Here is a 57,894-nt window from a genome sequence, read left to right as displayed (position 1 = left end):
CAGTCCTGAATGCCACATTTAAAAGTCTGAATATCATCTAGAATGACCTTGTTCCTACATGAAAAATGTGTTTTTATGGCTGGAAATATGTTGGAAAGCCTGAATTCAGACTTAAGTCTGAAAAGTAGCATCCCTGTTTTGATAAAATCCAGCCCCCTCCCATCAAAAATCTCATAAATAGTTTAAAACTTAGTCCTTACAATTTGAAATATACAAATTTTGTGTTACATTTCAGACATATGGCAATCATTTCATACTCTACTTATTCCTAATATAAAAAGACCCTCTGGTGAGACTCCAGGCTCTCAAAATACTTGTACACCAAAAAGGAGAGACAAATTAATATTCCACAAGTTGAACTGAACTTTTGACAACTCGTAAAAGTATCCAGAAGTTGTTGACATAATATTATATGGATAATTTGTGGGTCGTCTCACAGCATCTTCACTGTCCTGCAATAAGGACATCGGAGATGATCGGTTGTAAATCTGTCCATGGCTTATTAATTGGGATTATTTACTCTGGAAACCATTATTGCCCCCAAGGGGCCTTTCCCTCCCAAGTTCAAGACTTCTATGACAAGTTTTGATGGTTTCTTTTGAATTCTGACCAGGCTCCAGCTCTAACTACAACACGTCTGGAGTATGCCAAGTATGGTGTAAAATACACTTTATAACACAATACTGTTTACATTTGCCAAATTAAAAAGTTTTATCGAAATTGCAACAACAACAAATTGAGATGGTGTATTTAATAATGAGGGCATAAACTCTGTTCGAATTTTTAAACACTCAGTTCATCAAATTGGGGCATTAAAGTGATTGGTTAACATTGGTTTGACTTTTTTTTAATCTGAGCTAGAAGGTCACACTTGTCACCTGTGTCTGTGATATGTTACAAAAATGAAGCCCAGAAAAAATTGCGTTCGAAAATAATTATTTAGTGCTTCAAAAATTGAAATATAAAGTAACCGAAAACACCATCTTAATTTCATCCCATACACTTATGTGTAATATTTAGGCGTCTATAAGATGCCTATTTACAAAATCGGGGTTTGCCTTGTAGTTTTAGCTTTTCATTCTCAATAATGGTTGTTTTCAGGGTTTATTAGTTCTAATACATGCACTTGTACACATGTTTCATCTTGGTTTGAGAATTTTTTAAATCGGCTGCTCACAAAGTTAAACAATACCTTTAACCATTTACCAAACTAAAGATACTGTAGGCTTAATACATCCTTGCAAAGGTTTTGAGTTTACAGGAGCAACTTCATTCAAGAAAATACATGCATGCCTGTCCCATCTAGTCAATTATATCAACAGTCGTTTGAATGTCAATACAGAACATTCACTTTTGCATTATCACCCGCTACATCAATACTTCAAGTTATTTTTAAAACAAATGTGCCGAACTGGTAAAAACAGTTTTCCTTTGGATTTTCACTTCGCTTGTTTTATCAGCGTAAAACTGGCACATACCCACAATCCAAACACTTCCGTCGTAACCACTGGAGATTTATTACCCAACATGCACCAAAGGCCTCTGGAAGAGCACCAAATTTGTTTGGATGTTTCTGGGATGAAACTTAACCGGGATTCTATTTTGAAACCTACATAGACGAGGCCAATTGCCTGGCTAAATTCACTATCATATACAAAATGGAAGAAGCATTTTTTTTTTCAAAATGGGAAAAGTGAAAGTATTTAAAGTTGCCATGATGTACGTGTGCAAGGCATTGCAGCAATTGTTATACGTAAAAGCTGCTCTCGCCACAACACAAACAAGCATGTTTTAATGTGATTCAAATAGTTGCTCAGTAACCTTCAAGGACATCTGGCGGGCACTTTCCACCACTTAAATCATCAATATTGTCTATAGATTCATGTATCTTCTCTGAAAGTCATAGGCCTGTAGGTTTCATATTTCATTCGGTTTTTTTTCTCCAACTAATCCTGTGGCTAAACCTGCAAATTGAATTTGAATCATGGCAGCTCCAGACAGCCCAATCGATATACAATGTTTGCATCTATGAATATGAAAATTGGATTCCTTTTTTTCTTCCAGCACGGTTGACTGGTGAGCCATGTTGTAGATTGTAGCTTTGAGGAAATAGCTTGAACTCATCCCAGGGACTAGGCGACTTGAATGGAAGACTAGTAGAGCCGCTAATCACATACCTCAGCCTTCCTTCTGATGGAGTGTTTCTATAAATACTATAAATTCAGATTAATGGATATTAGTATCATATCAGACGCCACTGACTTATTGATGGCGTCTGTTTCAACACTGCCCAGTACCACCCCCCCCCCCCCTAGTCTGTTGTGCAAACCCTTCACTCGAGTAAAGGGTCTAAACTGCAGCCTACTCATGCCTTGTGTACTGAAGGCCCTCTAGCTCAGCAAGTTGTGTATGTTCTAGTCTTTGCATGGAGACACACTTGTTGATCAAAGTTTCAATCAGGGTCTGTGCCCGCAGACTACCCCCCCCCCCTCTTGAATTTTTAAGAGGACGAAGGTTATCAAAGTACGAAGCCCCAAACCGGACATTTTTGACATCCAAAAAAAAAAATAATTATCACGTACGTACGCAGTATTATTACGTACGTACGTAATATTATTACGTACGTACGCAGTATTATTACGTACGTACGTGATAATTATTACGTACGTACGCAGTATTATTACGTACGTACGCAGTATTATTACGTACGTACGCAGTATTATTACGTACGTACGTGATAATTATTACGTACGTACGCAGTATTATCACGTACGTACGCAGTATTACTACGTACGTACGTGATAATTATTACGTACGTACGCAGTATTATTACGTACGTACGCAGTATTATTACGTACGTACGTGATAATTATTACGTACGTACGCAGTATTATCACGTACGTACGCAGTATTATTACGTACGTACGTGATAATTATTACGTACGTACGCAGTATTATCACGTATGTACGCAGTATTTATTACGTACGTACGTAATGTTATCTCCCAAAAGGTCATACATGAATTCAAATACCGGTAGTTACTGAAATCTGATCACGCTAGCGCGAAGCCCGCAGGCTTTAAATTTTTATGTGGGCCTACAATAGGCCTTCTGCTTTGATTGTTCCCGCATAGAATTTCCCTTTAAATACCAGCCTCTTCAAATAGTTTTTCTTTTTTTAAACACCTATACATCTTCACTTAATTTACATCAATTAATACCATATCATATTCAAATTTAAGCAGAGAACGAAGCAATTTCAAAAGGGTGGTAAAATAATAGGGGCTCATCCCAGTGTCGCGTGTGGGTACATTTTTGAAAAAAAAACTGTCTCGCCAAAACACTAACATAATAGGCCTTTAATTGTCCTTTCCCCAATGTGTTTCTAGCAGTTTCTAGCTGAAAGGAATGGTTTAATTGAAAACACAGCCTGATGACGAGAACAAATGAAATGGTTATCATATGAATATTGTGGGTTATATAGCAGGGACCTGGGAACTCGCGGGGGTGCTGGGGGTGCTGCGTGTATTATTTTCCATAGGCAGCACCCCCACGAAATCAGGTTCCCTTTGTATTTTTTATATATGTTATAATGTACATAATTATCACATCCGACAATCGCAAATCATACAACGTCTTTCACATATTCCAATAACATCCCTCCTATAACATGTAACGCGACTCAATCAAGCTCCGGCACGCCGATACAGACGCGCGCGATACGTGATAACCATTATAGTTTACACACTACCATGACTACTCGATAGCAGGGAGGGACAAGGCCGGGTGTGGTTGGACTTGAAACTTAGAGGGTTTTATGTCGAATCAAGTGTGGGCGAGCCCGACCGCCCGTGTTTTGTATAAAGAATTACAATTCAGACAATAAAAATCAAATTTCAGTCTTTTTCGCCCTGCCCCATGGCCCTGGGAAGCGGGGGTGCTGGGGGTGAAGCACCCCAAAATGTGGGGGTGCTGCATGTGTTATTTTCCATAGGCAACACCTCCTGGAAATCTTGTGGTAAGTTGATGAATGACAGAAATGTAACGTTTTGTAGACCCCCACCCCCTTAAGAATTTTCCGACACAGTACTTAAAATAGTGTTTAAATTCACCCTTTTTCAAATCGGAATATCAAATATTTTCTGCTCGTGCTTCGCGCTCGCATTATTGATTTTTATAATAAAAACAAAGTATTTACAACGCCCAGATACTAAAGGGCTAACTCTAAACACGCGCACGCATGTTTATTCAGATACGCAGCTTGTTTTGGGGCTACTCCGGGCTGAAAATATTTATATCAAATACAATTTTATGAAAATCTGATAACAAATAGTTAAGTTATTTAATTCTAAAGTTTAATAGCAATAGTTTATGAAAATGGTGATATGCATGTCGTCATGAATATTAAATAGGTGGGTTGACATGTGCGGAAATCTCTTCCCAAAGGTAGACAGGTAGAGGGACCAGGGCCTGCATGGAAAATTTGACAAGCATAAAAAAAAGAAAAAAAAGGTTTTCACCCAAAATGTAAGGTCATTTAGTCCAAAAGCTATTATTTCGATTGTGAAGTGATGTATTTTTCTCCATGAAAGACCAAAAATAGTAGGGGGGCATTTGATATTGTGTCCCCCTACTATTTTTGGTAGGGGGGACACGTCCCCCTGTCCCCTCTGGGATTTCCGCCCTTGCGGGTTGAAGATATCACATCCCCACTATCCTGTTTCTTGTGTTATTACATGGAATCAAAATTGTTTAATTTTTTCATACCAGTGTGAATGATATGTCTCCCTTATAATGAAATAAGTTGCAGCAAAGAATATCTAATAGACTAAATCAGTTGTCAATTCAACTGTTTTTTGGTTCTTGAAGGGAAAATATCAAATAAACCTAATTTTATATAATAAAATACAAAAGAACAATTGGGGATATGACATCATCAGTTTGCTCACTGAATATTAATGAAGACATGCTTAAAACTGTTTCACCGGAATAATGCTAATCTTTAAAATGCAATAACTTTGATATTCCTTGTCGGATTTTGATCAAATCTTTATTCTTATGTTCGCCTGATTTCTCTTTATCTGTTCAAACCATATTGCATTCAGTGTGGAGTTTCAGATCAGAATATCAAAAATTTTCTGCTCGCGCTTTGCGCTCACATTATTAATGTAAGAATATATCCAATTACCCATCATTTTCTTGATTTTCAAAACATGAATAGAATGTCCCAATTATAGGTCTGAAATCTCAATTTTGTTTCCGCTCGCTCTTTGCGCTCGCATCAATTGTATAGTTATATACCTATCCTGTTCATGATTAGAAAAGTGCTTAAGATGTCCTGTTTTTAGGTCTGAAATCTCATTTTTAATTCCGCTCGCGCTTCGCGCTCGCATCAATTGTATATTTATATACCTATCCTGTTCTTGATTAGAAAAGTGCTTAGAATGTCTCGTTTTTTGGTCTGAAATCTCAATTTTGTTTCCGCTCGCGCTTCGCGCTCGCATCTTATCCTGTTCATGATTGCAAAAAGTGCTTAGAATGTCCAGTATTTAGGTCGGAATGTCAATTTTTTCAGCTCGCGCTTCGCGCTCGCATTATTTGATTGGTGATATATGAATCGTCTTAATGAGTAACTGCAAACATTCCTTATAACACTTCCCTTTCGATCAGACCAGAGCGTATATAAAAAATATCTGCTCGCACTGATCACGTTCGCAGTTATTATTTGTTACATACGCATCTTGTTCAGGACCACAAACATTGCTCAAAATATTCAATTTTTCAGGACAAAATACATGAATTTCCCCCCCAAAAAATAGCTCGCGTTTCGATCGCGCTCGACTTATCTCATTATATATCTATGTTCTTTTATAAGAAGAAAGCTAAGAAGTGACTGTCATATATACATGTATGTATATATATATATATATATATATGTGTGTGGGGGGAGGATTGGTTGGTGTGTGTGTGCATGGTGCCCTTAGAGGTGTGTGTGTGTGTGTAATTATGGAAAATTCAATTATTGTGTCCCCCCCACCTTTGAGGAGAGATTTCAGCACCCCCACTGAAAAAATCGTTCCCAGGTCCCTGTTATATAGGCCCTATAATCGATGAAAAGTAATGATCATCACCAGCATGACTATGGTCCAACCATGGTCCCAGCTAGCAAGCTGACGTTGGTTGGGCCAATGCGGGGTGCCGATGTCGGCCACATTCGGCGAATATCGGATTCCATAGACCAATGAAAATTAGAATACTACGTACGTACGTAATAATACTGCGTACGTACGTAATAATTATCACGTACGTACGTAATAATACTGCGTACGTACGTGATAATACTGCGTACGTACGTAATAATTATCACGTACGTACGTAATAATACTGCGTACGTACGTAATAATACTGCGTACGTACGTAATAATTATCACGTACGTACGTAATAATTATCACGTACGTACGTAATAATTATCACGTACGTACGCAATAATACTGCGTACGTACGTAATAATTATCACGTACGTACGTAATAATACTACGTACGTACGTGATAATTTTTTTTTTTTGGTTGTCAAAAATGTCCGGTTTGGGGCTTCGTATCAAAGAGTAATAAAGCAGAGATCAAGATTTTGTCTCTTTCCTTTTGTGTTCATAACCATAGAGCTATGACATGTTCATAACCGTGGAGTTTGGAATAAAAATGCACCCATACAGATCAATTGGGGTACTTTCTCTTTTTCTTATGGAGAGGGGGGAGGGGGTGGATGGATTGATTAATAATTTCACCAAACAAAGGACACTTAAAATTCTTTATAAAATGCAGCAACATATACTTCTGGATATAAAGTTTTCTATAGTCAAAATTTCAAAACTGCCTATAAAATACAGAAAGAAATAGGCCTATATATATATTTTTTAAATACAGATCAGAAAACGACTGAATTTCAAATTTGATAACTCTTCAATAATGAGTGGGATTACTCCAAGTATAACTTAACTTTCTTTCCTTTCACTATCAGACTTGAACTTGTTCAAGTTTGAGCATTTGCAAACTTGGAAACATAAAATATGGAAACATAAATTATGGATCCTGCAAGATAAGATTAAAGGGTCATTACTTCCAATTTATCTCAAATAATATCTTGGGTAATTAATGTCTTTTCTTATCAACACCTCAATTTAACAACACCTTGTACATCCTGCCCGAAGCGGAAACTAATCATCTTCTCATTCTTCTGTCTCTATGTCCTACCAGCAGCGGCGGCGAACTACTTAGGCCGGCCTTTTGAAATTAGAAACCGATCCTAATTTAATCCTTAATGTATTGCAGGAAGTTGGTTCCAAACCTCTGGAACTTATACATTTGGGACAAAAAGTTTCTTTGACTTTTGGGGAAAAGTTTTTGGAGATTTAGGAGGGTTGAACAAAGATATGTTATTCACCTCTATAGTGAGTGATGAGACAGGTTAGACTACATGTATACAGAGGAAGAGATAAACAAAAAGTACAGATGAAAGCGATGAAAGCTGTAGTGTAGCTGCAGTGCTGTACAACTCCTTTTTTTTTTCTCTCTCTCTCTCTTTCTAATATGACCTGCAAAGCTACTTCGAGAGGTGGTTTCAATCTGCCTCAATCACGAGAATCAAAGTTAAATTTGGAGAAATTTTTCAGGTAATGAAATACCTGTTAATTATTCCCACATTCACACCGCACCGAAACATACCCTCCAGGATAAGTTCTGAGTATGCGCAGTACGGTCTGATAAGCAAGCAAGGAGCGAGATTCAAAATTGCTAGCTCAGCAGCCACTCATCATGGCGCCCGTGCCCAGCTACACGCTGGGCTAAAAGTTCCCATAATCTGCTTTCACACTGCCAAAATCATACCTGCGACGTTGGAAAAATCCCCGCGAAAGTTCTCGTAATTTTGACCTACTATTTAGCGGGTATTTTCTTTTGGAGAGATTACGCGTAATTTGCTTTCACACTGCCAAAATTACCTGGTATTTTCTGATCGGGGTAAATTTCCCGATCAGAAAATACTTTGAACTGACAAATTTCAAGGCGGTCTGAAACCACCAATAAAAGGAGGTGATTACATGTATGGGGACTTGGACCCAACTGGGACCCTTTTTAGGGGTGTTTACGTTGCTTAGTTGAGGAAATCCTTGAGTGTTGAGTATTGATAAATACATTGAAGATAAAAACATGAAACATGTCAATTAAACAATTCAAATCATACATAAAAACAAATTCTGATATCCCTATTTGTGGATGTTATTACTGACACCAATAGGACAGAGAAGGAAACATGATGAGACAATGAAATTAAGAAGAATACCACATTTACGCATACATGAAAATAAGATTATTACTTTGAATTGAGGAAGTAAAACAGACAGTGATTCGAGAGAAATGTGTATGTACTATGTAGGTCTAAAATTAGCTTCATGTGTCTCCTGGTCGAACTTCAGCACATTTGCAGTATTTGTGCACAAGATAAATCAATTCTGAGGGCTTCAAATAAAAATTTGAAATCAGGGAGGCACAAAAATGTATATCATGTACAACTATATTTATTTACATTTTTTAAAACGGACAAAAAAATAATTATGCATTTACCAAACATGCAGTATCCTGGTACCTACCGAAAATGCTCTCGATGAAATGCTCACAATGTTAATGAACTTTGCAAATCTTTATTCTGTCTTGGTGACTGTATCTGACGTCATCAATACAGAGAGCCATTTCATGAAGCATCTTGCCAGTGATTTTCATTGGCAAATATGCTCTCAGCCAATCAGATGCAAGGATTTCAGTAGCTTATAACATTTGTCTGAACATCACTGACTACTTTGTTTCATGAAATAATCCCCAGACATAAAACTACTACCATATCCCAGCGGTTCAGATGTCCCAAATTAGTCACTTCAAAGCCACTATGGCCAAACTCCATATCCCTCCAAAGCCACAACTCCCATATGTATTGGGCCCTTTGATATTCTCACATACTCTCTGTCAAGAACATTCAAATACCAAAACATATCTCAGGAGTATATCGGGTTGTATGTGCCATCTGTTCATGAATTTTGAGACCGAAGAGAACAGTTGAACTTGAAAATCGGAAGGTACATTTCCACAAGCCAAACGTTTCCAAAAATGACCTGTCAAAGTGATTAAGGGAGGAATGATGAAAACTTGAACTTGAGATTTTTGAAGGTCTCTCCTCATTATCCGCTCATTAGCCAAATTTGTTGAATTTCAACTTTGTAATATATGGTGTTAAATTGTGGCTGTACATCTTAACTAGTTTAACTCAATATTCTGATGGCAGGGCTTCATTAGACCATCCTTTTGTGGTGTCAAGGTTATAATCCCCGAGTAATTTTTTTGGACACTTATATTTTATTATTTCCTCCTGTAAGGTAAAAAGTGTTTTTTGTGAAACACCATTTTGGAAGTTTGTCATGAAAACTATGGAAATTGAAATATTTTGTATTTCATATATTTTTATTATCAAACACACACAAATAAGTGTGATGTCATCGACTCTACAAATTGTATAGGCCTATGGGCTGTCAAGCCTAGCTGTCTGTGACATTTCAAGAAAAAAAATGAAAGGTAATCTGATTTCAACAAAATGTTCATAGTTGTGTTTATTCAATTTTTTTTCTTAATTAGAAAAGTTAAATTTGACCTTCGAAAGGATACCGAAATTGCACGTATGCTCCTTAATCCAAGGTCACATTCCATGCTTGCTGATTCACAGAAAACTCCACTACTTTGGGTCTTTGGCTATATCATGGTGATGGAAATTCTTGAATATTATTTAAATCTTGAAAATTAATTAATCCCAAATAGTGCTTATTAGACTAGATATAGAAATATCTCAATCTCAGTCAGACTGATGAAGAATGATCACCCTGTAGTTTTGGTAGACAGGATACTGTCTGGCTGGGTGAGTCTGGATGGTGGTGTAAGACGAGACCTGTCCATACAGATTCTCACGACCTTGGTCATGTTCAACAAAGATACCTGATCTTGATCATTATAGATATATGCCTCCTGGTAAGGAACCAAACAAATTGTTTCCTTTTGATAGGTCAGCCTATACGCCTAGTGTATTTTGTAGAATCTGTCTTGTCGAAGGATAGGGGTGGTGGTTATAGACAAGGGTCTCACAAAATGGTGTGACTCAATTAAAAGTAGAGTAGTGTTTCTACTATTTCTATGCTTTACCTGTGAGACAGACTGATTGGGCGTGGCTGGTAATCTATTCTGTCCATCATTATCTGCAAAGATCCCTCCACAACATAATATATGCCTACTATCTTGCCCGGGGGGGCCACTTACATTGACGAGTGGATACCATGCGCGACCAAAAAAACACGTAAAAAGGATGTCTTTTTCAAGATAGGGCACGTTACGTACGTAACGTGATAAGGGTGTCAAAAACACAAAAATAATGAAAAAAGGGTATCTATTTCGCTAGGAAAGCTAGTACGCGTTTAGGGTCAAATTTGCGGGGATGATAAACAAAATTAAAATGTTTTATAAAGGATGTCCTTTTTGCCCCAACACTGCGTGTTTAGAGTCCGATTTGCGCGAGGTGTGGAAGCTGGGGCCATACTAAACCAAATGGTGTGTAAACTGTAAAGGTAAAACCGACGACCGATGGACTCGTGACATATAACAATCAAATATCGCTGTACTTGTTTAGGGGTTCATTTCAGGGAATACTTGCCAAGAGTATCGTTTTGTTTCCAATACTTGTTTAAGGGTAGGGTTTCAGACGCCAATACTTGTTAAGGGGTGCATTTTCAGAATTTGGAAAATACGTGTTTAGGGTGCTTTTCGAGACCCCTTGGTCGCGCATGGTATCCACTCGTCAATGGAAGTGGCCCCCCCGGGCTATCTTGGCAGATCGAACATAAGAGGTCTTACTGGTCTGTAGACTAGAGAACAACTTTCAAGAAACCAAATTTTAGTATTTTTTTAACTACTATCTGGAACATGTAAAGCACTTTACCAAGAAGGCCTTGGATAAAGATACTTCAATGCAGAATATATAGGATTAGAAAGGATTGTCCCTTGGCAGAGTGGTTGGAGTAAAACACCCCCCCCCCCATTTGTTTCTAAATGTCGCAAAATGCATCTAAAATTTGATTTAAAAAAATTCAGGAGCTTCAGTTCCAACAAACTCCTTGGAGTATAAATTCAGGAGTTTTAGAATTGATTAGGGGCCTATGCAAAAAAATGAAGATATTAAAAGTTGAAAGAAATCCTGTTGAAACAGAGAATAAACGGAATCTACGAAAGATCATGTAGGCTTCATTTGCAGAGAACATTGTCACACATTAGTTTTATCAATTGGGCCTAATATAGGCCTTTCCTTGGGCAAGACAAAATCAAATAATGCAATTTTCACAAAATAATATAGATGATTATTTAAAAGGGTTGTTAATGTTGCAACCATTTGTAGAGGTCCATGCAAGGATTCCCTTTCAAAGCAAACACTCCATCCCAAAATAGCTTTAGGAGTGGGAGGGTAGGATGTCTAAATATTGATAAAGATTAAAGGGATAGTAAGAAAATAAGGGAGGTTAAAAGGAAATATCAATGCATGTCCCAAAACATTGTTGGAAAGTTAGCAATAATTTCCTAAACATGCCCAGATTGCAGACACTCTGGTATGGCCATACTTCGTCAAATGTTTATTAACTAGTGAGGGAGCAAAGCAAAAAAGTGCAGTTCAAATTTACTGTTATTATCTTTTCGCCCTGATTTGATTTTCAAAGAATTTTTTTCTACAATTCGATGTTGCCAATGACCAAACCCCCCCAAAAAGTTACATTTTCCCATAAAAAAGGGATTTTCTTTTGAATTGGAGATCAACGATGCTATATATCACCGAGAAAACCCCTATGGTGTATGGTCAAGTGTTAATTCAGGGTCTGATTGTCCAGACTAGGGAGGGAGGGGTGGATATAATGGGAAGAGTAACAACCCTTGAGTGTTATTACAACTGTCATATGAGATGAAGGCATGAAGCCAAGTGTTACGTGAGGGTACATTCATGTTGCACCATCTTATGTGGTCTATCTTTCATTTACAGAGGGGAGAATGACCAGAAATGAGGTCAAAGGTCAAATGGATGAAGCCCTGCTTCTGAGATTGCTTGGATCAATATTTTGCTACTAAACTGGACATTCAACTCCAGCATAGCAACTCGTCCAAATCAAGGTCAGACAAATCACAATAATTCAAAGGGGAAAATGGAGATAAATTTAATATAGGCCTCTGTACAATATGAAGCCCTACATACAAAATAATATTGGATATAGAATATATAAAACATTTAAAAATCAAGCCATTTCTGCCACATCAAAGCTCAAGTTTTTGCAAGCTAAATAGAAAATTGACTGAAACAACCATATTTTCCAACATAGACAAGATATCTATCTTGCCTGAAGTTGATTGCCAAATTTTTGGATTTGTGTACCTGCAAGTAGCCATGGAAGTATCCCAATGGTTAAAAAAAATCATTCTTTTGGGAAAAAATTCAGAAGCTTGATTTATAATATCACTCCAGCTAACTTGCAAAATGTCAAGGTTTTATGACCTACTTCTGCTTTACCTCAAAATGTTAATTTCATAATTACTACTGCACCCAAATTCATTGGATTATGATTGTATACACTTAATGTTGATTTCACATGCAGGGATATTGCTTCCTTCCTTATTTCAAATACGGCTACCGACGTACTTCCTCATTAATTCTGCACAGATAAATGCCAGATTAGAGCTGAATAGTGAATACTGCCAGAATAAAGAGCACATTACAGACGAGTTTCTGTTAGTCCTGCAGTCCTGTGAAACAAGCAACAAATTATTTTTAATACTGGGGATATTTTTCACAACCTAAGGGGAAGTTCACCCTGAAGAAAAGTTTGTTGTAAAAATAGCAGAAAAAAAATATATATATGTGTGAATGTTTGAGGAAATTCCATTAAAGATTAAGGATGCTATTACATCATAAACGAGCAGCTGTCCCATATGTTAATACGTAACATAAAATGTATAAATTTCAAATGTTTAATGGTTTGTGATGAGCTATTTTTGTTTTCTTTTTAGGAATGGGTGTAAAATGATTTGTCTATTGATAATACTGAACGTACAGTAAAAACCACTTTCAATTTTCTGAGAAAATGGCATTTCATCAATTTTTTTTACCATTTGATATATGTAGGAAAGCTGCTCGCATATGACATCACAAGTCAAATAATTGAAATTCTAGTAAATTTTTTATTCTTTGATGGATTTTTCTCAAACCTTCGGCAATATTAAAACAAAAATCTACTATTTTTATAATACCTTAAACTTTTTGTCAGGGTGAACTTTCTCTTAAAATCAGTCAACAATGTAGTGAATGGGGACTTTCCTGGGCTCTTTTTTTTTATTTCCAGGGGGCTTTTTTTATAAAGTTGTTTGTAAGTTAAGAGCGACCGGTGACTATATCGTGTGGTAAATGATATTTACCATTAAATGTTCATTGGTGATTATTTGGCATGTAAGAAAGGATCATCAGTTCTTTAAGTCGCTCTTAAAGGGATGGTCCGGGCTGAAAATATTTATATCTTAATACATAGAGTAGAATTCACTGAGCAAAATGCCTAAAATTTCATCAAAATCGTATAACAAATTATTATAACAAGTTATTGAAGTTTAAAGTTAAGCAATATTTTGTGAAAACAATCGTCATGAATATTTATTAGGTGGTGGGCTGATGATGTCACATCTCCCCTTTCCGTTTTCTTATGTTATGACATAAAATCATCATTATTTCATACTTGTGTGAATAATATGTCTCCCTTATAATGAAATAAGTTGCAGCAATAAATATCTAATGCATTAAATCAGTTGTCAATCCAATTTTTCTTGTTCTTGAAGGTAAAAATTTGAATAAACCTAATTTCATATAATAAAATACAAAAGAACAAGTGGGGATGTGACATCATCAGCCCACCTAATGAATATTCATGACAACTGTTTTCACAAAATATTGCTAAACTTCAAAATTCAATAACTTTGTTATTTGTTATCCGATTTTCATGAAATTTTCGGCATTTTGCTCAGTGAAATCTACTCTATTTATTAAGCTATAAATACTTTCAGCCCGGACCATCCCTTTAACTTACGAACAGCTTTATGAAACTCCCACCTGAGCTCTTTTGAGCATTTCGAGGGCGAAACATAAACTAGGAGTACCACTTGAAATCTAATTCCTGGCCAATATTAATAATCATATTAAGTAGGCCCCAATGTACATGTGTCTATGGATCTTTACATTTTGATATGAAAGGCTCAATCACTTCTTCACAATTTTGGTTGCCAACAGTCCAACCAACTCCACTGTCCAACTACACCCCAAAACAATTTATAAACAAACATTCTAAGTCTGTCTTCCCACCACAATGTTTAGTTTATGGGCCAAACATCCTCTCTCCCCCTCCTCTGTTTATTTGGCCTGAGATATGAGCCAGTGAAATACCCATTGCTCCTTCTTTTTATCATCATCATTATCCCATTAACACACATACACATTGTTCCTCTATCTGCAGGATGATCACAAGTGGCATGCCAACTAGTTTGATTATATTTTACCACCATCTATTGTTTTTCATGAGTTCACCTCTGCTACAAATGGCAAATAATTACCCCCCCAAAAAAAAAAAAAAAAAAAAATGAATTCACTGCTTGTACAAACAGCAACTTCCACTTTGCTGGTGTGTAGTAAATATTCTTGGTTCACAGAAATTATAATCATTACAGGGGGTGGGGTTTGACAGAATTACATAGGTTATGAGATCAGTAATATCTGATTAACATGACTTCTGGATTAAAAAAAAGAAAATGTACAGGCTCAAATTTGAACATGAATTGAATGACAGTTTCTCATCACAGACTATTTTACTTCTTGAAGAGTGAGGGGAAGGGGTAGTACATAGTACAGTCAGTAGAATTGGGGCAGCAGCAATGGCTATTCTTCACAAAAGAGGGAGAGTGTGTGGGGGAGAAAAGAATAAGATTGAAGGGGGGGGGGGTGGTAAATAATAAATCTACCATTTTCCAAGCTACTTTTTCAAGGCTATTTACAGCACTTTTGTAATTCAAATTCCTGTAATTGGTATTTTTTAGCCTAAAAATGTTCTCGTAATTTAACGGGGATTTTTGTGATCGAGGCGGTTTGAAACCACCTACTGACAACTTTTTTAAAACTCAACCTAGCCACAGAATGTAACAATCACAAGATAGAAATTCATGCTTTATTTTTGAAGGAATTGTGATGATAAGACTTCAGCCTTCTGAGACTAGAGCCTGGTTATAGAAGGATTACTATAGGTTGATGTGTTAGATGAGGCATGTAATTACAAATCCCCTCAATGTTGACATTGTAATAGTCGTCAATTCACACACCCCATAAATATTGGAGAGCTATGGCATATGACCTGGACTATTACCATGGAGCTCCATGCTCTTACTTTTACTGTAGGCATATCTATAACTATAAATAATTTAATTAACATTGTTTGTTTTCAATCATTCTCGATTACTGAACATTATATAGGTATTATAGTGGGAAATACATTGTTTTCCATATATAGGCCTAATATGAAAGTGGAAAGCGAAAGTGTGTGTTTTGAATAAATAAAACTTGGACCAAACTGTGAGATCTCTAAGGGTGCGTTTATCCGCCACTTTTTCACCCTAGAATCATGATCTGAATCATGATTCAAATCACGATTCTGCAGAATCACGATTGCGTTTAGTCGAAATTGAATATAATCATGATTAGAATCACAAACATGAACTACGAAAAAAGGGGCGTTTGGAAAGACGTTTCTACAGAATCACGTATGAAAATGTTCGAATAAACGATATCGTGATTTGAATCATGATTATATGACCTCACTGTGTCGGGCTACTTTCGGTTTGACTCTTGCCAAGCTCAAGGCTCTCTATATGCTCATTGTATGTACATGGTTACTCTGCATGCATTTCTTGTCATGTTCAAGTTCTGTGTTGGTCATCGCATCGTCCACTACTTTTCATTTTTTGGTCATGTCTTCAACTTCAAGTTCTAGTGAATGAATTAACTGGACAGACAATGATCTCAGTTGTTGTTGAGTATAGAGTGTTAATATTAAATTGGATCTACGCTGAAATTCACTTCCGAACACCATTTTGGATAAACTAACAAGATGAATAGAAGCATATGGACCCTATAGAAGTAAACAAAATTAGGTATAGACTGAATTCTGGAAGCAAAAGATTTTTCGAGAGCCGAAACACGTGCGAAAAACTTCCTCTGTCAAACTGCGCACTAGTGATGCGCACTGGATTGGCCCGAATCTGAGGAGAAACAGCATTGTAATGAAGGTCGTCTAAACGCTGATTCTGTGACATCGTGATTCATGTTTGTGTTTTGAATCATGATTCAAATCATGATTCAAATCATGATTCTGGCTTGAGGTCGCATAAACGCAGCCCAATTCAATTGCAATACATTGCACCAAATCCTTCAGCATCCCAGATTTACCACCTCCAACCTCTGTTTCCTGGCCATGTGGCTAATATGGAAATTACATCATCAAATGTATCTACCATCAAACACACCTGTCAAAATTGGCCAACAAAGGATTGAGATGGTTAGGGAGAAAATATATCTCAATTTGGACAAGAAAAGGGTTAATTCTTTGACAGTTTGATGCACAGATACCAATGTAAGCAGCTGGTTTCTGAATCCCCTATTCCCCTCCCACAGACCACACACATGCGCCATTCACAACCTCCAGACAGGTAAAGTAGTAGTCTGTGTCTGCATACTTTGTTTATTTGTGCAGAGCAAACAAGACACTACAGATAATACTAAATACTGAATAGGCATAAAAATAAAATTAAGCAATTAAAATAAGAATTTATTGATAAATGATAACAAAATCTTTAAATCAGAGTTCATCAAAGTCAGTGGTTCAAAAGTTCTATAACCTTCATTTCGCAAAAGATATTTACAAGTAGAACAATTTATCAAGCAAGTAGGCCTATAGTTACTCCCCAACTCACAAATTTCAATTTATATAAAGATGGTCATAAAATAACTCCATGCAAATAAATGTAGCTTTTTTATCAAGAAAATCATGGTAAAGTATACATACATCATAAGAATTGTTTGACAAGTTGACATGAAGATCAATTCTTCTAAATCTTCAGGAAATTTTGATGTTTCATTCTGATCTTTTGATCAGCCTCTAAAATTAAATAAAAACATGTTTATAAGAATAACCTCCCTCCCCCCCCCCAAAAAAAAAAAGCATTTTCCCCAAAGACCACGAATCAGAACAAAGGGTCTGCAAAACAGACTAACACACTAGCAAAGTCAGAGGAGGAGGGGCTTAGTAGTGATGAAAGTTTCCACAACTGGCCAATCAGAACACAGGAAACTGTCTGGACAGAGTGCTTCCATACACACCAGCACACATTGGAATCTGGTGAACTCTTTCTTTACCCTCCCACTCACACTTCTCCTCATCTGTCCTCCTCAAATTCATTTCCCAACAAAGTTGAGGTGGGCTGTGGCGCAAGGAAATAATCTTTGGAAACAAGTTGTAAAAATTCACTTCTCCACACCAACTTTACATAGATCTCCCCAAAACACCTTCAGCTGGGAGAGCGATAAACATGTGCAGTGGAGCTTCAATGTGCATTTGTAATCATAGATCTGACAGCAGAGCGACTGATTACCACCAAAAGGGAAGCACAATTGGACATAATCTGTGCCTTACATGGAAATCTAAAAGCCATTAGGACAGAAAATCTGTTCTTGACATTTATAGGCTGGTTAAGAATCGACTTGGTATTTTTTTTTTCTACAGCTCTCTACGCCTTTTGGTCTATTGCCTTCTGGAGAACTGAACTTGGTTATTAACTTGGATGTTTCTGCTTCACCATCAATTAAAGCTCATTAGTATCAGGGAAAAACAGCCTTGGATGGTACATGAATATAACAATACATCACTGGATTCCTTATTTGGCAGCAAAATATTATAGGGAAAAAAAAATTCTGTCCCAGCTCAGGTACTTCTCTCTCATCTCCATCTTGTGCAACATCACCAATTGATGCATCTGCATGGAAAGAAGGCGAGTGGATTCAAAGTTTTCATAGATCAAAATAGATGTTATTCATAGATGAGATAGCTATAGATGATCGGCATCCTGTTTTATCACATCCAGTTTTTGGAAGCCAGCTTCTTTGCAATGGCTGATTTTTGTACACAGTAGCAGGACTAATCATTCAAATTACTGTACTTGACTTGCGAACATAACCAGGTACTGCTCAACGTCAAAACCTTGAACCAAACTTTGAACAAGTCTTGAACAAATCTGAGAGTATCAACTTCGTGATTACTGGACCTTCTTATCCCCTATAATCCCATCTCACACATTGAAGCCATTCCCAATCTCATCTCCTCGGAACAAACTTGAACCCCAGGCTTACTAAAAAGGATTACCCTGCCTTCTGCTTTGATTGGAGAGAGCTGTCTTCTGGATTGATGGTAAGAGCATTCTTGGAATACTTCACCCTAACTCTTGGATCTAAAATGTATAATCACTCGCGCCTGCTTGACGTTTCACTTCCCTGGTTATGGAGAGTGTAAACATGAATTTTGTAAGCCAATTTCTCAAAATAGATGAGAGCTAATCATTAAAAGTTGACTGTTCAAAGATAATATTTACTAAAGTAGATTGCTATATCAATAATATTGAAAAGTAATATTTCCTTACTGAGTGTTTTAATCTCCTCCAAAAGAATAATAAGCTGGCCATATTTTCATATCGGTTCAAAAATACATTAATTAATATTCATTATGCAAAATTAGTTGAACATTACACAGAGTATTTTTTTCATTAGTCTTGATTACTTCGCTTGCAATTTTAGAAAATTTCCTTTCCTAATGTTTGTTTTAATATGTAATTAAAATTGTGTTATTCTGCTGGCTTATGGTAGGCCTTTCAAAGTATTTGATGAATCATTTCACTCTTTTCTTATCATTGTTAAAGCTTTGATTAGAAAAAAATAGGCCTACCTCATTCAAAACTTTTTTTTTATAGATTGTCTCAGTTATTTGGACATCTTGTACCGGGTAATTGCTTTCTTTTGCATTTGCTTAACCCTAATTCTCCCGGGGGGGGGGGGGGCCATAATGGCCCCCCCTTGACAATTTTCGCGATATATCTGCTGCGCAAATTTTTTTGACCTCGCCGCTCACTGACTTTTTACTTTCAAGTCTCGCACAAATTTTGAGACCAAATCTGTGACGCCCGGGTACACGGTTACGACATTACGCAACATTATGTAAGTGCATGTCAGACCCAAAATTGCTCATAAACGTGATTTCATGTACAAATCCAATGCAAATTGTGTATTTAGCCAAAATTCATAAATGTATCATTATTTCTACTTTTACTGATTAAACTGAATTAATTTTGCCTTGTTTATGATCAGAACTAAGTCTGGAATGATTTCCATTGAAAAAACAATAAAAAACAAAAAGTAAAAAAACAAAGAAATACATAAGAAATTCATAAAACAATAAAATACATAAGAAATTGATTTCCGAACCGAAGTTTTTTTAATTGCGATTGTTAAGATTGCTACAAAGAATTTTTTTACCAAAAATTAGCATTCTAGGAGCTTTATTTAGTGAATTATAGCAAAAAGTATGATTTATGCATAAATTAGCATAATTAATTCATATAAAATAAAATCTCATTATTTTGGAAAATTTTACCATACAGCCTTGTAGATTACATCGCACACTACCAGTGTGCAAATTTTTGCGTCGCTCGCGCAATCGGCGGCCGAGATCTTAAGGGGGGGCCATAATGGCCCCCCCCGGGATTGACAAGAATCAAAATACCCCGGGAGATTGAGGGTTAATAGTTCATATTTTTCTTATGAATTGGAAAATGCAAAGAACTACTCATGCTAATTATATTGCATGCAATTATTTTTTTTTATGATCCCTTTATCTCTCTCATCCCTAATGATACCAAACAGATTGAAAACTTTAGAAATACCAATACCAAATTGTGAATCAAATGAACACCATTGATTAAAGGTGGATCCCAATTATGATCCTTTATTTTTTTACCATTTAACATACTCTTTTAATAATTACATTTTGATTGGAAGAAATCAGGATAAGTTTGAACAGACAATATTTTCAAATGATTGATTGACCACTTCACATCCTCTTAACTATGGGTTAGTACACGGTTCTGTCATGTGCTTCAAGTCTTCACCATTCCAAAGACTGAAGCATAACTTGCATGCAATAACATTCCAATATTTCTACTATCTTAACATCCTTTCCCCTTGTCCTATCAAATACCTGATAACTGGAACATGTGTTCAGTTTGAGAGAAAATCATTACTGCAAACTATGAGGCGCCGAATGTACCAATATTATATAGAACAATTATTTGTTATATAATCATTATTTATTAAATAATAACTATTATTTATATATAATTTACATTTTATTTGTAAATAACTACTATTATATAAAATATCATTTCTAATTATTTATATATAATTCCAAGTAATACTTCATTATTTGTAAATAATAATAGTTCGACATTCCATTATTTATAAATAATGATTATTTGTTTTTCATTATTTATAAATAATGATTATTTGTTTTTCATTATTTATAAATAATGATTATTTGTTTTTCATTATTTATAAATAATGATTATTTGTTTTTCATTATTTATAAATAATGATTATTTGTTTTTCATTATTTACAAATAATGATTATTTGTTTTTCATTATTTATAAATAATGATTATTTGTTTTTCATTATTTATAAATAATTTGTTGAGTTTTCCATTATTTATAAATAATGATTATTTGTTAAATAATGAAAACGTCTACTTCATTATTTATAAATAATTTTTTCGAGTGCACCATTATTCTCATTATTTATAAATAATCATTATTTAATGTTCGAGTTTTCCATTATTTATAAATAAAGATTATTTGTTAAATAATGAAATATCTACTTCATTATTTATAAATAATAATTTTGTTTCAATATCCCATTATTTATAAATAATCATTATTTATAAACAATTTTTACAGTTTGCCATTATATACAAATAATCATTATTTATATACAAATAACCATTATTTATTAAATAATGCCATTATTTATTAAATAATGCCATTATTTATTAAATAATGGAAAACTCGCTATAACATGCAAATGTGGGACCGCCCATGATATGAATATTCATGATGCGATTTCCTTTTTCGTGATTTTTCTTCACAAATTTTTGTCCATTTCCTCTTCATAATGACATTTCTTGAAGCAATTTTCTAGGGATATGGTCTGATTGTAATATTCTTCATTTTCTATATAACTTTGTCTTCGTAGAAATATCAAAAAGTGTAATTTTATACGATTTTTCCTACAGTTCACAATCCCCATAGGCGCGCGTGTACGGTAGGGACAACCGGTGAATCGACGGAGTGCTCTTCATCGAAATACTACGTTGGTTGGTCCCCGGAAGTGGCGGGCGGAATTTAGCCCGAATCCTCGATGGAAGTCGATCAAGTGCATATGAGCTGAGAGAGTGAAATATCAGTGTACTTGTACAGGCCCTTCTACTTTTTATAAATATTTCTTGTTGCTTTTTTTGTTAAGTTAATTTTTCCTGGTGTAGAAATAAGTTTCAGTTCTAATAATGCACTTCAAATACATTTTGGAGTGTCTGTTTGAGGCGTTTGGGGCGATTTCACCCTGGCCCCAAAATGCTCGCAACGACAATACGGGGGCATGATGACCCCTAATTTTTTAAAAACTTATTTTTCTATTGAAAATTATCACAAAATTCACCAAAAGTGTGCACGAAAGCCTTCGTATTTCACTTTTAAAACTCCAAAAAGTGCCCAAATGACAAGCTTGGTCGCTTCGCTGTGTCGCTTTCAACTTGAGAACGTTTACGCGTCTGCTTCCCCCCCCCCCCCCCCCCCCCCTCCTCCGAAAGAAATTCTGTATACGGCCATGCTCTAAAGAGCCTGGCACATTGATTTATGTATACTTCATTTTCATTATTTTTATCTCATTATCATCATATGGCCTTACGCAGAATTTTTTCCGGGGGGGGGGGGGTGGGGGGAGCAGGACGCGCGTAAACTTTCTCATAAAAATCTTGAGAAAGCGAAGCGACCAAGCTTGTCATTTGAGCTTGGTCGCGTCGCTGTCTCACTTTCAAGATTTTTTTGAGAAACTTTACGCGCGTCCTAGCTGCCCCCCCCCCCCCCCCGGTAAAAATTCTGTGTAAGGCCATGATGATAATGTGATAAAAATAATGAAAATGAAAAGTACATATAAATCAATGTGCCATATGCTCTTTTGAGCATGGCTGTTCACAGAATTTCTTTCGGGGGGTGGGGGCAGACGCGTGTAAACGTTCTCAAGTTGAAAGCGAGACAGCGAAGCGACAAAGCTTGTCATTTGGGCTTGGTCCCGTGGCTGTCTCGCTTTCAAGATTTTTTTGAGAAAGTTTACGCGCGTCATGCTCCGGCCCCGGCCCCCCTGGAAAAAATTCTGCGTAAGGCCATGTTGATAATGAGATAAAAATAATGAAAATGAAAGTATACATAAATTAATGTGCCAGGCTCTTTAGAGCATGGCCGTATACAGAATTTCTTTCGGAGGAGGGGGGGGGGAGCAGACGCGTAAACGTTCTCAAGTTGAAAGCGATACAGCGAAGCGACCAAGCTTGTCATTTGGGCACTTTTCGGAGTTTTAAAAGTGAAATACGAAGGCTTTCGTGCACACTTTTGGTGAATTTTGTGATAATTTTCAATAGAAAAATAAGTTTTTAAAAATTTAGGGGTCATCATGCCCCCGTATTGTCGTTGCGAGCATTTTGGGGCCAGGGTGAAATCGCCCCAAACGCCTCAAACAGACACTCCAAAATGTATTTGAAGTGCATTATTAGAACTGAAACTTATCTCTACACCAGGAAAAATTAACTTAACAAAAAAAGCAACAAGAAATATTTATAAAAAGTAGAAGGGCCTGTACAAGTACACTGATATTTCACTCTCTCAGCTCATATGCACTTGATCGACTTCCATCGAGGATTCGGGCTAAATTCCGCCCGCCACTTCCGGGGACCAACCAACGTAGTATTTCGATGAAGAGCACTCCGTCGATTCACCGGTTGTCCCTACCGTACACGCGCGCCTATGGGGATTGTGAACTGTAGGAAAAATCGTATAAAATTACACTTTTTGATATTTCTACGAAGACGAAGTTATATAGAAAATGAAGAATATTACAATCAGACCATATCCCTAGAAAATTGCTTCAAGAAATGTCATTATGAAGAGGAAATGGACAAAAATTTGTGAAGAAAAATCACGAAAAAGGAAATCGCATCATGAATATTCATATCATGGGCGGTCCCACATTTGCATGTTATAGCGAGTTTTCCATTATTTAATAAATAATGGCATTATTTAATAAATAATGGCATTATTTAATAAATAATGGCATTATTTAATAAATAATGGCATTATTTAATAAATAATGGTTATTTGTATATAATGGCAAACTGTAAAAATTGTTTATAAATAATGATTATTTATAAATAATGGGATATTGAAACAAAATTATTATTTATAAATAATGAAGTAGATATTTCATTATTTAACAAATAATCTTTATTTATAAATAATGGAAAACTCGAACATTAAATAATGATTATTTATAAATAATGAGAATAATGGTGCACTCGAAAAAATTATTTATAAATAATGAAGTAGACGTTTTCATTATTTAACAAATAATCATTATTTATAAATAATGGAAAACTCAACAAATTATTTATAAATAATGAAAAACAAATAATCATTATTTATAAATAATGAAAAACAAATAATCATTATTTGTAAATAATGAAAAACAAATAATCATTATTTATAAATAATGAAAAACAAATAATCATTATTTATAAATAATGAAAAACAAATAATCATTATTTATAAATAATGAAAAACAAATAATCATTATTTATAAATAATGAAAAACAAATAATCATTATTTATAAATAATGGAATGTTGAACTATTATTATTTACAAATAATGAAGTATTACTTGGAATTATATATAAATAATTAGAAATGATATTTTATATAATAGTAGTTATTTACAAATAAAATGTAAATTATATATAAATAATAGTTATTATTTAATAAATAATGATTATATAACAAATAATTGTTCTATATAATAATGGTACATTCGGCGCCTCATAGCAAACAGATTAAAGTGATAAGTGAAACTGGCTATAACTGTCCTCCTCTTGGTTCACTTTGCACAGGTCTGGAGCTTATGATGTGGCCTGTTCCTTGGAAGCACTTATCACCAAGCTGGATTGAGCGACCCGGATTAACCTACCACACCAGAGCTGGAGCTATCACAAAGAAAACAATGAAAGTTTATATTGTGCAAACATGAGCCATCTAAAGTGACTAAAGCTCTCTGCCCTTGTCAAGTTTTGATCACCAACTTGTTCTTTTCCTCACATTGCTGGATATTGATTTGAAGTGATCATTTATTCAGGGACTTCTTTCTATGTTGAATTTCATTATTCTTTTTTAAAGAAGACTGCGTCATAATGGATCTATTTTCATTGAGGAATTCTCTAACCATTTCTTTCTTGGTGATATTCTGTGTTTCCATTACGATGGGACAACAAGAATCTATTCAGATATCACCACGTGACGTGACTGTTCGTGAGGGCCGAGAAGTGCGGTTACCTTGTGTCTTGCAACAACCCGGGATATGCAACGTATATTGGTACCGGAAGGACATGCAGACGTATTTCTTCAGGAATGCGGAATTCATGCCACGCATCCCTTCTGAAGTCAGTGAGCGCTATTCGATCCCAGGAAACACTTCAGCGGGTGATTTTACCCTGCACATTGTCAATGTTTCTTCATGGGATGATGGGGAGTACCAATGTGCCTGTTACGCACCATCTCATAGGGATACATTGACCTCTGATCCAGCACTTCTTCAAGTCCTCATCGCTCCTTCAGACGAGTACCCCATCTGTGAGGTACGCAAAAGGGATGGGTTACTGTTGCCTGGAGATGAGGTTGAACTGATTTGTCGCTCCACAGAAGGGTCACCTCCGGTTCAGCTCGCATGGTATAGAGGAGATCAGAGACTTCATTCCGAGATGTCATGGAATTACGAGATTGTCGCTAAACACAGGACTGTGGTTACACTGCAGGAAAATCTATCACATTTTTATTGCAGAGCCGAAGGTGATGCCCTGTTGATTCCACGAAACTGTACAGTTGATCCTGTCGCAATGGCTGCTCCTCCACCCGTTCAGATTGACTCTAACTTGCAGAAGGTGTGGCAGGAGTTTGAAAGAGGGACGCTTCCTCTGACGGGAGGTCAGCCTCGCTCACAGGACATGATAGAACTGAGCTTCACCTGTGGACCAAGCACCAACTTCAGTCGGGAGGTTAATAATTTTACCTGGTATGTCAACCAGGATCCTATCCGTCCGGGAACCTTTGGATATATCCTGGAGAATAATGGGCGTACCCTACGTGTGACGGACCTATCCATCCTCTATAGTGAGATAGATGTAGAGATTGTGTGTGAGTTGTCCAACAATGGCTGGACGGTTTCAAACAGCACAACGGTCGTGAGTCTGAATGGCAACATCCTTGGGAAACCGACAGATGCTATGACAAGGACAGAGCTCCCTACTGTTCCAGACACCGACATCATAATCAACAAACGTCCTGGAAAATGGAGGCTATGGCCAATATGGCTGCTAATCGTTTGTGTCCTTATGTCTCTATTCTTGCTCATACTTCTTGCAATCTACGCACCAGTTATTTGTGGCTGCAAGAAGAAGAAAGCCAAGAAATCGCATGCTCATTGCCATCATGGTGCCACCACCAAGTCTGAATTTCATTACACTCACTCGCAAGGATGCAGCACACTCCGTACCTCTCGTGATACCTTGAACGTTTACGAGTTGCCCGAGAGCGAGCGCGGAGGAAGTGACCAACAGAGGCAGCAAGTACAAGCGACGTTGCACGTGGTGGTTCACTCTGCCAATCATTCTTCCAACAGCCCGGTGGACAGTCAACCCGTCATCTCCACGGCCGAGACGATTGTTTCATCAGACTACACCACCGAGAACTGCCTCGCAACCGCATCTTCAAAAGCTGTTGGAAACTACTACCACCCCGACCTCGGCCACTACCAGAAAGTCCGTCCAGGTGCGCGCCCCGCCCACTTTAACTCACAGCTCCTGGTTCCACCTTCGCCGAAGCCGCACCCGCCTGCGAGGACTGACTCTTTAGAGCCTCATTACCAGCATCCACGATCGCACATGTGTTGCATGAACAAGACATGGGGACATAATGTAAGGCATGAGAAGCCGTTATGTAACCACGCCCCTCTGACACTATCCTCACAACCTGATGTAACAGAGGGATGCTATGTTAGGACATTACCTCTACCTCCTAATGAGGTCAAGAAAGCAAGGTTGGTGTACATGGACAATGGACAGCTTGATCAAGTAGCCAATGGAACTGTGTATTCTGATGTACCCTTGGATGATGGGGACAATATTTATGAGAACATTGCTGGAGAAGAAGCGGAAAAGGGTAATAAACAAACACTTGTTTAATATTTGTTGTTCACAACCAATCCCCTTTTTTTGAGGGGGGATAACAAATATTTTTGTATGATCAAAACCTACCTGAGAAATTCTTGAAGATAACATGTATAAAGTTTTATGCTATCTTATTATCTGCTTTTTTAGTAACTGTATGAACAATTAACAGTTGTATGATTGATTGGAAGAATGATTTTGTTCTTTGAAATCAATATCAAATTCCCCAAGAAACCAACAATATTATCTAAACCTTAGTGAAGATATCAAGATCTTCGCCATGTTTCTTAGGAAGAAAAAAGAGCTTGGACTACATATGCTCACATTTTTATTACTAATCGTTTTCTGAACAACATAAATAGGAAATGCTGGAATATGTGATACATGGATAAAGAATTATTTTATTTCAAATAATTTCAAATAATATACATTATGTGTCTGCATTCATGTGCCTACTTTACGAGTATTTCAAATTGGTTGATGCCAAGAAGCCATTTTGGCATTCCATGAATAGTCAATGTTGTTCAAGGTCAATTTCAATCCAGCAAAAGTTACAATGAAATAGAGAATGTTCAAACAAGCAACACACTGATATTAATCAAAATTGGACCTAAAAATGTTACGACAGTTTCAGTGCTTGATTTCACAAAACAGTTTTATAGACAAAGTGGATGGTGTGCAAATGAGGGAGCCGATAATGTCATCTACTTTCTTCCATTTTTTGTCATCAAATATATCTTATTTTGTAGATTTAATATGTAAAAAATATTGTGTTTATATTAGATAATTGGTTCCCTAGCTCATTTCCATACTGGCTAATCCATGTTGTGCAGTGTATATTTATAACTGCTTTCTGAAATTAAGAAAAACTTTGAAAATGAAATGTAACTTTGTATTTTACATCTATTTTGATGACATTTTAACGTTCAGCTTGTGCGATTTTCTCTACAGGTACTTATTTAATCAACTTTTTTGTGGGAGGGTGGACTTGACCTTGAAATTTACTAAACACCTCCTTTACACGTAGTTTCATTTCATTTCAGTACAACTAGATTGTGGATTTGTAAAGTCTTTAATCATAATGAAGATTGAAAATATGCCTCATGAAATGCATAAAATTTGCATTTGGTTTACATTAAATGTTTTTTTCTATTGTTTTCAATTCAAATTTAATTTGTATTTTGTAATTTCATCAACTACTAGCAACAGAGGAAATTAATCTATTATTGATTGTTATTAACCCTGTTTGCATACTTCTACCTCTTCCTCATTATTTATTGCATCATGATGAAATTGATAAATAATTCTATATGTATGATGTAGCATCTGTACAAGCTTTAATATTAAGAATTTGTCAAAAATACAAATGTGTTGCTGAATACATTTCTTGGAAACCCCTCCCCCCCCAAAAAAAAAATGTCAAAATCAACCAATATTCTCATGCGTGTTTAATTTTCTTATCCACTGTATGAAGGGCCTACCATACATGTAATATTTTGCCAATAATGATCACATCATTGGAAATTTTCTCCATCATTTTGGTTGGACTTGTTGGTTAATTTCCTTTTTAGAATATCACAGAAAGTGGTCACAAATAGGACCTTGCAGTTCAGATTTTTCGCAGACAAATCAGTGTTAACCAATGGCTTTAATACTAGCAATGTATTGCTTGCAAGATATATAATCAGATTACAAAACGATGGAGCTAATTTCTTGACGATCCACTGACCTCTATCAACATCTTCAAATCATTCCTGGCTACCAGTCTTGTTGGCACCATCATTTTGATTCTATAAAGTCCCCAAGGTTTCAATTATCTCCTCTTCTCCTTTCAATCACCAGTATTATAACATCTGTCTATTTAATTGAGCTGACAGACTGATGCATCAGGCGTGCGTTCAATCAGTTTTCGTCAGCGAGAACCATAAACATGAATTTTGTGTATTTTGGCAGATTACCTTTTTGGGGTAGTTTTAAATAAATACAAATCACTGATATATTAAAGTGATAAATAAGAAAACACCATTTTTTTTATAGATAATCAACAATGAATGTGCCTGTCTAGGCCCACATAAGTTTAATTATTTGAATACAATAAGCCTATTGAGTGATTAGCCTACATATTTCCATAGTCTATAAATTCTAGTTCTTCCATTTTGTTAAGATTTTTGTTGAAGAATGAATTCATTACATTTTAATATAAGTAATAAATTTGATTTCTTTTTTACAAGTAATAATTTGACTTCTTTAATGTTAACTCAATGTAAATAGACATTTATTATATGAAAGATCTTTCATAATGTATTGTAGAAGTAAAATATCAATGTACTGTATTCATCTTCATTGCCAGTCTCAAATTAATATTCACAAATCACAAGACGGATTCATAGTTTGCACTATAAAGTAGACAATAAGAAAATAACTCAATTCTCAAATGTGAAGTACAACCCATGGCATCCTGTGCATGAAGGTATACATGCAAAGAGAGGTTTGGGTCAACTTCCAAAGATTATTGAGGTTTTCTTAATTGGTGGCACTTTTTTTATGACTGGACTCTCACATCTGTTATGTTCAGACAGGTTTATGGCTAAATTATAGCTAAATACAATTGATTTGTTGATACAATTGCTATAACCAAGTCTTTTTACTGCCATGCTAGAACAGAAGTCATTGAACTTATCTTTTTTACAGTGACCAATACTGCGATATCCCAAGCTCAGTATTTAAAAGCAAATGCACTACATGTAGGCCTATATTTTGCAAGAAACATGCCTTTTTACAAACTGACAAAAACTGTGTTGCCAGTGTTTGATCATTTTCAAAGAAAATATTTTGAGAAAGATTTATGAAATTAGAATACACTGTACACTCTAATAAAAATAATTTGGTCTAAGTAATATTAGGTAAAAGTGCTCCATGAGGGTAATTATGTGTCCGACCAACATTGGGCATTTCTTTTGGGCCTTTTTATTTATCCAGTGTGATGAAAATTTCGCCCATTCTGAAGTAATTGCTGCTTATTTTTTAACCTTACTGGACAATATGCTTCCCGCATTGGGTAAAATACTGCCCCAAATCGGTTGGACACATAATTCCCGGGGGGGGCACTCAGTATATAATGCATATTGGGTATGTGCCGCGGAGGGGACCCCCATTTTTACACTCAAATTTCCGTTCCAAGGCATAGCATTTTTGTCTTTTTTAGAAAAAGAACAAAGAAAGCCGCTCCAAGGCATAGCGTTTCCTTCTTATCGAGAAAAAAGAAGAGAGAAATCCGTTCCAAAGCTTCGCATATTTTTCGTTACGCCGTTCCGGTCGCATTGATCTGCTACGAGGAGCTGCAATTTTGGTGAAAAGCGGCCGTAGAGCGCTTTTCGACCATCGCCTAAGCGCGAGCGCACCCGGCGGAGGCCGCGCTAGCTGCGTCATGCACGATTGCCCGTTCCATAGGGATGCATACGCACTCACAGAGATACGGAGATCCGTTCCGAGGACCCCCGTTTTCACAAACATTTGTAGTTCCGAAGCCCGTTCCGAGGGCCTCCTTTTTACAATAAGCCCGCTCCAAGGCCCCCGTTTTTGCCTCGCCCGCGGCACACCCCTACCACTTTTTTGGTCGAGTGCCCCCCCCGGGACATAATTACCCTCGTGCTGGTAAAAATTTTACCCAATATTTTTTACAGTGTATTGTTATACAATTCCCTGTATTTCAAAGATTAGATTCCAATTAGTCCTATCCCTTTTTCTGAATTTACTGTCAGATTACAAAGCTCCCACCAGACATTTTCACTTCATATCTTTCATGTTTTTTTTTTGTCCATTTAGTGGGCAAACAATGGTTGATACATTGAAATAACATTTACTTGTACACATGCCTAAAGTTGCATTTTCAATTGTTAAAAAACCCAGACATTACGGTATGGATTTGTGACTTTGTGGTCTCCTTTTCTAAATGATGATTGTAAATAAACTTATTTTTCAAACCATAAATTATCTGTCCTTTTGTCTAGATTTATACATTATACTTTTGCCTAAATTTCCATGCAAATAATTGAATGTATGCATTGTGGATAGATTCAGTCATGGAATGAGAAAATATGAACAGGAGAAAGAGATAAAAAAACAAAATAAAGTAATACATGTGGATGATGGTCAGCTATCATTTGGGACCCAGTGGCATGCGCAGGCATACCCCCCCTAATTTTTTTTGATACCCCAACCACCCCCCCCCCTAAAATTTTGTTGAAGACCTTTCTTGGGGGGGGGGGTAAAAAAAATGGTGTAAAATTTTTGGTGAAGATTTTTTTTTTTTTTTTGCTTGTCAACTTGATTTTCTGGGGGTATGAAACGACCTACAATTTGTAGTGGAGACCTTTTTTTTTTTTTGTCAACATTTCATTCAGCTTGAACCCCCCCCCCCCTTCAAAAATCCTGCGTACACCACTGTTGGAACCTGTTCCATAATGAGTTGTAACTTGTAACTGGTCAATATGGCAACCATTGTACCATAGTAGCGATTGGCTGCTGGATTTCCCATACTGGCAAACTTACAATAGTGGTACTTGTAACTCTCTATTTAGGGGGTACTCTAGGCTGAAAATAGTATGATTTGAACATATAAAGAAAAATCAGACAAGGAATAACAAAGTTATGGCATTTTAAAGATTTGCATTATTTCAGTGAAACACAGTTCTAGGCATGTCTTCATGAATATTCATTGAGCAAACTGATGTTATAATATCCCCACTTGTTCTTATGTATTTTATCTCATGAAATCAGGTTTATTCAATTTTTTTTTCCTCCAAGAATTAAACAAATTGGATTGACAACTGATAGTGCATTAGATATTCATTGCTGCAACTCATTTCATAAAGCTAGACATATTTATCAAGCAATTATGATTTCATATAAACATTCGATTATTATGGAAAGTGGGGATGTGACATCGTCAGTTCACCTTATGAATATTCATGACGTGCATATAACTTTTTACAATATATCGCTTAAAGGAGAATGAAACCCTTGAAACCAGCTGAATCCATATCAAAGAGAAAAATCAAAGAAACATATTGTTGAAAGTTTGAGGAAGATTGAATGAATAATAAGAAAGTTATGAGCATTTGAATATTGAGATCACTAATGCCATGTAGTTCCTCCCATTGGAAATGCGACCAAGATCTGTGATGTCACACACGTACAACTCCCTCATTACTTTAGTACTTATTTCACTTATATTCTCACTTTTATAGAGTCTATCACAAGGTGAGGTATTCTCTTTATGAGAGGACAAGTACAGAGGTTTCACAACATTATATCATTGATGAATCGTTTGTCATATGATTAGAATGAGCAAAAAGAGATGTTTTGGGGTATATTTTCAGTGTCCAAAAGGGGAGAGTTGTTCATCTGTGACATCATAGATCTTGGTCGCATTGCCAATGGGAGGATCTCCATAGCATTAGTGATCTCGACATTCAAATGCTCATAACTCTTTTATTGCTAGTCCTATTTTACTCAAACTTTTGTTGATCTTATTCTTTGATTTTTCTGCTTTCACAAAAGCTAACTTGCTCCAAGAGTTTCATTCTCCTTTAACTTTAAAATTTAATAATTTCGCTATTTGTTATCAGATTTTGATGAAATTTTCAGCATTTTGCTATGTGAATTTTACTCTATCTATTCAGATCTTAATTTCAGCACAGAATACATCTTTAAAAGACCCATGGATTGTACAGGGTAGATAGAAAGTGTATGAGAGACAGCAACAGACAGCAAACTGGAAGTGGCATGCTGTACCAATTTATAAAAAAAAAGCCTGTAACCATTGTTTCAAAAATTGAGAAGACTCAGGAGAGACCTGCGGGTCCCAGGGATTCAGTTCGCTTTTTCGCCTCCCCGGCACGACATGGGTGATGCCAAAACAAAAATAACAAGTGGTACATGCAGGCCCTATAGATGCAGATTTTTATATGAATCAGAAAATGTGTTATATGATGATATCATGTACCTGTCTGTCTCCAAAAGTGATACTGTGTTTTAGTATCCTTCAAAAGAAATGTTTTTTTAACTTAAGAAACAAGAGCACACACTTTCATATTCATTTGAGACAATTGGGGCATGACCCTACATACAATGTAAGCCTGAATTCTAGCCCCATATAATAAACTCTTGAGCATAAAAGTACACAACTATAGCAATACTAATCTGAAATTGGATACATAATTTTTTTTATAGCAAATCCGCAAATCTATCTTTAAAACAAGCCATGTTTCATCACTTACGGGTGCAACTGGAGCAGAAAAAGAAGCCGGCTTTACCCCCTAACAAATCAAGAGAGCACAGTGGGTCATTTCATAGCGCCCAAGGAGACAGATGGGGGGGGGGGTGTGCTAGGGGAACAGGTTGGATTGACAAGGACATCACAAGAACACAAAGCCTGCAGGCAGCCTACCACCGATTACTGCCACTTTTGCCCATTAAAACTAGTGGAAAAGCAACAAAATACAGGTTATCCATGGTATTTAGTACATGTGTAAGAAAATGTAGGACTACTATATGTATAGGCCTATTCTAAAAAGAGAGATCAGCTCATTGAGATCATTGGTGGAGTTGTGACAAGTCCCGCCCACTTTCGTCTTCATACAAAATGAATGTAGTATCATGTACATGAAATACACGTCATTGGATTAAGATTCACAATGTTCTGTTGCATGATCGTGTAAATAGATATTAATAGATTAAAACAAAATATATTGTTATATCCAATTGATTTTACCCTATAGGTCTAAAAACAAGCCTTTATTTTTGTTGCAAACAAATTTGTACAGTCTGATGTGTGGTTGCCGATTCGTCGAATCTGAACGGGGCTTAGTACTAACATGGAGATCTAGGGCAAACAATGATTCCCCCTGTTGGGCTAAGGGGTTAGTGTAACTGCAACCCAACCTCTTAGTCAAATGCCCAGCAGGGAAATGCATGTGTGGGACTGTTGTTCTAGCAATTTGCTCCAGTCTTACGAGGTGTGATTAGCGGAGTCTAAGCGCTCAGGTAGACAGGTGACCTGAGGGGGACAATCGGTGGAAGAAGTGGCTGCACCTGTAGGCTGGCAGGAAGCAGTTAAAGTTACAATTGTGGTTCCACGATGGAGGGGACCCAATATTGGCTCACTTTTTTTTCTTCAAATAAAGACCAAAATGAGCAATACTTGAATATCATTATCCAGGGCTTTTTATTATAAACTGACTGAAGTTGACCAAAACAAAATAATTAAACAATCACGTAATTGAAACACCATAAAGTGGGCTTATGATACAACAGCATTTATATAAAAACTAAAATCCAAAATCAATTCAATATGTAAAAGTTGCTTAAAATGAAATCGATCTGTAATGTTAATACACATTATACGGAAGCTAACAAACTTTACACTCATTTACTTTAATAGGCTTAGATTCGTTAGAACTACATAAAATGACAATTTCATAATCTTCTCTTTAAAGGTCAAGTAGACTCCGAAAATTTGATGTGAAATAAGAAAGTTACAACATTTTAGTTTCGCTTAATTTTTCATAAACCAGTGAAATGTAAAACTCAATGACATGCAAATGAGAGAGTCGATGATGTCCCTCAATCACTATTTCATATGTTTTTTTATTGTCTGAATTATACAATATTTCAATTTTTACAAATTTGACATAAGGACCAACTTCACTGAACCATAAAAATGTTAAAACAATGGTAATACCACATGTTCAGGGACGAATAAAACTATTTTCACAGGGCAACAGGAGAAAATTTGATTATTTCATAAAACAACATACAAAGAAATAGTGAGTGATGTCACCAGTCCCCTCATTTGCATACCGACCAGAATGTTGATATAGTTGTTATGTGAAATTAAGCGAAACCTAAAAATGTCATAACTTTTTAATTTTAAATCAGATTTTGATGAAATTTTCAGTGTTATGCTTATTGAATCGTTCTCTTTTTTTTAATCAACTTTTTGTTGTGCTGGACTTGTCCTTTAAGAATGTTGAGGTTTGTGCAAGGAGTCCTTGGTTTGTGGTTATTTTCTGTGCTAACAAGGTAGGAACAAGCTACAATTGTTTGTAGATAGTGCAGCAAGGTATAATAAACAGTGCACCTGTTTTAGTAGAAAGTAGTTTGATATGATTACTTGCCAGGGAGTATTAATCAACACCTTTACGTCTTGAAATTTATCTGGATTTTAAACAGGGGTAAATGAGGGAGGGGCTTGTTTCATCAATCATGTACACTTTAAATTATTCAATTTAATGCATGGAGATATATATGTCAATTTTCCTGAAAAAAAAATACAAAATTTAATGTCTTTTTAATCTCATGCACATGCTGAGCAACTTTCTATCTATGGATATGAAGTTAAATTTTCATTCTTGAAAGTACTCAAATGCCCCTCCCCATAAAAAAATTGTTAATATGCAAATTGATAAAATGCCAGAAAAAAGGGTAAATATGCCCTACATGTGTATATAACTTAGACCTACATGTACAGGTAGGAACAAACATCAATTCACCCTGAGAGTTTTGCAAATGGTCTCCCCCAGCCCCCCCCCCAAAAAAAAAAAAAAAAAAAAAAAAAAACGTTATGCCTCCTTTCAATAAACAAATTCAAACTGAAATATATAAGATGCAAAAAATCTCAGCAAGGTTGAACTCAAGCAAGCGTCCAGGAGAGCATTTCATGAAGAGATTTGTCAGAGACAATTACTGACAACTATAACTCATAGAAAATCCTCACATCTGATTGGGCAAGCACAAATTAGTAAGTGAAAATCATTGACAAGTCTATCCATGAAACACTCCCCTGAGTCCAACTTTCAACTTGTGTGACAAGCTAGGGGTCATTGCTAATACCCTTAATGCTAGGGATTGGTTTCAACGCCACCATGTCCAACCAATAAGTGGACCCACTTCTGACAAGTATTTGGGAGGTAATAGAGAGATGATACAATGAGGAGAGATGTATAGAGGAATAAAGGGAAAGACAGAAATTATTAAACAAAAAAAAAAATTTGCAGAGAAAAAAAAGGATGCACATGAACCACTTTATTTTCTAACACCAGATGGAGCCATATCAGAAACAACCCAACACACAGTATGAGTATTGTTACCATCCTGAGCAACACTCATCTTGCCTTCTCAAACTTTGTCAAAGCATCATAATATAAAATGCAAAGAAAATATTTTAATGTGTATTTCAAATACGTATTTGTACAGTATATTGTGTAATATTGAACTAAATTAAAATAATTAACTCCAACAAGTACACATATAAGCTTTCTGAATTATTGCTCTGTACGTATGCCCACTATTATACCCCTTTCTTTTTCCACTCTCTCTTCTTCTTGTGCTCTCTCTCTCTCTCTGTTTCTTTCTATCTTAACATAGCCAGCTGCAGAAGAGCATATTTTCAAATCCACAATACCGGTACTCATTACTATCATTATTATCTTCTTCATCGTCATCATCATCATCATTTTTATAATCATCATTATGATTATCCAGTCCTATGAGAAATGAGTTCAAAACATGAATTATCGTCGTTGTCATCATATACATATTGTTATTATTATTCAGTCCTATGAGAAATGGATTCGAAACATCAATTTACATGTAAACCAAAATAAACACAAGAGAGCTAAAAAAAAACATATTTCATCCTTTTATTCAACATCTAGTGAAAAGCAGCTGAAATGAACAAGGATTGTGTAAATTTCTACATTAACAAAAACAAACTGACATGACATATACACCCACACACAAAACTATGCTAAACACAGCAGAGCCACCTTGGGGAAAGGGGGGGGGGGAGGGTGCACTAAAATCATAACATGATACTTACATGTACTGTATGTGCCACACCAAATTTGAAAATAGAAGAATCTGGATCTATACTTTGGTCTTAAAAGGAGTTCTCCAGAATTACTCTAGGATCAACGATTGCTAAAAATGCAATGCTCTGGAACTGAAGACCATATATCAGAAAATGGGGGTCTCTGAACTATCCCAGCAGTCTCTGAATCGCTGTGCAGAGCTTGGCTCACGTTAAATGAATGCAGTAAATGGGCAGTTTGCACTGCCGAGTATAGTAGGTCATGATGGGCGCGCAGGCAGAGGACGATTACACAAATTTTAGGGTCACCGAATCGGGAAAAAATTGGAATTTCTATGGCTTTCTAAATTGGTGATGATTTGGAACGAAAATTTAGGTTGCAAATGGGGGTCTTGACTGTGGCATATACGTATCATACATTGATACTAAAGTGACCCCCCCCCCCCCCCTCGGCAAAAACCTCCCAACCCACTACACCAACAAACACATTCCAACAATCAAATAATAAACAATACATGACAAAAAAATACTTGAACTCATTTCTGAGGCTATGAACAATCAACTTCAATGTTTCCAAACAGAAATAAGCAGTGGTTTATGACAATATGGCAATTTTGACATGAACAAAATCAAGAACTTACACAAATCTACCAAATCACAACCAATTAAGGAAGAACGGACAAAAAATTAAACAAACAAATGTACAAAACAAAAAATAAAAACACATAAAAAATTACTCAGTTCAAAACATAATCGAATTTCATGCATTCAAGCAAAGGTTATCTTAGAAAGTAATAAGCTTGCATGAGGATTGTCAGACAAAGCAACAGGTATTTTGCATGCAACTTAATTTCCAGTATGAAGGATATTTATAAACAGAAGGTGGATGTAACAGTTCATCATTGGTAGCTTTAACAAGAAAGACTAGTTATGACATGTAATATGCATGTACACTACCGCTCAAAGGCTTTGGCACATTGGTACGGTAAACGGTAATGCCTGCAGAGCCTTCGGGAGGTAATCGCGATCCTTCACCTAGGTTTTTCTGTTATCACATATCACCAGCTCAGGACATTGTCAGTGATTGAACGATCTCAGTCACATCATCACTTGAGAAACTTGTAGATTTATGGATATTTCGAGGCCTCGAGGGTAATTGGTGAGAGTCAAAATGAGACTTTTGTCACGAGTTACAATCATGTCTTACACTAAACAATAGTAATCAAATATCTAGAGTCTACATGTACTGGTAAGCAATTTTCAGGTATTGGGTATTGATTTTTCTACCCTGGTACATGGGGCTTCCGGCGAGACCCGGGTTTTAGTCCTGACCCTATAGAACGCTTACATTATGCATTCATCTTTGCAAAGTTATATGCATGCTCGCCACTTTTGATATTTCATTTATGCACGCTCGTAGACTCAGCACACACTTCGGTTGCGCACAGGGGTAAGCCATCGTTAAGCATTCGGTGACCTACATGTAGCGATGAGCTTTTGTTGCAGCACCAAACTTTGGAGATCCGGGGATTCCCCTCACCCGTTTACTGCCTGTTGTTTGGAACGGTAAACGTTAAGTACTGATGCCAAAACCTATGAGTGGTAGTGTAAAAACCCATATGAGCAAATAATATAGCCTGAACTTCAACTAACCACATAGCCTGATATAACTAACAAAAACTATATGTTGAGATTGAGAATATCCTTTGTTGCTTATTGCCCAAAAAAGAATACATGGCATACCATGAAATGTTTCGATAATTTTTTTTTTCTGGGGGCTACTTTTGCAACTTACTTCCTGGATCTGCAACATTGGATAAGCTTTAACATTGTAACAAATGGAGATTTTTCATAGCTCCTTCTTCTGGTTTCCAGGGCTGTTTTGAGCATTTCGGGGGCTTAATCACCCCAGCCCAGTGTAATTTTTTCCCTGAACCTCTTAGGAAACAGTAAAATATGTAAAAAATTTGAATATGTCAACGAACTGGTCGATTAAGAAAAGTTAAAGGACTTACCGCTTCTTCCAGTGCAGCTTGCCGGCCACAAAGACAGGTGAAGCTTGATAAAGAATCCACAAAGGAGTTTAGAAGACCAGCAGATTGACCAGCAATGAGCTCTATAGGAAACTTGGTAATGAGATGATTGATGATGTTAGCAAATCCCAAGGCTTCATGGTCCTGCACCTCAGAGCTGTATTATAAGGAGAAATGTGACAGAGTAGAGCAGACATTACCTATAAAAGCAAAACATGATTTTCAGATAGAGACAAGACTAGATGGAGTCTCGGCTGCACAGTCCAATCGATGCTTCTGCCATTGCCAGATTTGAACTATATTGCATAATGTATTCTGATATTGTGAAAGCAATTAAGTTAATATAATCATGCTATTAATCTAGAGATTAACTTATAATATGAACAAGCCATTCTACAAAGCTGAAGATCATAGTCATTCCTATATGCTTCCATGTAAAACAAAGTCTGAAGTCAGTCCTTCAAACAGTTCTTAAATTATTGCGAAAATATGACGTATTTCAGGATGTACAACCTCTGTGACCTTTGATACCTGTTCCCTCAAACAAATCAGATCGTCACTACAGTAAGCATCCAGTTCCACGGCATTTGCTCCTGCAACAATTTCTCCGGGCTTAATGTCATCTATTAAAGATGTAGAGTTAGGGTTGCAATAAGGTTTTATGTTAGGGTTAGGGTAGGGGTTAGTGTTAATATACCCAGAGTTGAACTTGATCATTTGATTAGTGTGTGGAATTTAGAGCAGAGCAATTGTCGCTGGAGCAAATGTCACAAAACCAAGCATACACCTTCCAGATTTGAAGTTGATACCTAAAATGAACGCATGTTTATTGTTATGCCCCAGAAGTGTATTATCTTAAAAAGGTAATCAAACTTCACCAAAAGCCTCACACTTACAAATTATCCTTGAGAATAAAGATATTCCAAAGCTGAACCTACCGATTGAAAGCCAGAAGGCTTTGGATGAAATGAGTCAGGTAGTCAATCTTGACCTTATGGTCAACAAAGACAGGTCTATTAAGAGGAGGTAACTGAATCACTTAGGCCTACTGGATAAAGATACTTAGCTTTCGCAAGAGCCTCACTCCTACAAATTATCCTTGAGAATAAAGAGATTCCCAAGTTGAACCTACTGACTGAGAGCCAGAAGACATCGGATGAAATGAGTAAGGTAGTCACTCTTGACCTTATAGTCAACAAAGACAGGTCTATTAAGAGTACGTAACTGAATCATCAAGGCCTACTGGATAAAGATACTTAGCTTTCGCGAGAGCCTCACATCCACAAACTACCCTTGAGGATAAAAACAGATTCCTGAGCTGAACTTACGTAATGAGAGCCTGGAGAAGGCACTGGAAGAAATGAGCAAAGTAGTCACTCTTGGCCTTGAGGTCAGCAAAGACTGGTCCGTCATAGGTAGCTAACTGAACTACCTAGGCCTACTGCATGAGGTTACTAAGCTACTGCAGCAACCTGACACCCACAAACTGTCCCAGAAAACAAAAGAAGACATTCCTTATCAGAACTTACCCATTGAGTGCCTGGAGAAGGCACCGTATAAAATGAGCCAGGTAGTCACTCTTGGCCTTGCGGTCAGCAAAGACTGGTCCGTCAAGGGTAGCTAGCTGGGACAGGCACTGCATGGCGATGTGACAAGAATCAGGGTTTAGCCGTGTCCTTGCATGAATCTGGAGGTAAAACAGGAAGAGCATTACTGGGAGTGTTTCATGAAGCACCTTGACAGTGATGTTCAGTTACTAATTTGTTTTATAAAACCAATCAGATACTAGGATTTCAGCAGCTTCCAAAACAGATGCAAGAGAAAATCGTTGAATATTTGATTTATGAAATGTTTCCTTGATCTAAGACATAAAATTAATATTGTTTTAATATTTGAAGGATCCAATCTGAATTACTCTCCATGAAATTCGCAAACATTCTTGCAGTCATATTTTACTTAAAGAACTCTAAATACATTGGTTGAAAAAAATTATACATGATCAAGAATGGAATTTCAAAAATAGTAACATCAATGAGTATTTGATTTTCAGTAGTAATTAAATGGATGCAATTTGAAAAATTATCAATGATTTGATCTGTTACATTGAAAATGGAATTACAGTGTAAATGTTATTCTGTAAATCAAAAGCACCCCAGTGAAAATGTGGTTCACTACTGCATTTACCTCAAGAGCACACATTACACAGTTAATTATTTCCTTTTGATCTTTTCAGAAAAGATATTCATGTATGTGCACCTGCTATTTGTTTATTTTTTTTTATTGTAAATGTATGATGATATATATGGTTTGTGAAACATTTGCAATAAAAATCATTGAAAGATAAATGATAATAAGAACAACAATAATAATAATTTTGGTTATTGCTTGGTGACACAACTAATTTGAAACATTCTGATAAGAAAATATATACATGTAACCTCCCATACAAAGAAACAGATTCAGTATTGGATACCATCATAGAATCCAATGGTGTCACCGCTCCTCTGTTATAACAATTATTTTTACCTTGAAAAATAGTTCTAGCAGTCCGTGGTCTAGAAGAGGGTCTCTCCATTTACCATCAGGTCTCAGAGGGGGTGTGTCCACAGGCTGGAATGACCCTACACGCCGTCTCGCCGGTGAAAATCAGATAGTCAAGGAAAGTACAGAATGCATTGAGGTACTTAAGTATCATCATCATGTAAATCACAAGAGATGAAAGATTATTTGCAATTGTTGTCACTGTGGAAGTTTCATCAGGGTAAGTATCGCATCATGAACTGGCCCCTTTGCAAATGTGAGGAAGGGCCCATGTGCTACAATTGTTCCAATAAAAAATTGGTGTACAAAGTCAAACATAAAATATATCCTAAAACTTAACCCTAATCCTAAAACTACTCGAAACCAAAAACCAATTTACAGCTTTGTCCCTACAATGCTCATCTCCCGAGAAATTTAAGCTGGAGCATTTGTCACAAAAGCAAATATTGCATCATCGTTTGAAATCTGTTTAAATCAAAAACGTATTGGAATAAACTTTAACTAGATAAAGTTTCCCAAACAATATTTCCCCCTGCTGTTAGTTAATAATATGAATACATTGTTGTGAAAAGGAAATGTCTAAGAGCAAACTCCCAGCTCAAGCAACAAAAAAATTACACGGGGGCGACGGGCAAATTCGCCCCGGAAATGCCTTAAGTCGCCCTTGAAATCACCCAAAATCATGCTTTCGGGGGCGAAATAAAATCTTAATGTCTCAGCGGCCCACGAGCGCTATATGCTCGAGCTCCGCTTACCATTTAAAAATTATCCAAAATCTGCACTCAAAATCATGAACAAGCCTTGAAAATAGCAAGGAGTACAGTTTCAAATTCCGAAGTTGCGTCTTTTTTTCTATACCACGTTTTTCCATAAACATGGTATGAAAAAAAAATCAACGCAACGGTCGGGAAACAGTTGCATGTATAGGGGTCCATTATGACTACCACCGTGTGCAATTTCTAATGCACATTTTCCCCTACAGATATCACAATTCTACGATAAAATAATTCAAATTACACAGGATATAAATCCCAGAGTCTAGTAACCTCGCATTGGTGAGACTGAGTTATCATTCGGCTTTGCTTTTCAAAACGGCCTATTACTGTAACATCCAAAATAACTTACCTTATTTGTTAATCATAACTTAAAAATCATTTTGTTTTATTTTTCTAGGGGATGAGGTAAATATCAGACAATAAATCTTCAAACAAAGCTCCATCTATTCTACAAGGCCGGCGGGAGGCTCACGCACGCATTGGTGCTTGTACTAGCTAGCCAGTCTGGGAAAATTCGCTCAGTAAAGGTCTCAATGATAGTGATTTTCTGTTTCAGACAGAGTTTACATTTTGGGTATACATACCTGCCAACCATTCCGATTTTGGCGGAATTATACCGATTTTTCGACCTCCATTCCGAATTCCGAATTTTAAAACAAAAATTCCGATTTTTGGGTTAATCAATATAGTGTTGAAATTATTGAAACGGCTGTATAATGCGACTAACGCATGCACGGCTGTAATATGCGACTAACGCATAAACGACTGGAGCGCACGGCTACGCAAATGCGCTAGCTACACGATATACACAGAGAGCGACTTTAAACGGCGCGCGAATACTGCTAAGTGCGCAGTTCCATTGCAAATGCATGTGAAAATTAACGAGCATACGTACTCGCAACGGCAGCACTTAGGGCGCTACATTTTGAGGTGTTGTCGTTAGCGTTGACTTCCGGAAAAAAATGGCGGCTGACATTGACTAGCGAAAGAGCCAGTTTTTAGTGAGGACATGTTTTCATAATCCACGAACATCGGAAAAACCGTGAAAGAGTAACCTTTTTAGACCCCTTGTTTCCTAACTACGATGTTAAGAATCACCGATGGTGATATTTTTGACGCGAAACAAGGTGATTTAGGTAAGAAAATTTCACTTTTTATTTGAGGTTTTGCCCATGTCGCCGGATGATTTTGTAGTGTGGGAGTGAGTTAGTGATGTATCGTACATATCTAGAGTGTGTTGGTGATTACAGTGGTATATCGCTGAGTCTGCTGATGATATGAACGGCAGGTCGTAGAACACCGGCCCCCCGCCCGGCCGCGTACCGACGCAATTAAGTTAGATCTATCCCTACGCAATTTAACATTGATCTGTACATTATTTTTCGAATAATTGTCTATTTTTTGAGGAAGAAAGATGATCAACTTCCGATCTTGGGTTGAGCCTTCGGAGCCAAACGCCAAATCTACTTTACTTGCTTCTCTTGCCTAAACCATGCCTGAACTCCCGGCGCCCGCCAGCCCAGTGGCTGCGCCTCAGCCTCCCGTCTTTTACCGGCGCACCGCAAGTGCAGTGGTGGGTGCGGGTCGGGCACATGCAGCCGTTAGCTTCGGCTCCGTTTTTGTCATGGTTGAAAATCTGCTTTCTTCTACCAACAAGCACTTATTAAATGTAGGTTATGATATAACCTTGTCCTCAGTCAGTAACCCCTGTGTGGTGAAATAACATGAATAAGACAATGGCAATGTTTGGCTTATTTTCTCTTGATGCATGATTGATAGGCTGGATAATAAATGTTTGATTTTTTTTGGCTTGTCAGTTTTTAATACAGTAGGGATAACTTTTAATCTAAATTCATCATAAAATCTTGAAATTATTTTTTTGTCTAATTGAAAATAGAATGTGTGGAGATGAAGATCTGCATCAATCTCACTTTCCACCAATAGAGGGCCTCACAAAAATATGCTCAAAATCAAAGTTTTTAGAGAGCTCTGATGAACAAATAAAATTATCCTTAAGTCTATATAGATATATCACACCTGAATGAAACTGGGTGGTTTATGTCACAAAAGTGATATTTTAAAGACCTTTTTTTAATTTGTAATTGATAAATAAAGGTAGACTCTACATGTAGGTCATCCTCTGGTGTGGTAATGAGGGTAAATTTGCTTTTAAAAGTGTAGGGAAATGCTACTTTTACATGCTGAAAATGCAAAGAGTCCATATAGGCTATACCGTTGGAGCGGACCGGACACCCGCTCGGCGCCCTCGGAACTTTGATACTGATTTTTTATTATCAAAGGTTGGCAGGTATGGGTATATCATTCAAAACTGTAAAAAATTTGATGATTTCTTCATTGTCATGTATATTTAAGTTATTAATGAATACATTCTCACCGAATTTAGACTCCCCCATAGAGAAATGCAATTTCCGTAAGAGATCTGCATTTTCAAAGAACTTCAGGAAAAGTTAGGGTATGTGGGCCTTTATTACATGGCAGAGTACAGGTTATTGTACTGGAATAGACGGAGTAGAAATTAGATACTGTATTGAATTCATTAATATCCTAGTTCAACTCACAGTCACGCCCACACAAACACACACACCCACATCCAAGATTCTAAGCATGAAAAAAATCATACAATATTAAACAATAAACTTCATTAAAGTGAACAGGTATTCCTCAAAATACAAAACAGTAGCATTTGAAAAGAGCTCCCGAAAGGAAGAAATGGAGCCCCCGAAAAAAAATAATTATTTTTTTCCGAGCTCAAGACATGTTCACATTTACTCAGGAATCTACTGAAGACATTTGCTGTTTCACTACTCAGGTAGGATTTAAGGATATTATTATTAGTTTATAATAAGAATAGATTGATGTGACAAGAGCACACTCCCAACTCAAAACCTGTTGATATATAATCAGCAATCTCCTAAAGATCCTGGATGCATAACCACTCTAAATTGCATTAAATTTCAAAATTGGTACAGTTTACAATAAGAATGGGCTGAACAAAGAGCAAACTGCCAGTTCAGGAACACTTCACATAATACTCAATAATCTACTGAGGGACTTGGAAGTATCATAACTTTAATAGATGGCATTAAATTGACAGTATTATTATTACACAATAAAAAATGAATTGTTGTAAAAGGATATGTCTAACGAGAGCAAACTCCCAGCTCAGGACCTGTTCACATATACTCAAGAATTTACTGAAGACCTTGGCTGTGTCACCACTCAGAGGACCTTCTGTTGACATCAGTTGATGAAGGATTTGGACAGCATACATGAACACCTTCTTCAGGTCGTGAATCTACATAGAGATACATGTAACAGAATGTTTGGACTGTCAAAGAGGTTATATGACATTTGCTCTAACAGCAATTGCTCCTCTGCAAATTCCACACATTAATGGCATGACTAACTTCAACCCTGGATTAAAGAGAAATTCCAGTAGTTGCAGTAAACACTGATTTCATGAGAAAGTCTGTAAAACCAGGCTTAATTGTCAGTATATCATCGAGGATCTAGATCTGGTACAGTTACATAAACTGAACTTTGTGAAATCTTGAAATCTACGCTGAATAATGTTCAGACTGAACTTCCCCAACACAGATAAGCGCACGTGGGACAGTGTATAATTATTGCTTTGAGCGTCGGGCCCGACGCTCTACCCGAATCCTGTGCTTATTTGCTGATTTCTCAGCAATTACACAATTTCTTCCAGAATCCTTTGGCACATGCGTTTTATTTATACAAACAGACACTTTGGTGGTCATTTCATTGGATTCTGTACGAACTCATTTTGATATCGTTACCAAAACTAGCATTTACCTTTAACACTATACTCTTTCCAAAACCTAACCCTAAACCTAACATTAAACCCTATTGTAACTCTAACCCTATATCTTAGACAAAATAAAGCCGCAACAATTATCGCTGGAGCAAATGCCATGTCACCGTCGAAGAATATATTTTCACTACAACTTTAAAACTGACCAGATTGCTTTAACCCTATTAAATAGACTGGGCTATTTTGATGCCTAAGAAGACTGGGGGGGGGGGCTGATTCAGCCCCCCCCCTTATGATCTCAGCCGTCGACCACCCGATCTCGACGAAAATTGGCATGTGCATTACCCATGGCATAATCTCCAAGACTGTAGGATCAAATTTTCCGAAAAATCTCATAATTCATTAATTATGCTAATTTATGCGTAAAATCAAAGATTTGCTCTAATTAACTAAATAAGGCATCTAAACTGCTTATTTTTTATTCACAGACTCTTTGTAGGATTCTGATCAAATGTACTTTAAAAAAAATTCAATATCACAATTCTTTTCTTATGTATTTTATTGTTTTTAAAATTTCTTATGTATTTCTATGTTTTTCTACTTTTTGTTTTTTATTGTTTTTTCAATGGAAATCGTCCGCTACTTTATTCTGACCATAAACAAGATGAAATTAATTAAGTTTGATTAGTAAAATTGAAAATAATGATACATTTATGAATTTTTGCTAAAAACACAATTTGCATTGGATTTGTACACGAATTCACGTTTTTGAGCAATTTCGGGTCGACGTGCACTTACAAAATGTTGCGTAATTTCGGAACCACGTACCTGGGCGTCGCAAATTTGGTCTCAAAAGTTGCGCAAGACTTGAAAGAAAAAAGTCCTGGAACGGCTCGGCGCCAGCTTTCCATGTTACAAATTTATCGCGAGAAATGTCGAGGGGGGGGGGCTGAATCAGCCCCCCCCCCCAGTCTTTTTAGGGTTAAAGTAAGGAATGGAATGCATATCCTGTCCCCCCAAAAACATGTTCAGCTTGAAATAAATGTTAGAACCATGTTTTAGAAACAAACAAATTGTATGATACTGACAATTTTTTTATGATTAGTGCTAAAAAACATGGTTTCCAGACCGTTTTTTTTAGATACACATTTCTTGCAAAAGATACAAATAAATAGAAACATACATGTACATGCAGTAATGAAAACAAGATACTGAAATACACAAAAGGTAGGATAGCAGCCCAAAATTTTATAGAAACACAACATTTAGGCCATACATGTATGTATGATTTCACAATTGAAAGTGAAACACAACTCATATCCATGTTTCTAGAAAAAAAAACAATTTTCTAAATCTAACAAATAAGCATGATATCAAATGCTGCTGATAATATGATAACACATTTTGAAAATACCTCAAATATATGTTTGCATTGTATGTGGAACTCCCAGCTAAGACCGATATCACTGGTTCGTGTGGATCCTGAGTACTCATTGAGGAGAGCCGTCAACATGGAACATGCTATCATTTGCTGAAAGGAAAAGTATAATAAATAATTAAGCAAACAATAGAAATCTATAGGAAACTTTATTAAAGGGGAATCCAACCAAAATAAAAACTTGTTTTTTGAGGAAAAAGAAAAATTGGACAAGTTGATAGGTGAAAGTTTGAACAACATCAGACAAACACAGAAAATTATGAATTTTTAAAAGTTGTAAATATTAGTAATTATCGTACCCATGGAGACTTCAAATTGGCCGCATATGTGATGTCATAGTGATGTATTAAAAAAAGGGCAAGGACTACTCTTCCATGTACTCCATTACATAAAATGGCTAAAATTTCTTTTATAACTTTTACTACAAAATATATCTTTCTTTCATGAGGACATAAAACAATTATTACATGGGTTATATTTAGTTTACTGCCCCAGGGGAATGGGTAGTTAGGAGAAAACCACAAATCCCTGATAATTACATGGCCTATGGGAAAGTTGTCCTTGCCCCTTGTCATAATTTACTTACCCAGTTGCCAATTTGAAATCTACATAGTCTTAGGATCTCAATTTTAAAGCAGTTACCGGTTTAACTTTCTTATTGCTTGTCCAATTTCTTTCAAACTTTCACCAGTCTATTTTATTATTTTTCTCCTTTCCAACACAACACTTTATGACCAAGGCTGGATTCCCCTTTAATCAAATGACTGCAGAAAAGAAGTTGAATACAATGATGATACAATTAGATCCCAAGAGACCACTTGAAGCTAAAAGAATGCTGAACATTGCATTATTTACCAAGATAAGTTTTATTATTTCCCAAAATTACTTACCAAAGGTGGATCACCACTTGTGATGAGCTGAGAGATATCGGCAAATAGACCTTCCCTACCATTCTCCTTGCTCTCCACCGTCCCTCGCTTGAAGATTACCGCTACCGCTTGAAGAATCTGCTCCCGCACATAGCTGGGTAAGCTGTAAGAACAAGATCAAGAGAGGCAAAGGAAACTCAATATGAAGATATACAACTGTACAGCAGGTGATTTCAAGATCGGTTTTGTTGTAGGTGTTGAGTCTTGGAAGCACAATGTTGATTCTCTACCCTACATGTAGCTCAGACACATAATGTCAGTTTAATAATAATCAAAATTACATTACTGACAGCTCAACACTTGGTGAGGTTCACCCTCGGACCAGCTTAAAGGGGAATCCAGCCCAAATAAAAACTTGTTTTCAGGGGGGCGTTTCATCAACATTTTTGTCCGACAAGTTGTCAGATCTGACATCTTTTCTGGATTTTGATTGGCTGAGAAGCACTGTTACTATGGTAACTGTCGGATAAAATGGGACTTGTCGGATAAAATGTCTGACAAGTCCTTTCATGAAACGCTCCCCAGAGGAAAAAGAAAAATCAGACCAGTTGATCGGACAAAGAATAAGAAAGTAATGAATCTTTAAAAATTGTAAAAATTGGTAATCACTATACCCATGGAGTCTTCAAATTAGCCACATATGTAATGTATTAACTTTCTAAAGAGCATTTTATATTCTCACCCTGGTTTATGCGTGACATATTTCAGAAGAAAACTGCGGACACTGTAAACCTGCGAGTGGTCAAGCATTGCCCAGTCTCTAATGACCGCTTCTTTGACCGTTGATGCAGCCTGAAACAAGATGTAGTCAACACTGCTGTGTTCTGTGTACGAAAAAACATAAAAAGACAATTTTACACTTACTTTATAATTACATACATAAAACACGTACAAGTGTATTGCTACTTTGGGCCCGTTTCATAAAGATTTACAATTATGGTAACTGTGCTGTCATGACAACTACATTTTACAGGGCTCAGCAGGCAATCAAAATCAAGGCTTCCATTGAAGTTACCATAACAGTAAAGTTACCATAAACTGAACTCTTTTTGAAATGTGCCCCAGTAAACATTTCAATAAAACATACTAAATTCGAGACTTATTTTGTCTTTCGTCCCGTAGCAAAAACTTACAGACTGTATTAAAAGGAACTAATCAAAAGGCAGCTTTAGATTCATGACACAACTTCTGTGAATATTGCTACAAAACCTCCCCATAAAATAATTGTAGTTTTGATTAAAATCAAAGACTTCTAATGACATTTTTTAATGCTCCAATCTTATTTGTTGATACTCACCCAAAATGAATTGGCATGCTTGGAGTGGGTTTGATGCTCTTCTGAAAGCAAGAATGGTATGCTCTGCAGCCTGTCTCTGTTCCTGATTAACAGTATGAGGTGGTGCCTAAACCAAAAAAAAAAAAAAAAAAGACTGGATTACCGACGACATTTAGGTCACATGTATTTATGCATGAGTTTATTACAACTATTAATATCTACTACTAAATTCCCACTGCTCTACTCAGCAGTCTAACTGTGTGGGTATGAGACAAAGAGACGTGTCGACCAAACAGCAATTAGATCAAATTGGTTTGCCCATGTAGACTTCTCGGAAGTACATGTAGACCAACTGCTTATAGACCAAGAGAAGTATCTTACTAGCTGCGGACAAAGGATTCCATGAACATGTACCATGATAAAGGGGATCTCAGAAATTCCTCTGTAAATAATATCAATTTGAGGAACTACATGTGTAAAGTGCATCAGACAGAGGCTAAGAAAAGAATCAGAAATACAGAAGTTTTAGTAAAAGTATGACTGATACCTTTATAGGAGCCTATAACCTAGTTCTCAAAAACAAACAAACAAATAATGAAAGGGAGATAGCCAGAATATTATCTGACTGACATCTAGCCTACAATTATCTACCTTCATGAAAATATGTAAACAAAATTTAGGGAATGAAAATGTGAAAAATAGCTCAATCTCAGCATTTTTGGAGGAATATGGTAGGATCTACATTTTAACTCACTGCTGCCGCAACCCTGGATAAACACTATTATTAGTGGAGGTAAATGCCCCTGTATACATTATAAGAAAGATCATTCGTATGTTTTCTATATACACGCATATATGCGTATATATACATGTATATTCACGTATGTGTAATTGAGTCTATGAGTAGTGCATGTGCATGTATACATGGAAGAAAACTATGCCAGCAAATCGTATTTTGCCAAAATGTCTATGAGTAAGAGATTAACAGACTCAGTCAAAGGACTCTTTGAAAAATGTGTTTGACGGCTTTTGTCTCCTCATACAACTAAACGATAAGTCTTTGCACTCATAGCTAAGAGAACAGCCTCATCAAGGACTTGTAAAAAATGCACCTGACGTCGTAAACTAGTGCAAAATTCTTTGAATAGGGGAGGCATGGTCTGGAGATGTATTCGATTTCTTACTTAGAATTACAACAGTACCTACTCTGCTTACAACAATTCTATATTTGACCGGGACTGGTTATGATGGCAGTGAGTTTCTTGTATATATATTCGAGAGTGTGTCCTCTCCTAGTGATTGATTGTTGTTCAACTGAATTTTGGATGAATTACAAGAGAACAGCTGATTGCTTGGTCCAACTTTATGCGAGACCTCTGAAGTAAGTTCTTCCATTATGGCAATTTTCCAGAGCAGTTCAATGGAGAAATCAATATCGATGAGAGCTTCTTCAGAAGGAGGTGTAAATATCATTGCAGTGATCCCAGAACAGTTTAAGTCTGGATCTTTAGAATGGTAGAAAGGTCATCATATCGCACAATCCTGTATCCAGTTGACAAGAGGAATGAACGGACCCTAATACCTCTCATTGAAAAACAGTCAAGAAGGGATCACTCATCTACAGGATGGCTGGAAAGCATCAATTGAACGGCAGAGGGTGTGCATTTCACTGTTGAACATAAGCACCAACTCTAGCAACATTGAGAGAGTGGTAAAATCAAAGACGTCCATACAAACACCATCAAAGGGCCATGGAAGATAGCAAAGGATCACTTCCGCAAGGCAAATCTTACCAGGCTATCAAAATTCTAAGATCATCTTCTCAACTAAAAAGTCAATCAAATCACATGGCTGTTGAGAAGGCTGTCAGGATTTGCCAAGTACATTGTGAATAGAACACAATCTCTCAGAAGCCATCACTCAAAAAAAGCAGTCCCCTCTTCCACTCTTGGGATGCTCACCAGAAGGAAGTAAGAATCCTTTGATTCCACATCCAATGGTGACGGGATCGGTGAAAGGGGTCAATATCACGCCTCTCCCTTCAAGTCCGACAAGCCAGCCGACATGTAAGTGGAACATCCTAAGCTCGACTTCTATGACATTGTTATAAAAGAAAAAGCATCACACCTTTTGGACCTTGTACCAGTGCATGTAGGTATGAAGGGCAAGGCTATTGTCAAGAGTAGATCTCAACGACCTGCCTTTGACAAAGATAGCTTTGCTTACGCCATGTCATCCAACAGTGGCGAATGAACGATGACTTTGAATTGGCATTTATCTATCCTTAAATTGACAAAATCTTCTGCCAATATGAAATGCATTTATAAATAGGAGTGGGCTATACATGGGTCAAAAATACTTTTTTTGTAATTTCAATATGGCAACAGTTTTTTTTTATTCCTTGTAATGTATCTCAACATGAAATGACAATATTTTTTGTCTCGGGTCCGAGAAAAAAGTGTGCCGGGCCAAAATCCAAAATGGCCGCCAAAAGCCACCAAAATCACAGTTTTGGCCACAACTTCTTTATTTGGTGGTCTTTTTCTCTGGTTTTGGTGTCTATTCATATGTTTTTGGGTGCAGGTAATATGTTTTTCCTATGATTAGTACTTTTAAACCATTATTTGTAGAGTTAAAAGGTAATTATACCTAATTTTTCAAATTTTTATAGTTTTTTTTCAGCCAAAAAGTAGGTTTTATCGTCCTGGGGTTCTTGGATATTAGATTGTACGAGGTCAACAATAGAAAGCAGCTTCATATTGCTATATTGCTTTTATTCCTCTACTTTGGGTTTTACGGATATTTGTGAAATATATATCTTATTAAATAAAAAATGTAAATTATCCATTGGGCCTAAACAGTACATATATACAATGTACTGTACATACTGCACTGCATAAATGCATTGGCCACCATGACAGCTAACAACGCCTGTACAAACTATAGTGTCATAGAAATGAGCTCTCAGGTTTAGAATTAGATGCCTCAGAAATTGAAGATATGTTTTGTCTCAGAAATTGAGGACGTTTTGTCAAATATGCTAATTCAGGGGGCGGAGAGAGGTAATTAACCCCACATCATGGCATTTACACTGTAGCTATTCTGGTCCCCGTTGCATAAAAATTTACCATTATGTTAACTTAACTTAATGGTAACTTGCATTGAATCCTTGATTCTGATTTGCTGTTGATCAGCGTTACCATGATATTTAACTGACCCTATAAATATAGGCCAGTTTAGACACCACAACCAGGTAAAAAAAAGCCTCCAAATGGAGAAGATATGGTTAAAAATGTGATGTACGTATATGATATACATGTGTGATATTTTTGTGCAATTTATGTTGCTGGTTTTATCATGTACATGTATTATACATCAGCTGACAAGCAATCAAATACACAATTCACAATCTAATTCTAAACATTAGGAGCTCATTTCTATGACACTATAGTTTATATACAGTCCTTTTCATATGTCATGGTGGTTAATGCATGGATATATGCAGTGTAGTATGTACAGCACAGTGCATTGTATACCGTATAGCCCCTATGGATAAATGACATTTTCTTTTATTTGATAAGATATATTTCGCAAATATCCGTAAAAACCCAAAGTAAAGGAATAAAAGCAATATAGCTATATAAAGCTGCCTGCTACTGTTCAACTGGTATCGTCTAATATTCAAGAACCACATAATGATGAAATCTACTTTTTGGCTGAAAAAATGGCTTTAAAAAGTGGTAAATTTAAGTAAAATCACCTTATAACTACAAATAATGATTTAAAAGTACTAAGTTTAGGAAAAACATATTCCCTGCCCCCAGAAACATATGAATAGACACCAAAACCAGAGAAAAAGACCATCAAATAAAAAAGTTGTGGCCCAAAATGTGAATTTGAGGGGTTTTGGCGGCCATTTTGGATTTTGGCCCGGCACACTTTTTTCTCGGACCCGAGACAAAAAATATTGTCATTTCATGTTGAGATAAGGTAAAAGGAACACAAAAAAACTGTTGTCACAGTAAAACTAAATATCACCCATTTATAGCCCACTCCTATTATAAAAGAAAAATTTCATGGTACATGCTAACAATTTTTTTTTCTTCTTTCAGAAGCAGGTGTGAAATGATCTCTTGATATACTGTGGGTACGTACAATTACCCTTTTCAATTTTTTGACCAAAAAAAAAACATTTCATTCATTTTTCACAATGTAGAAGCTGCTCGCATATGACGTCACAAATCAAATAATTTAAATTATAATAATAGATCCTTAATCTTACCTCAAATAACTAGTAAATCGCAAAGGAGAAAAAAAAATTGAAGTCTCTTCTTGTGAAAATGGGAACCAGTGAGTGTAACAATAGACCTACATGTAGATCTAGATTCCAGAAGTACGAACAGATCTACACTGGTTCCCATTTTCACAAGCAAGTTTATAGCTTGTTCATGTTGAGTTTTCGTAGTTAGCTTGTTGATGTTGAGTTTCAGCAGTTAGCTTGTTTTCTTCCTTGTTTAGGGAGACAACATAGGCATATAGAAAAAGGAGGACATATGAAAATAATCTAATTATTTCAACTTTATGAAGAGTCTCGCCATCGAATAACGTTATGTTGCGTCAAAAATCAATACATAAACACAAGACGGAAATTGGAATCCAACCAATTATCGCCGAGGCTCTGCATGGGGAATTTCACATTGGAAACAAAGTTTGACAAAGGAGATCACATCAAATCTATTTAAAATCTGACTCTGTCTCGTCCTCGGTCAGGCAGCATGCAGTAGGCACAGGCTAGGTCATCTCAGCGGATAAAAATCAAATTCAAGTCAAAAGAAGGACCGTGTTTCTTCTGAGTGATGACCAGTAGAGTAACCTGCCCACAATTTGGCATGTTAAGGTTTTCTGCAATATTTTTTTGGTTATTTTTTTGTTCTTTGAAATGGATTGCTATGTTTTCTGCCCGCCATTAGACAGCCCGCAGTTCGACAAAGCGCATCACGCGTTCAAAAGTCAATGTGTGCGAGCGCCGCTGAATCGCGTCACACCGATTGCGATATGCAACCCGGAAGTTGCAGCAGCTATTCGCTCCTGTAGTAGAGTTAACGCGCCCTGAAATTGTTAATTATTTCACAAGCCAGCACCACAGTCAATCAATCAGAATCAATCACAGTCAATCACCACAACACACACTTATCAGCACTAATGGTATGCAGTTTCGCACAGGCCAACTTTGATCAAATTTCCCCACCATAAATTGTTCGCAAATTATGTCATGGCAAGACTAGACTTTCAACCACATTTTGAGGTCAATATTGCCAAGGGCACGCGGCACAGCGTTTCCAAATATCGCGATTGGGAACTGCTGTATTTCCGCTCCGAGTCTGATCTCAACGTTATTGTTAAAAATATCGGAAAGACATCGCTACACTTCGCCGTAATTTTGACATGGACTGAAGTTAGCGACCAAAAGATTGGCCTGCGGCAGCTTACCTGTTTATTCACCGCATGATTTTGGTCACTACTCACCAGTAGAGGCGCATGGCCAATATGGGAGACTGTCACCCATGAGAGACATTATCTCCTACATCAGAGACTTTTATAAAGAATTTGGGTATCCAATTTCAAAGACAGTATCCGGTTTGGGAGACCAATTTTCTTTGTTTACATTTGCTGCAAAAGGATTACCTTGGCGGCAAATAAAAATGTGATAAGCAGAATCCTCATGAAAAATTACCCCTTTTCACCGTCTACTTTTGTTTTTATAAGGATTTTTGTTGTCATCCACACACAAAACAAATGGGCTTCTGACCTCAGTGGGACAAAATTTTGGGTGGAAAAAAATCATGCTTTTGTTGGTGTTGTTTCTTTTGTTCTTTTGCAAAGCAAGTCTCCAATCTCAAAATGTCCTGCTTCAACTTCAACTCGCCTCAACTGCTTCAACTCGCAAGTTTAAGCGGGACATTTTAGCACTTTTTAATCTAGCACCGCTCATGATTTTGCCGCCCTCTATACGCGTCACGTAACTAGGTTGCAATAACAATGGATTCAAGATGGCGATGTCAACAGATGTAAGTAAACTCTCTTCTACTTTTATTATTTTATCGCATTTTGGCGTCATTTTGCAACCATAACTATCCATTTTTGGCCAAACGTTGCCAACCGATATTTTTATCCATGTACAGAAGTGTTAACCTCAGATTCTAAACATAACTAGCAGTTTGGCGCATTTTTATAGTTGCCTTTTTCTTTGGTGTGTGGAAGCCAATACGTAGCCACGCCAGGCTTCATGCGGGAGTAAGCCTACGTATACTAGTAGTAGGGTGTCTGGAGAAAAATATTATTTTTCTTATTTCAAGAAAATATCACATTTTTTTTGTGAATTTGAAGAGAAATGACCTTCAGACTGACAGAAATGTAACATTTTTGAAAAAAATCTGATTATTGGCTGCAAAAAAGAAGAATGAAATTAGGTCAATTTTCAGCATTTCTCTGCCATAGACTGTGTAGTTAAGAAATGGACACACACAAATCCAAATTTTTAGCTTCCGAGAGCTGTTATAAATTTATCATTAATGCCAAAAACTTGTCCATAAAGAGTCCAATAGGATTTTTATGCTCTTTCTGATGGTTTTATATTTTTATAAAGATTTGGAAACCAGATCACAATGAAAAATTGCGACAAAGTGAAAAAATTGTGCAAAACAGAAATTTCATTTTCCCATAGAAAACGCATGGGGAAATGGCAATCTCAACACACACAAAAATAAGGGTTTGCAATTTATCTCTAAATCCTTATTTAAAATGATCATATAAACTTGTCCTTACTGTCAAAAGAAGCCCCTGAATTTTCTCTTTCCATACATGCCAAACACAAGTTAATAATCAATTCAGATCACATTTTTCTAGTAGCCTGAACTTCCCAAAAAAAATGTGCCATATTTTCCCCTAAATCAGCCTGTCTTAGTTATGCTGACACTTTTCAGTGTGGCTTCAGACACCCTATTAGTAGATGACTTTTACTCCCCAGAGCAGAAGCCTGCAGGCTAGCCATGGGCTGCGCGGGCGGGAGCCCAGGGGCTTACCGTGTATTTGACCATACTCAAGGGACTAGCGTGATTTATGGTCTAAATATTTCTCCAAATGAATTGTGAAAACAGAAATTATGCACTTACCACGATTATATGGATGAAGGTCTAACGAGTGGCAGTTTCCTGACATCAAGGCACAGACTGGAACCTCAAAAAACGAAAAGTTATCTCCTTCTAGTTCTACCCCAGTCTCGATCAGCCATTTTTGTTATGAATACATAACAAAATGGCCGATCGAGACTGGGCTCCCTGGGTTAGCCATGTGATTGATTGAGGGGCTTGCTACACGAGTGACAATCACTCAGTGACATTCATGATTTACGAACTAGGGAAATTTGCTCGTAGTCAGCCAATGCGAAACTGCATTAGCGCCCATTGCCTTGGCCTTACTATAATTTACTGTAACGCAAAATTGTGTTATCTCCACTGGATATGCATGCATTATGCCATTAATATTAATAATCACACGCGCCAGTGCCGTGGGGCTCCGGTACACATCGCTCGCCATGCCCATGCCCAGGGGCCGATTGCACGAAAGGGTCTTTCCAAGGACCGTCTTTCATGTCGCCCATCTTTTAATTTATGATACGCCATGTGAAACGCATTTCAAATAAATTATCTGCAAATATATTTTATTTGTCCGTTAAAATAAACAAAATATTTGTTTAATTATAACATGATGTGATATCTCATGAAATTGTATAAAATTTGATTTAAAAGCAAGCTTACGAATTTTATTTGTTTATCATAAATTTCAGAAACACCCCGCTTATAGCGCATCATAAAAGATGGGCGACACGAAAGACGGTCCTTGGAAAGACCCTTTCGTGCAATCGGCCCCAGGACTGCAACTGTGTGACCGTAAACAGGCGCGCCAAACCCGCCATTCATTTTTGTCCCCCAAAACATTGATAAGCTCATGCCTAAACTCAAGATATCTCTTCAACAACCCCAAAAGACACACACAAACTTGATCAATATATTCAGAGTCAATACATTACCAATATGATATGTGAAGCTTCTTCTAGCTGTCTCAAAAAGTCGCCCATTTTTTATTGAAAATAGTCGATTCTTGTCTGTAGCAGAAGTCGTTCGCCCAAGTTTCCAAGCTGAATGAATAACTTCCGGTGATGAACTCGCGCACGCGCACTGTGAGTATAATAAATGGCGATGATGAAAACATAGAGACTATTAGCCCGGGGGGGGGGGGGGGCCACTTCCATTGACGAGTGGATACCATGCGCGACCATGGGGTCTCGAAAAGCACCCAAATCGGACTCTAAACACGTAGTGTTGGGGCAAAAAGGACATCCTTTATAAAACATTTTAATTTTGTTTTATCATCCCCGCAAATTTGAC

At 36.7% G+C, this 57,894-nt stretch overlaps 2 protein-coding genes across 2 annotated transcripts; one reads left to right on the top strand and one right to left on the bottom strand.

Annotated features, from left to right (window-relative positions):
- Nucleotides 1–17,604: 17,604 nt before the first annotated feature.
- LOC129258477 (uncharacterized) lies at nt 17,605–29,159 on the top strand. The gene is made up of 2 exons (XM_064098329.1): nt 17,605–18,611; nt 24,457–29,159. Exon 2 carries the CDS (start codon nt 24,754–24,756, stop codon nt 26,797–26,799), a length of 2,046 nt encoding a protein of 681 aa, XP_063954399.1. The 5' UTR covers nt 17,605–18,611; nt 24,457–24,753; the 3' UTR covers nt 26,800–29,159.
- Nucleotides 29,160–37,197: 8,038 nt separating this feature from the next.
- LOC129259059 (exportin-4-like) lies at nt 37,198–57,660 on the bottom strand. The gene is made up of 10 exons (XM_064098328.1): nt 57,537–57,660; nt 49,469–49,574; nt 48,854–48,995; nt 48,133–48,274; nt 47,219–47,335; nt 45,168–45,324; nt 41,218–41,330; nt 40,221–40,378; nt 38,674–38,848; nt 37,198–38,251 (listed from the first exon to the last, which is right to left on the bottom strand). The coding sequence occupies exons 1-10, from the start codon at nt 57,582–57,584 to the stop codon at nt 38,195–38,197; spliced, it is 1,215 nt and encodes a 404-aa protein (XP_063954398.1). The 5' UTR covers nt 57,585–57,660; the 3' UTR covers nt 37,198–38,194.
- Nucleotides 57,661–57,894: the final 234 nt, after the last annotated feature.

This window comes from Lytechinus pictus, chromosome 4 (assembly GCF_037042905.1).
Source record: "Lytechinus pictus isolate F3 Inbred chromosome 4, Lp3.0, whole genome shotgun sequence".
Lineage (NCBI taxonomy): Eukaryota > Metazoa > Echinodermata > Echinoidea > Temnopleuroida > Toxopneustidae > Lytechinus > Lytechinus pictus.
The sequence above is the reverse complement of the archived record's forward strand: the minus strand, read 5'-3'. Positions and strand labels throughout refer to the sequence as shown.

Excerpts from the sequence above, each read along its gene's own strand:
- LOC129259059 (XM_064098328.1), bottom strand. The coding sequence starts at position 57,584 with ATGGGCGACTTTTTGAGACAGCTAGAAGAAGCTTCACATATCATATTG. Across the intron at positions 49,575-57,536 it reads AAGCTTCACATATCATATTG|GCACCACCTCATACTGTTAA; the intron begins GTAATGTATTGA and ends TTTTTGGTTTAG. Across the intron at positions 48,275-48,853 it reads TATGTCACGCATAAACCAGG|CTTACCCAGCTATGTGCGGG; the intron begins GTGAGAATATAA and ends TTGTTCTTACAG.
- LOC129258477 (XM_064098329.1), top strand. The coding sequence starts at position 24,754 with ATGGATCTATTTTCATTGAGGAATTCTCTAACCATTTCTTTCTTGGTG.